The 71493-nt window shown below is 50.5% G+C and overlaps 1 long non-coding RNA gene across 2 annotated transcripts; it reads right to left on the reverse strand.

Moving 5' to 3' along the window:
* Positions 1-16060: 16060 nt before the first annotated feature.
* LOC112642512 (uncharacterized) lies at positions 16061-28065 on the reverse strand. Of its 2 annotated transcripts, none has more exons than XR_003125289.3 (7): positions 27408-28065; positions 26263-26344; positions 25860-26054; positions 21192-24464; positions 20472-20802; positions 19703-19780; positions 16061-16253 (listed from the first exon to the last, which is right to left on the reverse strand). It is a non-coding gene; the product is annotated as an uncharacterized LOC112642512 (long non-coding RNA). The 2 variants fall into 2 exon arrangements; XR_007402456.1 differs by having other exon boundaries at positions 19651-19780.
* Between the last annotated feature and the right edge of the window lie 43428 nt (positions 28066-71493).

Below are 71493 nucleotides of genomic sequence, written 5' to 3' on the forward strand. Positions count from 1 at the left end.
GTATTAAAAAGAGAGAAGTTACGGGTTTGATATCTCTTGCAATGATCTAACTTACCCATTGAAAAGAGAGTGGAGTTGGAGAGACTGCACAGATGAAAGCAGTACCACGGGGGGTGGGGGGGCAGGAGGTAGATATTTGCAAAACTTCATCTGATGAAGGACTCACATGCTGAATACATATATTTTAAATTTTAGTTATGCAAATTATTTTTAAGGCAGGCACATAGTCAAAAGAAAAATATGCAAGGGACCTGAACAGTATCAGCATAAAAAATACCCAAATAGCAGTAAAGATAAGAAATGGTGCAGAGCCTAAGAATCAGAAAAATGCATATAAAAAAACCCCACAATGAAATATCAGCATTCCCAGCACGGGTCCAGTGACGAGGCCGGCAATACCAGGTTTGATGAAGACGTGGTGTGATGTGGCATATAGGGTGTTCCTCGTGTTCATGACCAGTAACAGTGAAATAGGTAGAGTGATATTTGAAAGCCCTTGAGTATCTTCTTCCAGAGTTAAAAATAAACACAGCCTGTGACCCATCAATTCTACTTCTGTGCATATGATCAGTGGAAATAGATGTACATATGCACAAGAGATACGTACAGTAAACCTCACGGTACAGTTACGGGTAATAACCACACTGAGATCAATACCAACACCCTTAACGATAAGCCTACATATGCCCCCGAATAATATCAACATCCATCCAATAGTTTCACATCCATAATGTTAATAATTGATTTTTTTAGCCTAATTTATTAAGAGCTCTTCTCATGTACAAGTTTAGCTGCCCATTCTTTCAGGTTTTTGCATAGAAAATTATAGTTTTCTGAACAATACTTACTTTGTTTTTTTTTCTTTTATTACAAAATCACTTGCATTCTGCTAGTAATAGCTTTTCAAAATTACCATTTATTAATAATAGCAATAAAAATATAAAGTCCTCATTCCTGAGGCATAAATGTGGCAAAAATGCAAAACTTTTCCTAATGAAATTAGATTTCAAGTCTTCCCCCCACTGTAGATTCTACAGATGAATCTACAGATTCAGCACAATTCCAATCAAAATCTCAGCCAAGTCTTTTGTGGCTTTTGACAAACTGACTAAGGTTTATATAGCAAGACAAAAGACAGAATTGTCAATGCAATACCGAAGAGCAAAGTCAGGATGGACACTACCTGACTACAAGACTCACTATATATTTTTAAAAGATTTTATTTATTTATTCATGAGAAACACACAGAGAGAGGCAGAGACACAGGCAGAGAGAGAGGCAGGCTCTTCACCGGGAGCCCAATGTAGGACTCAATCTCAGGACCCTGGGATGACGTCCTGAGCCAAAGGCAGATGCTCAACCGCTGAGCCACCCACACGTCCCTCAAGACTCACTATAAAGCTATAGTAATTAAGACCACACAGTATTTTTTTAAGACCACAGAGTTGAGTGAAAGAACAGATTCATAGAGATTAATATATCAACTGAAAAGAATAGAGAGCTCAGAAAATATTCTTATACAAATAATCAACTTATCATTAACAAGGAAGTAAAAGCAGCTCAATGGGGTAAAGGATAATTTTTTTTAAAGATTTTATTTATTTATTCGTGAAAGACACAGAAAGAGAGGCAGAGACATAGACAGAGGGAGAAGCAGGCTTCCTGTGGGGACCCCGATGCGGGACTTGATACCTGGACCCCAGATCACAACCTGAACCGAAGGCAGATGCTCAACCACTGAGCCACCCAGGCGTCCTGGATAATCTTTTTTTAAACGAACCGTGTTTGAACAATTGAATATCCATATACAGAAAAAAAATTGCACACACAGACACTCAAAAACCAAAACAGACAAACAAAAATCTACACACAGACCTTATACCATTCACAAAATTAACTCAAAACGGATCATAAGCCTAAATGTAAGACACAATACTATAACATTTCTAGAAGAGAAAAATAGGAGAAAAATCTGTGCGACCTTGAGTTTAGCTATGAGTTTTTAGATACAATGCCAAAGAGCATGACCCATGAAGGAAAATTTGATACATTGGGATTTATTGAAATTTAAAACTTCTGGGACACCTGGGTGGCTCAGCGGTTGAGCATCTGCCTTTGGCCCAGGGCAGATCCTGGAGTGCCTGGATCGAGTCCCACATCGGGCTCCCTGCATCGAGCCTGCTTTTCCTTCTGCCTGTGTCTCTGCCTCTCTCTCACTGTCTCTCATGAATAAATAAATAAAATCTTTAAAAAAAAAAAAAAAGAAAGAAATTTAAAACTTCTGAAAACTTCTGTGAATGACAAGTCACAGAATGGGAGAAAATATTTGAAAAACACATATCTGATAAAATACTTGTATCTACATGTTAAAAATAATTTTTAAATTAAATAAAAATTAAAAATAAAAAACAACCACCCAATCAAAAAAATAGGCAAAAACCTGGACAACTTATCATAGAAGACTAACAGGCAGCAAATGTGCGTATGAAAAGATGCTTATTTGTTACTAAGGAATCACAAATTAAAACAATAATGAGATACCATCACACACGTATGAGAATGGCTGACGCCTCCCAAATTGACACTATTACTAGGTGGCGAGGATGAGGGAGCCACGGGAACTCTCACTCATTACTCCCGGGAATGCCAAATGGTACAACCACTTTGGAAGACAGTTAGGTGGTTTCTTAGAAACCTAGACATAGGGATCCCTGGGTGGCGCAGCGGTTTAGCGCCTGCCTTTGGCCCAGGGCGCGATCCTGGAGACCCGGGATCGAATCCCACGTTGGGCTCCCGGTGCATGGAGCCTGCTTCTCCCTCTGCCTATGTCTCTGCCTCTCTCTCTCTGTGTGACTATCATAAATAAAAAAAAGAAACCTAGACATAGTCTTAACCATATAATCCAGCAACTGCACTCCTAGATATTTACCTAACGCATTTGAAAATTTATGTCTACATAAAAACCTGCACACGTATGTTTGTAGCAGCTTTATTCATAATTGCCAAGAACTTGAGTCACCAAGACATGTTTCAATAGGTGAAAGGATAAACAAATGATGGTCCGCCCATAAAATGGAATATTGTTCAGTGACAAAAGGAAATGAGTTAAGAGGCCGTAAAAAGACATGAAAAGACCTTAAATGTATATTGCTAAGTGAAAGAAACCACTCTGAAAAGGCTGCCTACTGTCTGATGTTACTTATATGACATTCTAGAAAGGGCAAAACTATACTGACAGTAAAATCTTCACTGGTTACTGAAAGTTCAGGAGGAAGAGAAAGGGGATGTGTAATTGAAGCACAGGGGACTTTTAGGGGAGTATTATTATTCTGTATGGTACTTCAGTGGCAGGTACATGGCTCTATGCATTTGACAAAACCCATAGAACTTTATAACACAAATAGTAAACTTTAATGTATGCAGATTTGGAATAATTTAGGAGATCAGATAATCCAAGGAAGGACTGTAAAGTATGACTGGGGAACCTAAGTGTCTCACAAGTGTAAGAAACAAGGGGATGGGTGGGAAAGGTGCTGACCTGAGTAACTTTGCAAATGGATGGAGTTAATAAGCTCAAGTGCAAAAGGAACCACACATAAGCCCCGTGCAGTCATTGATAAAATTGTTTCCTGGTGGGGTAAAGGTTAAAAATTCTGACTAGTGCTGTACATGTGTACTGGAATTGAACAATTAAGTAGATGAGTGGACGGTGGTGGGAGCCAAGTGTCTCGTTGTCTGAGCAGGATTTACAGAAAAGCCAGGGGAGGAGGCTAGAAAGATTCCTGTGGTAACGGATTAGATTTGGAACTAGCGGTGTGAATTCATGTTGAGCTTCATGTAGATATGGATGGTTATATACAGAAACAGAGATAGGAGACTACCGGGGGGTAACACACACACATATATTTCTTCACCCTATCAATTGAAAGGGCCTAAAGGAAACAACATCCCAGTTGCAGTGAGCACAGCTAGTGCCCAGGTCTTGGTTTCTAGTACCATTCACCAATAAAGAGACTTGGGCTCTTTGGAGAAACAATTGATCCCAGGACTGGGGCTGGGAATAGACAATAGCATCTTGTAGGGCCCGGAAAGCAAGTGTAAAAAAAAAAAAATCAAACATATATGTGTGTGTGTTATAGTATATAACACACCCACATATGTGTATATACATATATACATATATATATATATATACGCACATATACACATATATAGATATTAATGACTATGCCACAGGAGCCAACTGAAAGAACTCCCGGTGGCCAAAGCTGGATCAATCTGAGGAACAAAATAACAAAAGAAATAAAGTAGTATTGCATTATAACCCAAAGGATAAAATAAATACCCATGAGATCAAACAGATCAAGGTCAACATCAATAATAATAAATCTCATTGATAATACGTACCCTTGATATGATGTGATGAAAATTACCCTTTTTCTCATAGTCTTCCTCCCAAAACCCACGACCCCAATGGAATCATGAGGGAGACATTAGAAAAATCATGACTGGGACACCTGAGTGGCTCAGCAGTTGAGCGTCTGCCTTCGGCTCAGGGCATGATCCCGGGGTTCTGGAATCACGTCCCACATCGGGCTCCCTGCATGGAGCCTGCTTCTCCCTCTGCCTGTGTCTCGGCCTCTCGGTGTGTCTCTAATGAATGAATAAATAAATTTTTAAAAAAAAGAAAAGAAAAGAAAAATCAGGACTGAGGGACATTCCACAAAATATCTCACCAGTACTTCTCAAAACTGTCCATATAATCACAAACAGGGAAAACCTGAGAAATTACAACAGCCAACAGGACCCTCAAGAAATATGACACTAGATGTAATGTGCTACACTAGATGGGAATCTGAAGCAGAACAAGGATGTTAGGTAAAAACTAAGAAATCTGAGAAAAGGTAAGAAGTTAATAATAGTGCATCAGTGTTGGTTCATTGATTATAATACATGTAACATACAACTACAAGTTGTTAATAATAGGGAAACTGAGTGTGGGGCACATGGGAACTCTATACTATCTGCGATTTTTCTCTAATTCTAAAACTGTTGAAGCAAGTTTGATTTGTTTTGATTTTGTTTTTGTTTTTAGAAACAGATCACAGTCCTAAACATAAAATGCAAAACAATAAAATTCCTGAAGAAAATTTAGGAAAAAAAGCCTTTGTCACCTTGGGTTAAGTGAAAGTTCCCTGGTATAATCCATAAGAAAACAAACCGATAAATTGGACTTCATCAAAACTTAAAACTTTTCTTCCAAAGACACTTTAAAAACTGAAAAGACAAACTACAGACTGGGAGAAAATATTTACAAAGCATATAGCTCATAAAGGATGGAATATGAAAAGAACTAAATAATAAGAAAACCAAATAATAGTTTAAAAATGGACAAAATAATTGAATAACAGACACTTCACTAAATAAGCACTGAAGGTTGGCTCCACATCAGTAGTCACTTCAGAAATGTCAATTAAACCCACAATGAGATACCACCACAAACACATTAAAATGGTCAAAATTAAAAAGATTGACCATACCAAGTTTTGGCAAGAAAGTGGAGGATTCTCATACCACTGATAGAAAAATGTAAACTTTGCAAAAGAAGTTGGAAAATTGCCAAAACTTTACCTAAATGGAATCACACAATACGTATTCTTCTTTTGTTTGGCTTATTTCACTCACCATAATTATTCTGAGATTCATCTATATTGTGGCATCAATAGTTTATTCCCTTCATTCCCGAGTAGTATTCTGCTGTATGTGTGGGCCTCAGTTTATCTATCCACCTGTTGATAGACATTGGGGTATTTCCACTTATTTGTCATCTTATTTTTTTCTTTTATATTTTGTGAAGTTTTCTTGACTCTTTCATCCCAATTTCCTATTAAGTTTTTTATGACGTCAATTTTAATTTACAGTAATTTGTTCTGATTCTTTAACCTTAATTGGTATGTTGCCTTTCCAATGTTATTGGCAGTAGAGGGCAAGACAGTCTTTGTCCATTTGTTTTGTTTGATTTTGTTCTGTTCTCCACATGTATCCACTTCTTTCCGTTTTCTGTTTTTTTTAATCTTCATCTTTCTTCACATTGTAAACTTTTCTCAGTATCTTGGAATTGCTTCTCCAATTTACACTTCAGACTGAAGAAAATGGAAGATAGGGTGAGAGTTTTGTTAGTTGAGTGAGACTCGTGGATGGTCAGCCTTTTACCAGATGCCAGGGAACCAGCCACTCTTCCAGAGCACCCCTCTCCCAGAAAAGCCCCGGGACACGGAGAGCTTTACCTAGGGGGACAATCACTACACTTTCTATTCTAGACTTCCACATATGGTGTTTTTAATATATTTTCAAAGAGATCTCTGTTTTTTATTTTTGTTTGTGATCTCTTGTTGGTTGGCTTTTGCCAGGAGTGAGTGCTGGCTAACAGCCATTCTGTGCACGGAGGTAGGGGTGCAAGCTGACGATTGCATGTGCAACATTTCAACTAATCTCCCTGTTTTCTTCCCCACTTTTCACTCCCATTCTTTATCATGCATAGAGTCCCAAGCCTTTCTAGTATCTTACCAGGGAGGTCTACTGCCTTTAGCTGCAGCGTCCTTGGAATTAAGAATGACGATGCAGAGCCCGTTCTTGCTCACTGGTCAGGTTTCAGCTCCAACGTCACCCCAGAAAGTCACCCAAGACCACCATAGCTGAACAAACCCCGTCTCTAATTGCTCCCTCTCCTGGCTCCTGATTTTGTCATCTTCATAGCATTTGTCACCATCCGATCTTATTTGTTCATTTCCCCCACTTACTAAAATGTAAGGAGTTTTTTCTTCTTTGTAGCTATATCCTTCTGTCTCTACCAATACCTGTAGCATGAGGTGTAGCTCAGGTTCACGGGATAAAGGCACAGCCATGGGGTATTGGGCAGGTGGGGAGAAGGGAGATGCTTCCATTCTAGCTCAAAATTCAGCTAGTCCAGGCTGAGCCTTAGTTCCACACTTTCCTCATCTCAGATCGAAGGTACTCACCGCTTTGCATGGCTGGGGAGTCAAGGATGATGGGACTTCATCTCTGGACCACCCCTCCCCTCCTGTTCTTATACTCCTAGCTTGTTGTTTGTTATGTATCTTTGGAACTTTTCAGATCCACTGTTTCTCACAGCCCCTTCAAACACAGTGTTTTGGGTTGTGATCTTGACCCTGCCTTATCTTTGTCCTATCTGTGTAGAATAGGTAAGAGCAAACAAGGAATCAATATGGAATTGAAGAAGACAAATGTCCTCTGCTTGTCACTTGAGACAAAACATCACACTTTACCCCAGAACATAGCTATGCCAGGGTCTCGGCCCCTCATAGACCCACAGTCCAAGGCCTGACCTCTGCAAGGATCCAAAGAGGATGCGAATGACGCTAGCATCTGAGACAGAAGGACCATGTCAAGGGAATCTGTGTCACCTGCCCCGGATATGTATGACTCAGGATATCAGGCTGTTTGGCCTCAAAACTTTTTAGACTGAGAGGAGGTATACATGAATGAATTAATAATAAATAAGATGAAAACGTGTTTGTCTTCTGGTATTTTATTAACCATAAGTGGACGCCCTGCCCTAGAGGAGCACAGTGTTGGACGCCAAGTTGGACAGACGTTGGACAGAGCCCGGGCCTGAGTTCTTTGGAAGCTGAGCTGTAAGAGCTGTGAAGGCACATGAGCACCATCTAGAGGCACAACTAGCACTGCAGGCCTCCTGAAGGCGGCTCATGCCAAAGGGGTCACAGAAATTTGCTCCCAGACCCCAACCCTATCACAGCCTGGTGGGCGTCATTTCCATAGACCATGAGGGAAGCAAGCAGGATATTTTCATATCTTGGGTCAAAACCTGCCTCCACTGCAGACCAGACCACGGCTGTCCACGTAACCTCCTTTTCCCTGATGGTTCCTAGTATATTTCCATTAATTCAGTCCACATCCGAGCATTTTCTATCTTTAACAGTATGTTTAACATTTTTTTTTTTTTTTGTGCCAGATGGTGCTTGGCAATGGAACTATCAGCTCCTTCATGATGAGTCAGTCCCTGGGCTGGAAAGGACATAGCGCAGTCCCTCCTTGCCTCAGGAGGAACGCTTGGTACATTTTACGCATCCTCTGCCTTTGTTAAGACAAGGTTCCCCGGAACAGCACACCCCACCAGCTCCGGGACAATTGACATTTGCAGGCAGGTCCCAATGCAGGGTTTGGTGGTCAGTAAGATGTACCGTTGAATCCTCGCTCTGCCACTTGTGGACTGTGCAAAGTACTGAACCTCACACAAATTACTTCTCTGAGATTTGATTTCATAGTTTGCTAAGTGGAGTGATAATACCCACCTCATGGTCTTATGGTTAGGATTAGCAACAGTCTACATTATTTATGCATGACCTAGTGCAATTCCTGAAACCAAGAAGGTGCTAAGAAAATATTAGCTTTTACTATCACTCTGATAATAATAAAAACTCTAACCATGAGAGCAACTGAGCTACCCTGCAAAATTGTTGAGGGTTAAATTATGTACACATGTATGATAGACTGCCAAGTGAGACAGAACTTACAATTTTTTTTCGAGAGAGAAGCTGCCAGTGGCTTCTATCTGACAAACATTGCAAGTTGTATCACCTTGAAGTGGATCTTCGCTTTTTCTCCGAACACTTCAGTTGCACCTCTTAGCTATTGCAAACAAAAGACTGCAAAGTACACACTGAGATATGGAATAGGTGTAACAGGATTCTTCGACGCTTACCAAGATTGTCCTTTATAAAATCTCCAAAAATGTGGCCACTCAGGAGAAGGGACTAAATTTGCACGAGCTGAGGAATCCCCAGGAGGAAAAAGGATTAAAGCCAATCTCTTCCCTTCTGAGGATCAGCAAGGGGACAATCTCTCCAATGGCCTGAGCGCACTTGGACGCAACACCAAACCCTCTGTACAACACACATGATGTTCTTGGAAGAGCCAAGGAAGGTAGCTTTAGAGACGGGTAGGCTTTGAACAATTAAATGAGAAGTAAAAGCCTTGTAACCTTTTTTTTAAGTGTGTCCAACTGGTGAAGGAGGTCATTCAAGCGCTGCATCTGGAATATGGTAGCACTCAATCAATGGTGGTTCTTATTACTCATATTATTGTTCCACGTGGTTTCCTGCTAATCCGAGCCAGAGCTCGTGTCACTGGCAGCAGCCGCGGCTGGGCCGCCTCCCTCCGGAGGCTCACTCAGTGGCGAGGCCGGGGCGCTTGGGGACGGAGAGGCCGCAGGGCGGCGGAGGCCGCACACAGACAGGGCCCGCAGCTCCAGCTCTTCTCCACGTCCTTCTCTCTCGGGATGTGCTTGTCCCCCTGGCAGGGAGACATCCGAGAAATGCCCTCCAAGTAATGCTCGCCCTTCGGACATTTCCAGAAAAAACAACTGGCTCTCTGCGGCGCATCTAAAAGCACAACTGTGCAACCTGCAGATGGCTTTTCCTTTTCCTTCTTGCTCACCGGCGTCATGTTTCTCGCACGGGTCACACAGGATACAGGGAGAACAAGCAGGGGAAGGGATGAAGTAATAGTTCTCTTGGATGTGACAAAGTCCAGAGGCCTCGAGCCATCTCTTGAGCGGGTTGCACTTTCTCTCCCCGTGGACTTCCTGTGTTTGCTACACGCAGCATGCACTTTTGAGCACTTGAGCCCCGCGATGGTAACCTCCCCACAAAGGCAATCCCAAGGTAAACTGCCATTGCTCATTTGCATCTCAGCAGCGCAGCTTTCTTGGTAATGCACCCTTAATTACATTAGAGGCATGGAGCGTAAATCATGTTCCTGCTGCCTCTTGTGGAGATTACCTGATGGATACAGGCTTCCAGATCTATCTTTAGGTTTATTGGTGACAAATATCAGCCCTTTGTCCTAATGGCGAAATAACATCATCTACTATCACAGGACACAGATTCAATTTGATGAAATATCTCAAAAACAATCTCTGCATCACCGGCCCTGGGAGCTGGACGGATCCGGAAAAGTAACCCACGCCTTCCTCAGCCTTGGCGGCATCACCTGGGGGAGGTTTTAAAACGAGCAACACGAGCAACACGCAGGCCCCACCTCAGACCTATTAAGTCGGAGTCTCTAGGGCCAGGGCCCAGTGAGCAGGATGTTTTAAAACTTCCCTGGTGATTAATAAGTGCAGCCTAGAATGAACACCACCAACCCCACTGATATAAATCAGCCTGGTGTTGGCGCCGGCAGAGGCTTTGAGGCCTCGCAGCGGACGGTGGCTGGGGCAGGACTCCCGGGGTGACCGGGGTGACCGGGAGAGCTGTGTCTGGAGCCCCGAGCTCTGCTCCCCCACCCAGCGCCCGAGGACCCTGTTCCTCTTAGGTCCATCGCAGCGGTTTTCTCAGCGTCCCTAAAGGCAAGGCCTCCCTCCTGAGAGCGGCGGCTCCTGGCTAATGCAACCGCCAGGGGGAGCCCAGGACGCTCACGCTTTCGGGTGTAGACTCACAGTTGGCCCAAGCAGGGGGTGTTGTGCAGGGGGCAGGAGGCAGGCCCTCCAGGCAGGGGTGAGGGCTCCGGGGAATGACCTCTAGTGACCTGCAGGTGCGAGGTCCTGTGCTTCCCCCCCTGAAGAAGGCACCGGGCTGCCCACGATACAGCAGGCCTCACAGCCCTGGGGCCTGGGGCCTGGGATCCTGGCTGGTGGCACACCTCAGACGCTCGTCTGTAAACCAGCCACAGGAGGTTGTGTGAGAATCGGATGGAATCCACTATGTGGAATTGGTCTCATGTCCCTTCTCCTGCCTTCTCTCCTCTTCCTCTCACCCTCGTCTGCTGTCCACTGAATGTTTGAGTTTGAGATTCCTCTGTTGGGATTCTCACCTCCAGTGTGATGGTATTAGGAAGTGGGGCTTTGGGAGGTGATGGGGTCAGAGGGTGGAGCTCTCAGGAGCGGGATTAGTGCCCTCCGAAAAGAGACCCCAGAGAAATGCCTTCCCCCGTGAGCTGTGTGAGGACCCAGCGAGAAGACGGCTGCTCCATGACCCAGGAAGCGGGTTCTCACCAGACAAGGAACCTGCTGGCACCGTGAGTGTGCACTTCTAGACTCCAGAACCCGGTTGTTCATAGCCAGGCTGTGACATTTTGTTACAGCTGCCCAAGCGGGCCGAGACACCGTCCTACCCCCTTGCCTGGTCCTGAGAAGCCAAGTCATGCAGGGAAAGCCTAGGCCACAGAGAATGCGCATCTCACTGTGGATAAGAATTCATCTTGCGACCTCCCCAGAAGGACTGTCCTATCAACTTTAGACTGCGAACTTCCCATTCTCCAGTTATGAGATGACCAGTGCCTGGGGTGGGCTTGTTTGCCACCAGTCCTTCCAGCGGAGAATTCCTTGGTCGGGGATGTAGGGCGTGCTGCCCTCCGCAGCCCTCCCTGGCTGCCCTGCCCCAGTGCCAGCAGTCCTCACTCTCTGTCTGTCTCTGCTGAGCACTTCCAGCTTTGCAGCTCCCTGCCTCACAGGGTGGCCTTGGCACGACAGCTGCCCCTATTTTAAGCTAAAGCTTGGCTCTCCACCAAAGCTGCTGCCCTGGGCCCATCAGGGTGAGGTGGGCCAAGCCCCTAGCACAGCACTGGGCACCAGGTAGTTACTCCATAGATGGAGTCAGGGGCACAGCCCCAAGGAGCTTCTCCTCCAGCCTTGAACCAACAAATCCCCCTGCCCATCCTGGTGAAATCTTCCCCAGTAGGTGGGGGCTGTTCAGTGTGTTGTGACCAGGGCATGGACCCTACACTGCCCCGTGTCCCTGCTGGCCAGGCACAGCCCTGAGGGTAGCGGGTCAGCGGCCACTTCCCCTTCACTGGGGCCCTCAGGGCCTCAGCTCATGCTCTGGCACGTGAATGGCACAAGACTGGGCTCTCGAAAGCCAGACGTGTATAGCTGGGGATCTGGACATGACGCCGGGCCAGTGCCACCAGGCCCTGCCTCCGGGTCCCCTTTCCTTCTCCCTGTGCCCTGTCCTTCTCCCCAGTGTAGACTGGTGTCTGTCTGTTAGCCCACGCCCACAGAACTCAGCTCTCTCCATCTCAAAAACCCCAATCTCTGCCCCTAGATTCTTTTCTGAGCAAATACAAACCAGTTCCCAAATGACAGTCATCTGTCCGCTCCCAGCGCAGCGCTCCCAGCATTGGTCCTGACCAGCCGGAGTGAAGGCTGTGAACATGCACATGCCTTTACGTGGATGCATGAGCCCTTCTCCTTCCTTCTCCCTTGCTCCCCATGCACACGCACACATGCACACCCACGCACACACCTAGCTGCAGAGAGCTGAAAATCTCTGCAAGCACGGGGACTGTGCCTGCTGCATCCCTGGGCCCAGAAAGTGCCTGCCACCAGTACACTCTCGGTAAACGATGGCTGGATAGAAGATCGCCACCAGGGAGCCGGTCCAAGCAGCCACACAGAGCAGCATTCAGACAAATGAGTCCCGTCTGGATTTCCTGCTGATTCAGTCCTGCTTATAAAGTTCTAACTGGAAGATTTTAAACTGCAAAAATATTTGCGAGACCCTCCTCCTTTCCTTTCCCACAAAACTCAGGCTCTATCTTGGACTCCAGTGATGTGGCCCCTTCTCTCCTGGCTGCAGCGTCTCAGATGCAATTGGCCAGGGGGTTTCAACCTCCTTCCTGGCCCACCTGTGTGTCCCTAAGGAACCTGGGATCTCGAGGAACCCCATTGTCAGACACTATCTGTTTCACCGAGAGTCCTAGGGACCAAGGGTTTCCTGAACAGTATTGTAGCCCAGGCTTGCCCGGCTCCCGCCCCTGCGCTCCCGCCTGCGCTGTCAGTCCACAGGTAGGGATCCCCCGTGCTGAGGGCCACGCTGGCCGGCCAGGCCCCAGGTCCGTGCACTGCAGTAGGAAGTCACGGGAGGGGCTGAGCCTGGCTTCAACAGAAGGCAATTGTCGTTGCCAGAAAACCTCAGAGGCTACAGGACTCTATGTAAGAAAATTCATTCATTCACTCACTCATTCTTAGTAAGAGGCATTATAGCATGTTGTCAAAACGAAGGTTCTAAAATCAGATACAACTACGTTTAAATCTCAGCTTTGCCACTAAAAACCTACGTCACCTCAAGCAAGCCTCTTGAACCCCTCACACACTCACACGGAAGTCTGAGAATGACTGTATCCTTACTTCAAGGTCCAAGGTTAAATGAGGTAATGTGCATCATGTAGTCATTTCGTCCTCGTGGAAGCCTGGGAAGTAAGATACTGTTCTCCTCATTTTACAGAGAAGGAAGCTGAGGCACCGGGAAGGAAGGAAATCTTCTAAGTTCCCACAGCTTAAGTGGGACACGGCACTTCTGTCCGCCTGGTTGGCTGGTGCTGCTTGTTGGGCTGTGTAGGGTCTCCTGCCACCCAGGTGTCCACCCTGGGCATCATCACGGCCCAGGAAAACCGGCCGTGAGGCCCTCAGATGCCACAGTGGCTTTCTTCCCTGGAGTTCTGTGCAGCCCCCAAACCAGCCTCGGCCCTGCTCCTGGTCCTTGCCTGTTCGGAGGTCAAAGGCCCGCAGCCTGCGAGCCGCACGCCCACCACCAAAGGCTGCCGCGCTCCCTGTCTGTGGTGGGTAGAAGGTGCCGCCTCCCAGCAAAGGCTCTGTCCTGCTTCAAGAAACAACCTCTCAGCTCTGCTCGGTTCTGGAAGCTCCCAGTAACGGGGCTATGTGAGGGGAGAAGCCTAGCGCTCAAAGCAGGTGCCCATCCGTCTCTGCCCCGGGCCCGGAGACACTCACCCCCGTGTGAGCTCATTAGGCCACTTTCAAGGGCTCCTGGTCCACCTCCACCTTCTCTCTCTCTCTGCCTCTCCGATGGCAGGACAAGAGGGTTCCCTGGTCCCATGGTTCTCTTGTCCCCTCATCTAGAGGACAAGCTGCCCCCCCCGCCCCCAGGCACCCATCTGGGATTAGCCATCTCAATGTCACGGGTGAAAGGTAGCTCTGTGTGACTCTACCAGATGGTGAGGGCCTTAGCAGTCACCTCAGACGGTCGTTTAAAATGATCCACCTGCAAGAGACGTTGTGGAAAAGCATCAAGTGAAGCCCGAGAACCTGCAATTTTAACTGTGGGGTCTCCTGACACCAGCCCTGGGGATCCCTCAGCTTTAATGCCCTGGACCTGGAGTCTTGGGGCAGGACACCAGCCGTTGCATCTCTGCCAGGACATCCAAGGAGAACCTGAGGGAGCGCAGGCTCCGCGGCCCACAAGCCCCTTCCCATCCCAGCTGCTCCGCTTCCCGCGATGCAGCTTGGGTCTCACGACTTACCCTCTGTGAGCCTCGATTACTCTGTCCCTGGGTCCCCCTCCCTCATGCCTATTTTTAGAGTTATCATGAGGATTAAGTGAGGCATTATCCGCCAACTGAATGGTCCGGAGCACATGAAATCAAGTCTCCTTCCTTCTCTGCTTGCACCTGGACCATGGGGACCCGGCTCCTGTGTCCCGCCTTAGCATCTGTTGGCACAGATTGAGGATGCCTGGGTATCTCTCTCTCTCCCCAGTAGCCCGTGGGCCCTGTGAGCACAGGGGTTGTGATCAAACCCTCTTTCTGTTTCCAGGATCGAATGCGGAGCCTTGCACACAGTAGGGTCTCTGTGAGGTAGAAACTATTGGAGAGAAGACCTCAGTGTGTTCTTCTGGCCTGGGCCCTCAGCCAGTTCACGCAAGAAGAACAGATCCTATCAGCATTCATTATTTTTTTTAGAGAGGTGGGAGGGGCAGAGGGAGAGGGAGAGATCCTTAAGCAGACTTCACGTGCAGCGTGGAGCCTGATGAAGGGTTCCATCTCACAGCCCTGAGACACTGACCTGAGCCGAAATCAAGAGTCAGAGTCTTAACTGACGCGGCGCCCCATCAGTGCTGCCCAGTGCTGTGCTTGGGGCTGGGCCCACCTCACTCCTGATCCTTAGGAAATCCTCGAGGATATGGATTACTAAACCTCATCCACTCCCTTTTTGGTTTTTTTTTTGTTAGCTCAGGAGATGACGGTGGTCTGGAAAGATAAGGCATCTCATCCAAGGTCGTGCAGCTGGAGGACGTCAGAGCCAGGACTAGCCAAAATCCACCTAACCCTAAAGCTTCTGCCCTTCTCAGTGCAGCAAGAGCATCTCCTCCATAATTAAGAATCAACCGGTTTGCCTGCAGCCGCCCTCCCAGCCCCAGGACCCGGGGAGGTCATGGTGAAAAGCACGACAGAAGCCAAGCCGACTCTGGGGTCCACGGCGTGCCTTAAGGCCCATCTAATACGTACTCCTCTAAAATCCCCGTAGACTGAAACCGTAAAATCACAGCCTTATTTAGTGTGTCTCCAAGGCTGGCTCAGAGGCAGCTTCATAACTCTTGGCCAGGAATATTATTTCAAATAACTCATGCGGACAGCTGTGTAACCAAGAGGGGAGATAGATGGGTCCCGGAATGCCCCTTTGCTGTAGATCATAGTCCCCCACTCCCGAACCCTCCCCCAAGCTGCCTGGACAGAAAGGGTCAATGATTCATTATGCTAAGATAAACAGAGTTAATTTTCTTCCTGGATAAAACTAATTACAACTGTGTTTGTTTTGGTAGGACACAGAATTACTGTCCCCGGTGACAAATCTTCCTAATTGAAAAGAGTGTTTATTTTAAAGGGGTGGGGGTGGGGGTCACTAAACAACAGTTAGCTAGTGTTTTCCCCATTTTTCATTTAAAGAGGGACAGTGATTAGGTGTTGGCCTCAAAAGAACATGCAACATCTCCTTCTCTGGGTCCATCTCCCTCAGGCCTGCCGGAGGCCCCAGCAGCAGCACGTGGAGGGGTGCGGGGAGCGGCGGTTAGCAATTTGGGGAAAGTTTCCTAGAATTCCTGTCCTGTGGTGGATTAGCTCTTAGTGGTGAGCGAAATCAGGGTGGCAGCCCAGTGAGGAGTGCTTTGAATCCCACCACCCACCAACATCATAAACTATGGGAGAACATGCGACCAAACTCCAATAAATTCTTTTCTTATAAAAGAATTTTATTCATGAGAGACACACACACAGAGAGGCAGAGACACAGGCAGAGGGAGAAGCAGGCTCCCTGCAGGGAGCCTGACGTGGGACTCGATCCCAGGACCCCAAGATCATGACCTGAGCTTCGAAGGCAGATGCTCAACTGCTGAGCCACCCAGGCGTCCCTCAAATAAATTCTTGCAGCGTCATGCTAGGTCAGATTTGGTGCTCCGGCACTGGGGAGATAGAAAAGAGAAACAGAGTCCCGGCTGTCAGAGTCCATGACCGAATGAGGGACCCAGGAGCAGCAGGAAGATGCTGTGGGAGCACGGCGGGGAGGCCTCCCGTGGAGAAGAGGTGGTGGGTGGGGAAGGGGAGCAGCCGAGTGAAGAGTGCACGTGTGGGGAACGTTTGGAGAGCCCTACAGAATCCACTGGGGCTGCGACAGGGTGAGCGGAGGTCGTGCTCGCGGGGGAGGCTGGAAAGTCGGCTGGTATTTGGGTCACCACAGGTCGTGTTATTTCGCCGGGGCTGTCCTAAGACAGTACCACAGCCAGGTGGCTAAGACTACAGACGCTGCCATCTCACAGTTCTGGAGGATGAAGTCCTGAATCAAGCTGTTGGTAGGGCCGGGCTCCCTCCAGAGCCTCCAGGGGAAGGTCCTTCCTTGCCTTTTCCCCCTCCCTGTGGCCCCAGGTACTCCTCGGCTCGGGGACACACAATGCCAGTGTCAGCCTCCACCTTTATGTGGCCGTCCTCCCTCCGTGTTTGGGTCTGTGCCCGGATTTCCCCTATTTATGAGGACACCGGCCCTAGTGGATTAAGGGCCCAGCCTCTTCTAATGTGACCTCATCTTAACCAGTTACATTTCAACAACCCCATTCCCCAATAAGGTCATATGCAGAGGTGCAGGGGTTAGAGCTTCAACGCTGCTTTTGGGGGGACACAACTCAACTAATAACCCAAGTTGCAGAAGGCACTGGCAGGAGCAGAAAGTTGACTCTGCAGGCAGAGGGGAGACACTGACGGCTGTAAGCGATGGGGTGGTTTTCTTTCGGAGTTGGTTTGTTTTGTTTAAAGAGTCCTCTGGATCCACCAACTGTGAGCGTGACCAAAGCTCGGAAGCTCCGATAGGTAAAATCCTAGTTGTAATAACACATGTGAGTCGTGACCGTACTGGAAGTTTGATGGGAGCAGAAGAGTCAGTGGTAGGGCTAGAGGCTGAGAGTCTGATGGGAAGAATGACGTGACTCCTGGGGTTGGGAGAGAGAGGTTCCCACAAGTGGGAGTCTAGTCCTGGCTCTGACGTCCTCCAGCTGCACGACCTTGGATGAGATGTCTTATCTTTCCGAACCACAGTCACCTCCTAAGTTAAAAACCCACAAGAGGTTCCTGACTGAGGAACTGCACTCAAGGAGGCAAAGCCGGTCGGCAGGGAAATGGGTTGTTTGGGACAAGTGGCATTCGGGTGGTCTGGTCAGAGACGTGCAAGAGCCGGTGGGTGCGAGGGTCTAAAATTCATGGAGCTGCTTCCCTCTGGAGATGCAGATTTAGAAGCTGTAAAGACCCAGATGCTCACAGAAGCAGGGAAAGGTGGGGGTGGGGTGGGGGGGGAGGCACAGCATGAAGCCTATTTAGAGTGGGAAGAGCAGAGGACCCAAGACAGAAGCCTGAGGAAGCAGGCACATACGGGGTTAAAAGAGCAGGGGCTCTGGATTGGCCTGAGCAAGCACCAGCCCGGGTAGGTGCAAAGAACAGCAGCCCAGCTCTGACTCCTCAGCCTCCCCACACCCAGACCTAAGCAGCCTCACACCACTGCTGCCCTCATGGCCTTGGTGACGGGGCCCCCACACCTTTGCTGGACGCTTAGCATGCTCAGTGTGTGTGTGTGTGTGCGTGTGTGTGTGTGTGTGTGTGTGGACTCTTCCCCACCTCCTTGAAGGCATTACGGATCCCCTCCTCTTGGATCTCCCACAGCTTCCCTGAAAAGAATTTCACACAAGGCCAGTGCTTACTGCCAAATACGTCGCTCAATGTAAGTAGATAAAGCACCATCGAACACTTAGTTGGTACCTATTATGGATAAAGTTCCCTACAGTGACCTAATGCAGAGCCCCAAATAAAACAGGTACCCACTAAATGTTGACAGAAGGCAGGCAGGAAGAGGGGCCGGAGGAGGCAGCGGCTACATCAGGAATATTTAAAATAGTAACAGGGGCGCCTGGGTGGCTCAGTCGGTTAAGGTTTGGCTCTTGATTTTGGCTCAGGTCATGATCTCAGGGTCGTGGGATCAAGCCCTGGGCTGGGCTCCTTGCTCAGCACAGGGTCTGCTTCTCCCTCTCCCTCTGCTCCCCCCTGCCCCCCCCCATGCTCTCTCACTCTCTCTCTCTCTCTCTCTCGGTCTCTCAAATAAATAAAATATTTAAGAAATAAAAAAATAAATTAAAAAATAGAACAGTAACAGTGAGAGGCTGCACAGGAGGCTGCAGGCTCTGAGCGCGAGGACGGCTAGATCCTCACCCAGCTCGCAGGACCCCATGGCGCTCACAACGGCTTCCGAGCCCCCCTGCCCTTCTCTAAAGTGGGGAGTTTAGGCTACTGGTCTTCGGGGGCTCTCGTCCTCCAGCTGGAGTCCAGCTTGACGGAGCCGCAAGTCAGAGTGGGTACACTTTCCTACCGCAACATGTGGCAATGCCTACACTGTCCCATGCACACATTACTGCGGTCTCACACAGAGGAGGAAACTGAGGCCCGGGGAAGCTCAAACTGCCCAAGGGCTCAGAGGAGAGGGAGGAAGAGGGAGGTACCTGAGCAGGAGGCACGGAGAGCCCGGGGCAGGGGCGGGGGCAGTGTTGCCAGCTAAGTCAGGACGTGGCTTCCAGAGCCCTGCTGCCCCCGTGTGAAGCCTCATTCAGGCAAAAGCATGTTTCACACATTTTTGAATTATTTTGGACTTGGACTTGTTCCAAAAGCAGCTAAAGGCATTGACTCAAGGGAGGGTCCTTCCTGTAGCATCCCCCACCCCCCCAAAAAAGTGTTCTCAGATCCCTGGGCTAGTGAGGCAAGGACTGACCTAGCCACAGAGAGCTGCGGTGGGCAGGACCCCGACCGTGGGCAAGTTCCCCCCCGGCCTTAGTCTCCTCATTAGTCCTTTGTCAGTGGGCCCCAAGGTCCTTGTCACTTGGACATGCTGTAAAGCCTCTTACTCTCTGACTTGCAGGAGTACAGGAGGGTGGCCTGACCTGCACACTTACACACTTCATGCTCGCGTGTGGCTGCCTTTCTCGGAATACGCTATGGGTATTCCAGGTGTAGCTTCCTGCAGCAGGCTGAATCATAATTACCAGCAGAGCTTTCAAAAAACGCATATTCCCCAGGCCTCAGCCCAAACCCAAAGCAGCAGAATGCCGGGGATGGGGCCCGGGCATCTGCGTTGTTAGAAACCTGCCAAGGGATTCTCGTGCCACCTGCAGAATGGGCTTTATGCCAGCCTCACCTGCATGTCAGACACGGCCCTGCCACCTGGGGAACACAGCAGGTGCTGCAGGGACCCTACAGGTCACGAAGCACATTGAAGAGGGTAGAACGGGACTCTGAAGATTTCTAATCTGGGAGACCGGCCATCAGACAGACCTGGGCTTGACTACTTGCCCTCTGCCCTCCGGCCGTGTATCCAGAGGTGTACCTCGAAAACCCGGGCAGGGAGCTTGTGTCAAATGTGGGTTCTCTCCAGGAGTAGCAAAAAACGTTCCCCTCCTTTCTCCTGTGAAGAGGAAGAGTAGTTTGGGTAAGTAAGATATGTTTCTTGGGGTGGAGATAGGTGACAAGGGAGGAGACAGAGAAAAAAGAAATGCGTATATTTGGGTTCATTCAGACTCATTGTTCAGGAGCAGAAGGGGACCTACCAAGTAATAGAGGCTGGATAGGGATACAGCACACTCATGATAGAGTACACCATGTGCCAGGTACTCATGGAGGGTTTATGTAACACCTGCATCCTCACAACCTCACAACAGCCCTATGCAGTCTGAATATTCGTGTCCCCGCAAAATCCATACGTGGTAATACTAACCCCCGAAGGTGATGGGATTAGTTGGTGGGACCTTTGGGAAGTGACTAGGTCTTAAGGGTGGAGCCCTCCTACATGACATTGGTGCTTTTATAAAGGGAGCTCCAAAGGGAACCCTAGAGCCCTCTGCCACGTGAGGATACAGCAAGAGGTCCCACCCAGAAGGGGGTCCTCACCCAGCAGGGCTGGCACCCTGATCTCAGACTTCCAGCCTCAACTGTGAGCAAGCTGTGTCCACTGTGTACAGGCCATCAAGCCTGCGCTATTGCATTAGAGAAGCCTGAACAGGCTAAGACAGTGGCTCCCCCATTCTACATAAGGAGAGTAAAGTACCGAGAGGTTAAGTGGCTTGTCCAAGGCCATGCACCTGCTGGACGCCTCTCACCTGGACATGGTTCCGTGAGCCCCGATCAACATTTCACCTGCTGACGATTAATGTTTGCCCACAGTGCCCCTTTCTTCATCCACCTCCATGGCAGCAGGCGAGCTGTTCTGGTGGCACTAGGAGATGGGTTGACAAAATGGCCTGGGGAAATGGATGAAACCCCGAACATAGGCAAAATGTGTGGAAAGCATCATGAGTGAGAGCGGTGAAGGCAAGCAGAATGGGTTTTCCCTAGATGGGAGTGATGAGTGAAATCGCTACAATCAGCATCTCAGATCCGAAATTTCTAGGCTCTGTATTTAGGCAAGTCGATGGTGCCTCAGTGTACCTCCTGTGCAAAGTAGAGGAAATAAAACAGTAACTATCTCATAGGTCGTGCAGAGCAAATGAAATAATGTGCGTACAGCGCCCGGCATGCCGTCTGCCTCGGTATTTGGTAGCTACTGTTGGCAGATCGGAGGCAACCGGTTGAGCGTCAGTTCATCGAGGGTATAAACACAGATCAAGTTACTGCCCCCAGAGCTCCCAGGCCAGTCTCTGAGTCTGCTAACAGTGTCCCCAGGGGATCCCACGGCTTCCCCACCAGCAGCAGCTACTCCAAGCCCAGCCTGGTTCACGACTTCGATGTCACACCCAGGTTCACTCTCGTTTCTTCTCCTCCCTTCAGAGTTGGCCACACTTGTAACTAGTTCCAAGAGTTTGAGGGGGGCTTGATCTTACCTTTTACCCCTCCTTTTTTCTTTTCTGGGCCTTGTGCCCCTCATGAGGAGGGGAGAGGGAGAACAAAAGGGCTAGCAGAGGTCACCATAAATAAGTGGTTGCTTGTCACTGGTGGAAAGCAGGCGTGTCCTCACAATGGCTTGATCTGCTTGCCTCTGCTCTGGTAGCTTCTGGGTTCGAGCCGGTTTCCTATTAGTGTGGCCCGTGGGGTGAGCTGTTCTTGGAGGGCAAGGCTGATCTCCTGCCAGCCTCTCTCATCACTGAGGACCTCACAGAGAAGAGCAGCCATGTGTCCCTTTGTACAATGAGCAATCTCTACTCCCAGCTTTCTCTGTCTGGACGTCATCTTGCCTGGTCCGAATGAGCTCCTACCTTCTCTTGTAATTTCTGTTCCTCATTATAATGGAGCCCAGAGAAACATGAAGGTCTCCTTCTACACTCTCCAAAGGCTAACGGTAAGTCAGGGATGTGGACACATAGCAGAGCATTTTCTTTTTCCCAGAAAAACTTCATGAGAGTACCACTCCCTTCAGAAGTGGGTTGCTCTGCCAAGCTTCAGACATCAGAAATCTACGGTGAGGGATGCCTGGGTGGCGCAGCGGTTTGGCGCCTGCCTTTGGCCCAGGGCGTGATCCTGGAGACCCGGGATCGAATCCCACGTCGGGCTCCCGGTGCATGGAGCCTGCTTCTCCCTCTGCCTGTGTCTCTGCCTCTCTCTCTCTCTCTCTCTCTCTCTCTCTGTGTGTGTGTGTGTGTGTGTGTGTGACTGTCATAAATAAATTAAAAAAATTTTAAAAATATTAAAAAAAAAAGAAATCTACGGTAAGAAGCAAGTGCCAGATTTCCATTTTGGCCCAAGATGGAAATTACAGGCACTAGACTTACCTTCCTGTATGAAACAAACAAACAAACAAACAAACAAACAAACAGAAACAAACTGTAAAAAACAACATAAGATCAGAGTCCAGAAACTGACCCACACATTTATGGACAATTGATTTTTTTGACAAAGATCAAAGGCAATTCAGTGGAGAAAGAAGAGTCTTTTCTACAATGCTGTTGGAACAATTAGATTTGCATGAGCAAAAAGGGGGGGTTCAATCCATAATTCATACCATATATGAAAAATCATTTCAAAATGCATCATAGGCCAAAATGCAAATCATAAAGCTATCACACTTCTCAGAAGAAAATGTAGGAGAAAAATCTTTGGACTTTAGGTTAGGCAAAGTTTTTTAGATTCAACATCAAAGTACAACTCATAAAAGGAAACTCTAATCAATTAGACTTTTGCAAAACTTCAAATTTCTGCACCTCAGAAGAAAACTCTTAAGGGAGTGAACAGACCAGCAACAGACTAGGTGACAGTATTTGCAGAGCATATATTTGATAAAGACTTAAATCCAGGGGATCCCTGGGTGGCTCAGTGGTTTAGCACCTGCCTTTGGCGCAGGGCACGATCCTGGAGTCCCGGGATCGAGTCCCACGTCGGGCTCCTGGCATGGAGCCTGCTTCTCCCTTCTCCTGTGTCTCTGCCTCTCTCTCTCTGTCTCTATGTCTATCATAAATAATAAATAAATAAATATTTAAAAAAAATACTTAAATAAAAAAAAAGACTTAAATCCAAAATCTATAAAGAACCGTCAAAACTCAATAAAAAGAAAACAAGCAACCCAATAAAAAAAAATGGACAAAATATTTGAAAAGACAGTTCACCGAAGAAGATATAGAGATGGTGAATAGACATTAGCAATATAAAAACCTCGGTGTGGCTGTACTTCACATCTATGAAAACGGCTATAATTAAAAAGACTAATCATGCTGAATGTTGGCAAGGACACGGAGAAAAGGGAATTCTCACACACTGCTGGTGAGAAGGGAAAGTGGCAGAAACACTTCAGAAACAGTTTGGCAGTTTCTTAAAATGTTAGGCTACCGTACGATCTAACCATTCCACCGAAAACATATGAAAGCATATGTCCATATGAAGACTTGTGCACAAACGGACATCACAGCTCTCTTTGTAATAGCTGAAAACTGGAAGCAACCCCAAAGTCCGTCAGCTGGTAAATGGATGTATAAATTGTTGTGTACACATTTAGTGGAAAGCTGTCTGGTGGTAAAACAGAATGAACCAGAGAGATGCGAGACCACATGGATGAATCTCAACGTATTTATGTTGAGTGAGAGAAGCCAGACACAAAAGAGTGCCTACTAGATGACTCAACTTAACTAAAACTCTAGAAAATACAAACTGAAAAAAAAAGAAAGAAAGAAAGAAAAAAGAAAATACAAACGAATTCTACGGTAACAGAAAGCAGATTAATGGTTGTCTGAAGAGACTGGGTGTGAAATGAGAGGGGTGAGGCGGGAGTAATTTGCAAAGGGACAAATTTTTACAAAGGAAATTTGGGGATAATGGATCCATTCACTGTCTTCATTGTAGTGATGGCTTCATGTGTGTGAGTGTTCATATGTCAACACTTGTGAAACTGCACACTTTAGCTATGTGCAGTAGGTCGATTATACTTCAAATAAATATACTTCTGTTGAAGAAGAAGCAAGTGTCAATCTTTTGAGTTCACGGGCACCTTCAAACTCCAGGTAGACGTGAAGCTCCCCTTGAGCTTTCTCTCTAAGCTCTGCTGTACTCTGACAGCGGGTCTGGCATGGGCTTCCATATCAGGACCTCAGCAGGCATCGAACCAGGGAGTGAACCTCCAGTCCCCTCTTCCCATAGACATTCCCAGTCTCTAGGGTCTCTCAAATAAGTTAGGGGAGAAGTAGAGTGCAAGGAGTAGCCTTTCTCTGAACATTGCACTTCCCACGGTGGTTATGACAAATTTCCCCCTCTTCTGACCTAACTTCTTGTGCAAACTTGAGGGATGGGGTGCTTCAAAGGGTAGGGGCGGCCGAGGGCCCAGAAAGCTTCAGGCTATATATTGAGCTAAGTCAACGAGTCTTTAATGACATTTCTCTTGGGGGAATCAAGAGCTGGGTCAGCCAGATCTTGAAGTCAGCAGAGTTTTGTCCCAGGCTCTCCTCCCACATTCTTCTTCCCTCTTTCTCTCCTCCTTCCAGCTTTCAGCGTTGCTGAGTAGGGACAATAGACAACTCTTTTATGTTTGATGCTTTTCCACTTTGTATTCTTTGTAACACATAATTATTTGGCTTTCCAAAGACAATTTAAATATTCCAATCATGTACATGTCATGGCAATGAAAATATGTTTTAATGATGCCTGCTGTAGGCCGAAGTCCTCTTCTGGACATTCTGAGAGAGATGAAGAAGGAAGAAAAAAACTTTTTAAGGATTGCATAAGAAACTCTAGTTAAGTGTTCTCTGTGAACCTTACCTTGAGTCTGTACTCTACTCACCCACAGACTGACCTCTCACTTCTCACCTGACCTGAAATTCTCTGCCTCTTCTTTGGGATTCTTCAGCACGCCCTGCATGGATGTCTGAGACCCTGGCTCCCAGCAGGGCTGGGGTGAATGTGAAATTTGACAAATCTGCCAGAGAGCATTCTTCTGGACTCCCAACTTTGCCCAAATGGGTCACATCAATCACCACAGAGACTTCCTTCTGAGGAAGTGAGGCTATGAGCCCGGTTATTTATGACAACCTCCCGAGGACTTCCCTCTGCCAACTGGGCTCCCCAGGAGGGGAGATGGTCATTAAGCTACCCAGTTCTGCTGTGCCCTTCCTTTATAAACAAGATCCCGTTCTACAAGTGGGTACTGATGCCAAGAAAGTGGTCAGCTTGGTGGGGGAGGAGGACTAGGACAGGGAAATACGAGGCAACAGATAAGCTCACGTTAAACATTACAGCCTGGAGGAAAGTCACCTGGCTCGCTTCATAATGAAGACACGAAAGCCAGGAGAGGGAATATGTCCAAGACTATGCAGAAAGGGGGGCGGAACTGAAATGAGGAATCAAGTGTCCCACCTCCCAGTCAAGGTTTTTTCCTGCAGGCATTTTCATTTTCAAAGGAAATTTCTTAGAAACTGGGGGATTTCTTGGAACTCTGCCATTAGTAACCCTGGATATGGAAACTACTTCTTGCAAGCTCCCTCCTGGAGAACTGAGTGCTGTGATCGGGATGAAATTTCATTTTCTGGAGTTGGGTACATTCGAAACTTGCTTCCAAGTGGAAGAGGGAAGGGTCACTGCTCAGGATGCAGGTGAAGACAAAGCAGGAGGAACCCCCGTGACAACTCCCGTGAGGTCGATTTCATGACCTCCATGTTGTGGGTTAGCAACCAGAGGACCAAAGGGTTCAGGCAGCTTGCGCTAGTCAGCATCTGAACCCATGGTTGATTCGATCTGAAGGATTTCAGAAATGAAATCGACTGTCACTAGAGACTAAAATTGTACCTTTATTGGTTAGAGTTGGAGACAAACGTGCCCTATGGCAGGCACTGGACAGATGCTCAGCAAACCTGCTTCCTCCTTCTCCTGGACATCAGCTAGACTGCAGTTCCCAGCCTCAGTCACTGCCTGGGGTGATCAGATGACTTCATTCTCACCAGTAGACTGTGGGCAGACACATACTCTACCTCCACCCTAGGCAATAAACTCTTCCCACCTAAAATTCTCTATTCCTCTCTTCCATCTGTTGGTCGTATGCCCCAAGAAGGCCCTAGAACATGCTTTTTCATACTCACCACCACTGGCATTTCGGGCCAGATAATTCTATTTTGGGGGCTGTCCTGTGTTTTGTAGGATATTTAGAGGCACCTCTGGTCTCTACCTACTAGATGCCAATAGCATCCTACTCCGCAGCGTGATGACCGAAAGTCCTCAGATACTTCCAAGTGTCTCTTGAGGGATGAAATCATCCTTGGTTGAGAACCACCAATCTGGAAGATGCCAAAGGCACACAGTGGAAGGCACTTGGGTTCAAAATGTTTACATGGAACAGAGCACCCTCCCCACATTTGTCAATAACGTGCAAGAAATTACCTTTTACTTCATAGAGCCATTGTGATTTGGGAGCTCTTGGTTCAAAAGTTAGTTCACCCTGGCTTATAGAGTACTGCCGAATGATTCCCATAGAGACAGACTTACCAAATCAGGCCATATAGCACCAGGGCAGGGACCACTCTGCCTACAAGGATCAGGCCCAAGAGGAACGTCACATGGTTACTTCCTGTGGGAAGATAACAAAAAAACAGTAGGGCTGAGCTCGACATGAGCCCTGCATGAGCTCCGACAGAAGCTTCTGCTTTAAATCACCCATCAGCAAGTCACTTATTATCCCCAGGGGCAGGAAATCTGAAATATCTTTGGTGGAAGAGGCTTCTTCTTGGAAACCCCTTACCCATGAAACCAGGAGGCTCTGCCCTGGGAAACTTGAGAGCCCTCCGCCCTCCGTCTTTTCTCTACATCAGGTCTAGCTCAGTAGATTCTGCTCTGTATTCTGTGTTCTCTGTATTCTGCTCAGCACAAAACGTGGCCTATGTTCTTTCTCACTAAGGGCTTTATCTTATTTTGCTATTGCAGTCAAGGCTCAGTATTTGGCCAAAGTCAACGGTTGGTCTGAGGCCCCGCTTTGTGACCAAGGCCCAGGTTCAGCCCATCAAGGACAGGACTTGGTCTGTGACAGAAAGACAGAATGGGCTATAGAAGGCTAAACCCCACGGCCTTGCCCTGGATTTTTTTTTTTTTTTAAGATTTTATTTATTTATTTATTCATGAGAGACACAGAGAGAAAGGCAGAGACACAGGCAGAGAGAGGAGAAGCAGGCTCCATGCAGGGAGCCCAATGTGGGACTCGATCCCAGGACTCCAGGATCATGCCCTGAGCCAAAGGCAGATGCTCAACCACTGAGCCACCCAGGCATCCCCTTGCCCTGGATTAACCAGTGAATTTTGTCTACAGCCCCATCATGCAATTCATGTCCTTTCTCCATTGTTCTTTATATTCCCATTTACTAAATCACTCAGTGATATACTAACTGCTTTCCATAAAGCTGTCAAAGGAGTGAAATCAGTGACCTCAGTCCCAGAGACCAGTGGAAGGGAAATAACTGGCTGCAAGTGGGAAAAAAAAAACAAACACAAATCTGTGTCCAGATCTGATCTGTTGCTAACTGATTGTTCCAAACTAGACAAATCTCTTTCCTTCTGGAGACCTTTGTTTCCTTAATGTAGAGTAAGAGCACAGTGGGCATCTCTCTTTGTTTTAGGACTTGCTGCCCAGAGAAGCTTACCTGGAAATCCTGTTTATACACCTATGGTTCATGGTAACCACGTGCTTCTGCTTTCTCCTTGCTCACGTCACTATGCCTGGCTCAGGCACTGGATGTTGTGATACTCAACACGAGTTGCACCGGCCTCCAGTGGGTCTTCTTTAGACTTTCCCCGGAGCTGCAATTTATTCCACTATGGAAGAAATCGAATTAGATGTGTTCTTAGGCCCCTTTGAGCTATGCTATGCTAGAATTTTAGGATTCTAAGACTCTAATAACCTGTATCTTTAATATTCCAGATCCTAGTCTAAATATCGGGGAGACTAAAATTCTGGACTCCTTGGAGGTTTAAATTCTAAAGCCACAAGAGCCCAGAATTCTAAGTATAGCTTGAATTTCTCTCTCCGGGAAATAAATGCAGTTGCATCATTGGAACTGATTTCCAATGTTTTCAGATTTTCACTGTTCCTGCCCCCATATGCCCCAGATTCCTGATACTGTGGCACAGTATCTCCTGTGCCCTCTTTGTGAACACATGTGGTCTACTAGAAGCGGACCTTCCCGGCCTCTCACTGGGCCTTTAGTCAGTGGAAACATAAAGGACAACCAAGAAAGGAGATGGATCACCCTGCCCTGCTCTCCTGCCAAGTGTGTCTGATTACTACTGGACATTCCTTAGTCACCCCCTACTCTTCTCTCTCTCTCTCACATACACACACACACACACACACACACACACACATGAATTAGCTAAACAGGTCCAACTTTGTCTAAACCTCAGTGGTAGACAGAGGCCTAGACCCAAGCTGAGCGCCTAAGTTCTTAATAAATTATCTTTCAATATTTTATACATTTTAGGACTTTAAAATTTTAATGTTTTAGTAGTTCCAGATAGCTTAGAATTCCATGTTTCTCACAATTGACAGCCTCAAAATTCCTGGATTTTAACAGATTAGGATTAAAAAATATTTAGATTCTGGAATACTGATTCTAAGATAATGGAAGATGCTAGAGTATCTCCTACCTGCACCCAGAGGCTCTGGGACAAAGGCCTTAGCCGGCCCTGAGTGGGGCTGTGGGAGGGAGTCCCGGGCCTTAGGTGTGAGCACAGGCATATGGAAAGTGTTGCAGGCCCAGGGTGGAAGGAAGAGCCCTCAAGCTTCTTCACAGAATGCCCAGAGTCACACCCTAGAGGGCTTCCCAGGCCCTTGGCAAGGCAGTGAGAACCAATTTAACAGCCTCCAATCAAATGTGTTATTTATTTTACAAGTAACTATAAATAGCAAAATAAAACTGAGACTTTATGTCCACGAGTTGGCCCCAGAGTTATTAAAGCTGCTCATGGCCATACATTTGGGGAGCTCTTCTCCCAGGGAGGAGGGTGCGCCCCCGGCCTCCTGCAGGCTTGGTCCCAGCCCCGAGTCTCCTGGGGTTGGGAGTTCTGGAGGTTTGATCCCTCCCAGCTTGGCTGCAGACCCCTCTGGCTATGGTGAGTGGAGGGGAGGCGGGGGAGGTTTCAGAGCAGTGGAAGTGATTTAGGCATGTGTCAGGAAACTGGGGCCCGGCCCGAATCTCAGATTTCATAAGAAGCCCAAGGGGCTGGCAGAAATTCTTGGCCCAACACATCCCGGAGCCAGGGGCACCATCTGTGGCCAGAAGCAGCTAAGTCCCAGCTTGGAGGAAATTGAGGGCAGAAAGAGAATTTTCTCTGCTGTGGCAGGGCTGGGCCTTCAATAGGAATGACTCCAATCAATACACTGTCCGGGAGCTGTGGCGAAGTCTTGACAGATGCTTTAGTCAACCAGTCACCTGGTTTTACGAAGCACCTACTAAGTGCCAGTCCACCTGGGGAACAGGAAAGTCTCTTGTTCTGGAAGCCTCGCATAGACTAGTGCCTCAAGGTAAAGCCCCCGTGCTTAGCCTGGCCTTCCAGCCTTCTACCACTGGCCACGTCATTCCAGTCTCCCATCTGGCCCTCTCCATGGTGAACCTCACTGCTTTCCCCAATATCCCATATGGCACCAGCACACCTTGGCCTGCCCTAGCTGTTCCCCAGCTGGAACGTCCCCTCCCGCTCCTGGTGCTCAGGACCAGCTCAGGTGTCTCCTCCTCTAGAAATCCTGTTCTCGGCTCTCTGCATGGAGCCTGCTTCTCCCTCTGCCTGTTGTCTCTGCCTCTGTGTGTGTGTGTGTGTCTCTATGAATAAATAAAATCTTAAAAAAAAAAAAAGAAATCCTGTTCTCTGCGTGCTTGCTTTGCACATCAATCTAAAGCACATTCTTTAAGGTTCCATTTAAATGTCAGACTCCCCATCAGACTGCACCTTTACTCACATCTGAACCGCCAGCCCCTAGCACAGGACAATATTTATTTAGGATATTTGATGACCTGGATGAGTGGGCAGTGTGGTCAAAGCGCATCTGAATAAAGTAGAAGAATCCGTGCAGATTCAGTGAAAGCAAAGTGCCATCTTTTCTTTCTTTCTTTCTTTCTTTCTTTCTTTCTTTCTTTCTTTCTTTCTTTCTTTTTTTTTTTTAAGATTATTGTCATTTATTCATGAGAGACACAGAAAGAGAGAGAGAGGCAGAGACACAGGCAGAGGGAGAAGCAGGCTCCATGCAGGGAGCCTGATGTGGGACTCGATCCCGGGTCTCCAGGATCACACCCTGGGCTGCAGGTGGTGCTAAACCGCTGAGCCACCCGGGCTGCCCGCAAAGTGCCATCTTTAGACGGCAGGAGAGACACGAGGACAGGAGGTGGCAGGCTTTTAATCTCAGCGAGGTCGCTGGCCTTTTATGGCTGGTTCCCTCCTCTGCTGAGGGGATGGCTGTAACAGGTGACTGAACCTCACTGTCCTCCATGTAAAGCGGGGGCAGTCAGAGGCCGGAGCTGGTGCACGCAAGCTACTTAGGCCATGCCTGGCGGTAAGCCCTCGGACAACGTTACCGCATGTGGCAGCCACGGTTCACAGTAGACGGAGCGATGGCAGCAGGGTGGCTCCTGCGCAGGCCATGCGGAAACCCACAGCACCTGCCGGCCAGGCTGAGGTAGGCACTGGGTCGGTCTCTACTGGAAGTTGCAGCAGTAGAGAGGCCCCAGGGTGAAAGGAAGAGCCCTCCCAACAGTAAGACTCTGTCCTGTGACCCTCGAGGGCAAAGGTCAAGGGCGTGCTGAGCCAGAGTGAGGGGAGCGCTCTCAGTGTGCTGAGGAAGCATCAGGCTGTCGGCCCTTGGCGTGGTGTTTGGGCTTTGATTCCTTGTCCATCCCAGCCCTGAGCTTCTCTCTCTCTCTCTCTCTTTCAGGATTGGAGCAGGAATGTTTTCTTTCTCTTAGCTCTTCCTTTTCTTTCTTTTTTAAAAAATATTTTCTTTATTTATCCATGACAGACACAGATAGATGCAGAGACACAGGCAGAGGGAGAAGCAGGCTCCATGCAGGGAGCCCGACGTGGGTCTCGATCGTGGGTCTCCAGGATCACACCCTGGGCTGAAGGCAGTGCTAAGCCGCTGAGCCACCCGGCCTGCCCTCTCTTGGCTCTTCCTTTCCTTAAGCTTGCCTTTTCCTTGTTCTCAGCCTCTCCCTTCTCTCCTACTTTCAAAAGCCTCCAAGCAGCATAGCGGATTACCAAGAACCCGGGCTGGGGAATCCGAAGGCCTGGGTGCCAGCCCCAGCTCAGCCCAAAGCTTCTGGTGTGTCCTGGGCTAATCTCTTCTCCTCCCTGAACCTATGGGCTTCTCAACAGTAAGAACATCAAGCTGCAGTTTGTTCTAAACTCCTTTTGTTCTCTACGTCTGTGTGTCTCTGTGGCAAGATTCTCTTGTGCGAAAACTGCTCTGTACCCGCAGGAATCATACAGAGAACTGGGTTTTCTTCATCCCTCAGGCAACACTTACTGAGCAGAGATACACGGGGAGCCTACCAGGCATTATCCGAGGTGCTGTGGATCACGAGGCCACCAAACCAGACCGAGTCCTTGCCTGCAAAGAGCTCACATTAAAGTGGGTCTAGATTCATCAAGATAAGAAGCTTTTGCACAGCAAAGGATACAGTCAACAAACTCAAAGACAACCTACAGAATGGGAGAAGATATTTGCAAATGACGTATCAGATAAAGGGCTAGTATCCAAGATCTATAAAGAACTTATTAAACTCAACATCAAAGAAACAAACAATCCAATCATGAAATGGGCAAAAGACATGAAGAGAAATCTCACAGAGGAAGACATAGACATGGCCAACAAGCACATGAGAAAATGCTCCGCATCACTTGCCATCAGGGAAATACAAATCAAAACCACAATGAGATCCCACCTCACACCAATGAGAATGGGGAAAATTAACAAGGCAGGAAACCACAAATGTTGGAGAGGATGTGGAGAAAGGGGAACCCTCCTGCACTGTCGCTGGGAATGTGACCTAGTGCAGCCACTCTGGAAAACTGTGTGGAGGTTCCTCAAGACATTAAGGACAGAACTACCCTATGACCCAGCAATTGCACTGCTGGGGATTTACCCCAAAGATGTAGATGCAATGAAACACCGGGACACCTGCACCCCGATGTTTCTAGCAGCAATGTCCACAATAGCCAAACTGTGGAAGGAGCCTCGGTGTCCATCGAAAGATGAATGGATAAAGAAGATGTGGGGATCCCTGGGTGGCGCAGCAGTTTGGCGCCTGCCTTTGGCCCAGGGCGTGATCCTGGAGACCCGGGATCGAATCCCACATCGGGCTCCCGGTGCATGGAGCCTGCTTCTCCCTCTGCCTGTGTCTCTGCCTCTCTGTGTGTGTGTGACTATCATAAAAAAAAAAAAAAAAAGATGTGGTCTATGTATACAATGGAATATTACTCAGCCATTAGAAATGACAAATACCCACCATTTTCTTCGACGTGGATGGAACTGGAGGGTATTATGCTGAGTGAAATGGGTCAATCGGAGAAGGACAAACATTATATGTTCTCATTCATTTGTGGAATATAAATAATAGTGAAAGGGAATATAAGGGAAGGGAGAAGAAATGTGTGGGAAATATCAGAAAGGGAGACAGAACATAGACTCCTAACTGTGAACCGAACTAGGGGTGGTGGAAGGGGAGGAGGGTGGGGGGTGGGGGTGAATGGGTGACGGGCACTGAGGGGGGCACTTGATGGGGTGAGCACTGGGCGTTATTCTGTATGTTGGCAAATTGAACACCAATAAAAGATAAATTTATTATTTAAAAAAATAAATAAAGTGGTTCTAGAGAAAGATCAGATAACCCACTGCCTCACATCATGGACCACTGAAGAAAGGAGAGAATTCTTGAGTGCTGGATGCTTCATGTGGACCAGGCAGTATGCCAGATGCACAGGCCGAGGTCATCTTAGTTGGTCCACACGGTCACTTTGTGAACAGTTATTGCCATTCCCATGTTAAAGGAGAGGGACACGAGGCTAAGGGACATTCAGCAGCTTTTGGTTAACATCACCCAGCTAGATGTGATGGACACGAGTCCACCACCATGCTGAGGGTCCTCCCACACGAGCATGCTCCTCGGCCTATCATTCCCTCTCATCTGAGGCCTGGGCACACCAGGACAGTGAACCCCAGGTCCCACTTCCCAGGACAGGCACCACAGGCAGTCCTCCAGCCTGGCTCGGGCTTCTTGGGGTGTCTGTGCTTCGGAGCCCCGCCACTCACTCCCTGTTCGCTATCTCAGTGGGGAGAGCCGTGAGATTTGTAGCTGCATCCTGCCCTCCTGCCTCATAACCCTATAAAATAGCAAGCAGCCTCAAAGGTAGAAAAAAAGGGGTACAGAACCAAAAAGTAAACACTGATGAAGATTAAAAATGACCAGCGAGTCTTGGGGATTTATGTCTCATAAAGTGAGATGGCCAAGGAGGCCAGACAGGGAGCAGACAGCCCTGACGCCTCTGCCTTGTGGATAATTTATTCCAGAAAGTAGAGGCCTCTTTTGCGACTCACACAGGCCAGGGTGGTTCTCTGGGTCCTCCCAGTCCACTGTCTGCGGAGTCTGGCCCATCAGGCTGAGTCAGTTTTGTTTTCACAGACCAAACCCACACGTTTGATACTTTTTCATTGCTTTTCACGTCTATGATGTTGTCTGAGGTTCATCTTACACTCCCGGTGAGGCTGACAAGACGGAGAGCTTTATCCCCATCGCTCAGATGAGAAAATTGAACCTGACAGAGGATGACTCATCGGGGTCTCCCAGGGGGGCAGCACTCGGAGCTGAGCCATCGTTGGTTAATGTGACAGCCCCCGTCGGGTACACACTTCCTTCCCTTCTCATCCTCCTTCCTCAACACCCAGCACACTCTCACATAAACTGTGCTTGGCCGATAAATTAATTGAATGAGCCTCTATTGGGTAACAAAAAACTGTGGCAAACACAGAGATGAGCAAGCTGGAGGCAGATGCTAAAATTACTGAACACTAAAAAAAAAAATTACTGAATACTTTTCAAATATGTGGTGTTGGTGATGATAGAGGTCATGTTAATAGGGGGTTTCTCTCCAACGTAATCATCAGAAGACAGAAAGATGATGATAGATAGATAGATAGATAGATAGATAGATAGATAGATGATAGATAAAATAAGAGCTTTGGAGAGAAGTCAGGAAGAAGGATTCGATGTTAGGGCAAAGCACAAGAGAGCCTATTTGCCAGCATCTTCCAAAGCAATTCCTTGGGCATCAGGGAAGCTTTTGTCCTGGACGACTTCCCATCAGATGAGTTTGTGGGTGAGAATGTGTCTCAAGATGAAGAAGTAGATGACAGGGGCGCCTGGGTGGCTCAGTCAGTTAAACACCAGACTCCTGGTTTCAGCTCAGGTCATGATCTCAGGGTCGCGGGATCGAGCTTGACATCAGGCTCCCTGCTTCTCCCTCTGCATCTGCCTGCTGGTTCCCCTGCTTGTGTTCATTCTCTCTCTCTCTTTCTCTGTCAAATAAGTAAGTAAAAAAAAATCTTAAAAAAAAAAAAAAAAAAAAAGAAGCTGACAGCCACCCTGGACTTTGATGCTCATGCCCTTCCTCACATTCTTGCTGTCTGTCTGATGGGCTGGCACACGTTATGCTGTCCCCCACCTCCTGCAGAGGTAAAGACCCAGTCTTCATAGTACAGTGGAAAGAACTCAGGCTCTGGGATCTGATTAGCCCGGTTTTCAATCCCAACTAAGTATATAGTCTCTCAGCCTCTCTGAACCTGTTTTCTCAACCATTATATGGAGATAGCAATATCTACCTCAAAGTTTTGGGTTTTTTTTTTAAGTGGAAAGAGAATCTTAGTTCAGCCTTCATGTGAGGCCCCAAGATAATGGATAACACATCCCCAAGTGAAGTGAAATGCAAGACCACCACGCAAGGGCTGCAAGAGGTGGTGTTGAAAACTGTTTTTGTGGTTCTTTGCTGACCACCCACCTCTAGCACATACAAAAAAAAAAAAAAAAAAAAAAAGATGGGAGAGGCCAAGAATGGAGCCAGGGATTAGATAGGAGATTTCTGGAAAGGGCCGCAAGTACATTGTGCATCTTTGTCCACTCCCTCCCTTAACTTAAGCCTGGGAAAAGTGGTTTCAATGGGGCGCTTGTTGGAGAGGTTGTGTTTTTCTATATTGAGGGGATACAGTGGACTGGAATCTGACTCCCACTGCTAAGTGTGAAGGGCAAGAGGCTGGCTGACCAGCTTTCTAACAGCAGAGTTAAGGGTAGTCATGCTGTGGCAAACTGCATTCTCAGAGTTCATCAAGCAGAGGATACAAAGCTGCTTCTCTGAACCTGATCTGGACCACATGAGAGGGAGAAGATCTGGACCACCCTAGACCCTGTCCAAAGGCCCTGTAGAGAGAGACCTTTGCAGAAAGAGGCCAATGGTGCTGGCAGAGGCCTAGGGGCTGGCAAGGAGTCATCATCAGCCAGCTGGAATAGAAATGCATTTACCCACATCAAGGCATCGGCTGTATGGGGGAGGGAGGTGGATTTTCTCCAAAGAGCCCACAAAAATGCCTCATGAGAAAATAAGCAAGGTTAAACGCCTGCCTGGCCCAGAGAGCATTGACTCTGATTCTTTACATATGTACTAGTCAATAAGAACTTTCCTGTCCTCCCTTCCTTGTCTCTCTCCTTCTATCCTTGACAGTGGAGAGATAAAAAATCCACAATGGTTAGCAAGATGAAGGAGAGAAGTGATGTCCCAGGTAGAACTAGAAAGAAGAAACTGACTTCTTTCTCACTGCAGGAGACTGGCTAGCAGCAGTTCCAGGCCCAAGTGGGTGATGAGAAAAGCATTTCTTTTATTTTTTTATTTTTATTTTTTTTTTAAGCATTTCTTTTAAATGAAGTTTGAAGTTTATTACTACTATTGTGGTGAATAGTAGTAATAGTAGCACACTGGATGAGATATGTTAATTATTGAGCAGAAATGATGTTTTGTAAGCTAAAATACATGGGAAACTTCTTATTACCCAAAAGAAAATAGGAGTCATGGATCAAGTTCAAGTTTTCAGAGGGAATGGAGGAGATTCATCCTACAGAAGGGTTGGTGAAAGTCATTTCTTGGGTATATCCCATGAGTCTCACTTGTTCAATGTAATAGTTATAGGACATGACACACGATATCCCTTGCACACAGCTGGACTTGAATACATCTGAGTTTGCTTCCGCCATTTCTCTGGGCCTGGTTGACCAGGGTAATGGGCAACATTAATCAGCTAAGGTAACTTTAACCAGCTATTGTGTATCTGATCTATGTTCCCTATGTGACTCAGAAGGAGGACTAGGAAAAGAAGATTCAATCTTAAACCTTGGCAAACACACAATTCACAAGACTGGAAACCCCTTGGGGATATCCAGATGGGATGACAGAGACCCAGAGAGAGGCAAGGGCTTCCCAAACCCATTGTAGAACTAGATGTGGAACCTGGCTCTCTTTCTTTCCTCTTTCATGCTTATACCATTACTTCAGACAGCTTCCTCCTAGCCTAGGAATCTAAGAGAGAGTGGAGCCAAGTGCTAGATTGGCTAATCTGATGGTTTCTACCATTTATTGAACACCTACTATGTGTAGGGCCCTTATGCATGTTAATCCTGATTTGTACAATAACCCACCAAGGTAGGAGTATCAATAGTGTTTGCACAAGAGGAGAAAACTGAGATCTATGAGGTTAAGTGAATTGTCTGTAGTCATATAGTCATTAAGGAGTGGAATTAGAGTTCAAACAAGTCAATCTGACTTCAAAGTTAGTGGTCTTAAAAAAAAAGTTAGTGGTCTTGTCACACAAGCTTACTGCCTCTCTTGAGGGCTGCTGGAGTCAGAAAAGAGAAGGATCAGCAAAAAAAAAAAAAAAAAAAAAAGAGAGAGAGAGAGAAGGATCAGCAGGGCAAGGATCAGATCTGGATCCTTAGAGCCCCAAATGGGGCCCCAGCCATCCCACAGTGCCATGTTTATGGGAAAGAACCAGTCCAGACTAACCCACAAACTCTCCAACCATCCGGAAGCCAAGACCACTGGCATAGGTTTACACTTTGCCAGTTCCTTCCAAGGAACAAAAAGTAATGCAAATTTTAAAAACCATAAAGCAGGGGTGCCTGGGTGGTGCAGCTGGTTGGACAATCTGACTCTTGGTTTTGGCTCAGGTCTGGTCTCAGGGTCATAGGATTGAACCCCATGGCAGGCTCCGTGCTTGGCACACAGAGTCTGCTTGGGATTCTTTCTCCCTCTCTGCCCCTTTCTCCCTCTCTCCCTCCCTCCATCTCTCTCTCAAATAAATAAATGAATACATCTTTAAAAAAATCATAAAGCAATGTGATTAATTTTTTAATTAGTTGGCAAATTATGTGCCTGGGGGTGTTTCATTCTCTGAAGTAGATATTAACTTTATTAACATTTATTCCTTTTGCAAGTTAAATTGGTTCTTTGTGAAGGTGGGTGCGTGAGAGTGTGGTAAGTTCTCATTTCATTTGCCAGGAATCTTGGCTGGGGTTTACAAGGAAAGTTACTTTTAGATTTTTCTTCTGACGGTGAACTTGGCCTCCCTCACTCCCTGCTGAAACCCAACTCTTTGGAGGCGGAAACAGGGGATTAAAAAAAAAAGATAAAAAAAGAAATAAATTAGAGAGGGAAAAACAACTGAAGAATAAATAATTCTCTTAAAACAGTCACTAGGAGAGGGGATGGAGAGGGTCCCGGACAGGGGCAGCATGGGCTCTGGTTGGGTGAGTCACATACTAGCTGGCTTTCTGACCTCGCACAGATGGCCTACCCTCTCCTGGTCTCTGTCTCCCTAGCAGTGACATGGGAGGATAATCCTTGCTCTTGAGGGCCCACTCAGGTCTGTTGAGGTTCAAGTGGGATATCATCTGATAAATTGATTTGACTTTTCAAAGCACAGTCCATATTGAAAGCTATGGCATATCCCTGACACCGAGACCAAGGTCCTTGAGTCTCTATCACTAGAGCCAAACTAACATCAACAAGGGAACCTTCAGGGTGACATGTGAGAAGAGTGTTTGCCTTAACTGAGCTCCTGAAAGAGACCTGAAGGAGGCCTATGGTGTGGGAATGTGGGTAGGAATGAGTGTGCTGGGTGTCTAACACAGGTCAACATGCACCAGTGCCCTTGAGGGACTTGTATATATGCATATGGGGAATGTGAATCCCTGCATTAATAAGGGGGACGGATGGGAATATTTGTTCATTTTTAGATGAGTTTTGAGGATTTAATAGGTGCTCTGTTTAAGCACTGGGAATTCAATTGAGAAACAAGAACACTAGTTTCTGCATGTGTCTGAGAATGTGTATTAGTAAGTGTGAGCCCTTGAGTATATGAGGGAGTATTTATTTAATTATTTATGTGTGAGGATGTGTGTGTGAAAACACATGTCCATGTATATGAAGGAGTGTATATTTGTGTGAGTATCTGCATGTGAGTGAGCAGGAGTCTGTGTGTGTGTGTGTGTGTGTGTGGTGGGGAAAAAAGGAAAGAATTCTTGGCCACCCTAGAGAGTATCAAATTTTGTTAAAACACCATAAGGCTTGAAAGGCCCTGTGATATCATCTCGTCCAGTCCTTGACGTCCAAGATAGAGAATCAGAGGCCCAGAGAAAGGAAGCAGTGTGTGGAAGGTCAGCCAGCAGCAAAACAAGGACCAGAATATACATCGGCTGACTCTGAGCCCAAAGTTCTTCCCCACTGAAGATGTGTGAAAATGCAAATGGAAATTAATTGAGCGGCTATAGGGAAGAAGCTGGGGGACCAAGCAGAAGCACAGACCAGGTCAGAGGATGGAAGGGAGGGGTGTATAAGGAGACAGGTGTACCTATCCAGGTGAGGGGCAATGAGGCCTGCTTCAGGGAGGGGAGAAGAGAGAAGAGAATGGATTGCAGGAGGCTTCTAGCTAGAATCAGTGGCCTTCACACCCATTAGGATGTGGAGGGTGGGTTTTCACTTTTTGGATGGTTTTCATGATGAAGCAGTTTCCTCTAAACCTGGGAACTAGTAGGAACCTGGGAGTTTATACAAGCATCTCATTATAACCTCCCAAAAGCCCTGTGAAGTGGGCCTTAGTTTATCCATGCTAGCGGTGACACGACCATGGCTCAGAATGAGGAAATAACTGCCCAAAGACACCCAGCCTGGCTCTGGCATATCTGAGACCAGAACTCACACCTTAATTGCTTCAAATCGACTATTGAGTAAGTCAATAATCACTTTTACTGGGCATCTACTTTGTGCCAGGAACTGGACTTGGCACCTAACGCCCCTTACTTCATTCAGCCTTCCAATGATCACTTCATCTTCCAGGTGAGGTGAATGAGACTCAGAGGTGGTAATGGCCAAGGGTACGGAGCTACTTCAACCTGTACCTGAACTCAAAGCATCTGATTCCAATGCCCATAGTCTGTTGACAATCTTGCATTTCCCTTCAAAATCAGGACAAATGTGCTTGAAGCATAGTGTAGGCGGAAGTGAATTTAGGACCTTCCATTCCTAGAGAGTGTATAAGCTTAGAACAAAGGCTGGTTCAAAAAAGTTTTGTCAAATGCCTGGGTGGCAGGCCCATGCTGGGGATTAGAGGGTCTCTTGATCATCAAGAACCACACAGAGGAAGTCAGATTGGGCCTCCAAAGTCCTGTTCCTTTCCTCCTTCAGATATTGAGCAAATGTGATCCTTCCTGGGTTTCCAAGGACAGTCACGTGGGGCTGGGGCCTGGAAGTCAGGTCACGTGGGACACATGGGCCCAGTAATCTCATTGTGAAGCTCAGGCAAAACCTAGGACCAAGAGGTCCTTGCAGCCATACGGGATTCTATGCCCTTGCACCCATTAGAGACACTGAGCTTTTCCTTCAGCAACAGGAATGTCGGACCTTCGCAACAGTGCCAGTCTGGTTTCCGTCACCCTGACCAAGTGCTGGCACCAAGAGCCTTCCCACTGCGTACCAGGCCTGCTCCATCACTAAGTCCATCCTGTTCAATGCAGGGAGGGTAATGACTCTCCCCACCAAGGAGTGAAATATAGAATTTGTCTTGTTTTCCTAAGCTTGGTGTCAGGTTTATCTGTCCTGGGACTCCCCTGGCCCTGACACTCTTCTAGATATTTCCTTCCCTCACCTCTATTCCCATTTCCTCAAATTGCTGACTGAAGTCAGGACACCAGAAACTGACTTTCAGAACTCCCATATACTTTTCTGAGATTCCCAAGTCCAGCCCCCATTGAGGCCCTAGATGAAGCAAAAGAACAAATGGAACCTGGACACCCTACCCCCTCCTGAACTTGGGGTTCCCAAACTGGTCCCTCTGAGGGCCTGGAGCTACAGCAGTCCTAACACTATCCTTGCCTTCCTCACCAGCTTGGTTGTCAAGACCCCAACGTGCCTCGGCTCTAGCTTACCCAATTTACCACACTTGAGCTGATTTCTCCTTTTTCTTCCTAAAGTCTGACCTCAGTTCACCCTAATCCCTGAAACTAATTCCTGCTCCCATTTGAGAGGCCTATCCAACTGCGTGAAAACAGTCTTCTGCCCCAAGTACATTGACATCTAGACACCACGGGTACTTCCTTCCCGACCAGAAATGCCGTCAGAGAGCCCAATAAGGGCTTGGCTCACCGCCCTCATCAATGTCCCCCTAACATCCCCTCCAAAAACATAGTTGGCAGAAAACACACCCAAGAAAGTTGTCAGGAAGTAACCAGTTGTCCCAATTATTTACTGTCCCCTGGAACATAGCCAACTAGATGCTGGCCATGCAGACGCTGGGAAAATATTTATGTGGGTCCTGATGGATGCTTGGCCAGCGAAGACTGCCCATTGTCATCTTTCTTTCTGCTGATAAGGCAAAGCTACACATGTCAGACAGCTCTTAGCAGGGCCTGGCGGTGGGGCCTGGCATCTGATCAGAGTGGGGTTAATAGCTGCAACCAAAGGACTCGGTTTCAGTCCTATCTCTGCCACCAACTAGTTCTTCCCCTCCCTGGGCCTCAGCTCCTCCATCTGTAACATCATGGAGTAGACCAGATGACCTCAATGTCTCTGGGATCCTAGGAGATTGCGACTCAAAGAATCAGATCTATTTTTCAGATCTGCCATCATGATGCCATTGGCTCATCACAGAGCTATTTTTCTTGGCATCCTGGAAACGTTCCTGAAATTCCAACATCCAAGAATTTCTCTTTCCACTGATTCAGTTTCTATAACCATATGGGAGAACTCCATCTGGAGGAGGAAGATCTGAGCTTAAAATAAAAGGGTAAAATAGAAGAGGGGAAATTGAGTTCAAGCAGTCTTTATCAGGCATCCAATATTTGCAAAGCTTGATGCTGGACCCATGAGGACAGAGAAGTGCCCCCTTGTCCTGCCCTCTAAGTGAAGAGTTCACCATAAGGCAGTGGGGAGGGTGGTCCACAGACTCATCTTACTCCCAAATTGACCCTCACGTTTCTTCCTCCTCATTAACCTCAATCCCTCTGCCTGCAACCCTCCTCAGCTCTGCAATACTGTCCTTGTCTGTGATCATTGTGGGCTCCCTGCTTCGAGGTGTTTCAGCCTCCCCAGCTCCCCCCTCTCTGTGGACAGTTTGACCTCATGGGTCCTTCTCTACTTCAGAGTTTATAGTTATCCCTTCAAAGACCTTCCTGAAGTAACAAGATCATGGATACAACCCAGGACAAAGGTTCAAGAACTCCCACAGTTCTTTCAAACCTTGTCTCTACTCAGGGGCTCCTATGACTTCTCTGAGATGCTTGATTACATCTTAGGACCTCCTGCCTACGTCAGTTTCCCTGAGTGGAAAACTCAAGAGTAAAGGGGTGAGGAGCTCGTACGTGCCAAGCCAGGGAGGTGTCAAAGATAAGTTTTCTGCATCTGGGAGGCAATTGATGGGTGGGGAGAAGCAGGAGATGCAGCCGAGGACAGGGACTGTGGCAACAGCTTGAAGGGCCTTAGGTGCAAGGCCAGGGGCTCCTGACTTTATATTTCAGGCCCCAGGGATATACAGGTTTTGAAGCAGAGAAGCAAACTGTTGTCACTGAAGAAGATCCTGGGGATAGAGAATCCATCCCAGGAACGGGAGCTCACGACGTCAACAATGATAATGACAGCTCGCACGTGCGTATCGCTCCTATAAATCTTAAAACAAAACTTCCAGGCAAACTGATTTATTCCTAACTTAAGTCCTGTGAGTTAGGTAGCCTCATCCCACTTTTACAGAAGAGGAGCCAGGCCCAAAGCCACACAGATCTGTCCCCTCTGGGTCCAGGGCTGCTCATCGAGGTGCACCTCTCCAGAGAATCTGTCAGTGGTGAGCGTGTCCACGGAGCCTGGACTTCTGCCCCAGGCTGGGGTCTGGACTCGCAGCTCTCTGCCTCATCTAACTTTGGGATTCTCAGATTCTGAGACTCAGAGGCAGGCCGGCTGCCTCATGGGGCTGCTGGGCTGAGCCGTGGGTGGTCAGGAATGTTTCAGGACTTCCTGGGACCAGTGTTCCAGGTCGGAGTGTCTGGATTAATGATCCGTCTCCAGGCAGAGCCAGCCGAGGCTCCGACGCCAGGCACAAGGCATCGATTAGACTTTACACTCTGAGCTTGCTTTCATCTGGGGCTCTACGGGTGGGCTGGGCCTAATAATTAACATTCTCCGAACCCCACAACATGAGTGAGCTGGAGTGAGGGGGAGAAAGAGTCTCTGAGTGGGCCCCCATCAGTGGCAGGCGTGAGCACCCCCCACGCCCCCCAGAAAGCCAAGGCATGGCTGCTTGGCAGGGCACCATGTCTTCCAGCTGACACTTCAATACTACCTGAAGTTTGTAGGGTAAGTGGCTTTGGTCTCATCTTTGAGCTTCACAACTTATCTATAGCAAGTAGCTACATGGGGAAGTAGCACTAGGACCATGCACAGGGTGGAACTGAGGCCCAGAGTAGGACAGGGGATTGTCCAAGGGCAGAGGGATCAGGATTAGAATTCAGCTCTCCTGCTCCCCTGCCTGGCAACTCCCAGTGCATGAGGCTGTTACTTGTAGGGCTGTTTAGAGCCTCCTGGCACCTCAAGGTAAGGGTGTGAGGTGATTTTCTATTGTATAAGAGGAAATCATTATGGAGGTACCCTGCTATTCATTCGTGCATTGGTTCAGCCAGTACTTACTGAATACCTAGCATGTTCCAGCCTCTGTGCCAGGTGCTAAGGATGGCATAAAATAGTTCCTGACATTGAGGAGATTATGGGGGGGGGGTAGTGGGGAACGTGGCAGGGGAAAAGTAAATAATTAAATTCTAATTATTGCAAATTATTGCAAATTATAAGTCCAATAAGGTGCCATAGTGCCTTCCTAGTAAATCTATTTGATAGTATAGAGCATTTTGGGCACGAGGTCCCAGGAAGGGCATGGATCAAGTCTACCCTGAGGAGTGAAGCATAGGCAGGAGTGGGAATGTGATCAGAAAAGGCTTCAGAGGGAAAAAACCCAGAAATGGAACCTTAAAAGAGGGCTAATTGTTCATCAGTCAAGTAAGGGGCAGAAAGAGGGTCTAAGGGTAGGATCAGGGATCCCTGGGTGGCGCAGCGGTTTGGCGCCTGCCTTTGGCCCAGGGCGCGATCCTGGAGACCCGGGATCAAATCCCACGTCGGGCTCTCGGTGCATGGAGCCTGCTTCTCCCTCTGCCTATGTCTCTGCCTCTCTCTCTTTCTGTGACTATCATAAATAAATAAAAATGTTAAGGGTAGGATCATCCCAAGGAAAAGGAAAGAGTTGACCCAGGCAGAGAGACAGAGCAGAGAGGCATAAAATATCAGTCAACTGAGTGCAATGGTTGGCTGAGGAATAAGGATTTGAGTAAGAGATCGTGGGAGGGGAGGCTGGAGAGATAAATGAGGAACAAATCAAAAAGGCCTCTTGAGCCAATGAAAAGGGGCCGAAGTTTATCCTGAAGGATTCAAGGAAAGAGGCAATGTGGTCAGAACTGCATTTTTGGAGGCTCCTCCCGCTGTAGTGTTGAAGACATACTGAAGGGAAGAGAGATTAAAGCAGACACGTCTGGGAAGCAGAAGCAACAGTGGCCTGCTTTTATTGGTTTGTGGCCACTGAGGACACCAGAAACCCTTGTCTGGTCTGGAAAAGCCCGGGTCCTGAGAATTTTCTTACATAAAAAAAGGACTCCCCATGGTTGTCAGCTTATACCCAGGTTCATAGCTCTGGCCCCGTTCCAGGCTCCTCTGGTCTGAGAAGAAACCACAGCAATCTCTCCTCTCTTCATATAGGATTCCCCGTACCACTATATCCATTCTGCAGGAACACATCCTCCCATAGCAGGTTCCCCGTTGCCCCACCACGGCCACCAGCACACAGTGGCAAAGCTCCAAACCTTCACAACCTCTGTTTCAAGCCTTAGATGATTCCATCCTTATTTGGATTAATTGAGCATCTGTATGTACCAGGCACTGCTGGGCTCTGTGGAGGGGGCCTCAGCTCTCACTTCCATGGGCCCCCACGGTTAAAGTCCAAACTCCTTAACCCAGCATTTTAGGACCTTCTTAGATTGACTCCAGCCAACCTCCATAGCCTCATAGTTTCCCTTGCTCCCTCCAACTCTCTGCACTTGTCACAATGAGTGCTGCTTGATGTTCCTTAAATACCCTATATTACTTTTTCCAAATACACATATATTAGGAATAGAAATATCTTATTTTTTATTAAAAGGCTAATATGTATGCACTCTAATTGAAATAACACCAAAGATGGAAAGTAGAGAGTAAAAATTTGTCCCCTACCCCTCCCACCCACTACCCTGAAAATCCCATTTCCCAGAGACCAATACTGTTAACATTTGGGTAAAATATCCTTCCAGATTCTTTAAAAAAAAAAAAAAAAAAAGTTGGGCAGCCCGGGTGACTCAGCGGTTTAGCGCCGCCTTCAGCTCAGGGCCTGATCCTGGAGACCCGGGATAGAGTCCCACGTCTGGCTCCCTGCATGGAGCCTGCTTCTCCCTCTGCTTGTGTCTCTGCCTCTCTCTCTCTCTCTCTCTCTCTCTCTCTCTTTGTCTCTCATGAATAAATAAATAAAATCTTAAAAAAAAAAGTCATGTGGTAGCATACCAGCCTTCTGTAAACTCTTTCCTATCCTTCAGGACTCATTACAATGCCCTGTTCCCTCCTCTGAGAAGCTCTCTGTGGTCCTATATGAAGTAGGGGGCTCAATGCTTACAACAAACATAGCACTTGGCACCCTATATTGAAATCATCTGTTTCTGTGGGGTGCCGCCATCAGGCTCAGTGTGAAACTGTAATTCGAGATGACAATCCATGAGCACAGAGTTGTGACCCTCTCAGTCTCTGCAATATTCACAATTCCTTGCACGTAGTAGGCATGGAGGATGGATGGATGGGCAGGTGGATATTCGGGAGGACAGATGGATTGGGGACAGGTGGGAACCCCTATGGCATGCTCTGCAGAATTAGGGGGAAGGATTAGTGAAAAGTACCCCAGCTGGGGGTTAAGGACTTGGATTCCTGCTCTGGCCCCACCTCCTACTGCAATGTGGCTTTATAGAAGTTCCTCGCCTTCTCTAAGCTTCAGTTTCCCTACCTGGACCTGAATAGTGGGGCTGGGTAGTTCCCCAGAACTCTTTCCAACGGATGCTCCAGAATGCTCAGCTGGCCCTGGCCCAGCACTCCTATTTCACACCTCTGTAATTACCCACCTGCATGCCTTTATTATAGAAATTGGGGTGGGGGCGGGGCCCATTAAATAAAGGGCAAAAGGAAATTGCTGGCTTGCTGAAATGACATTGTTGGCGTTAACTAGATTAACTTCTGAAATGAAAAGCCCACAAAAGCAAAACCAAAACAGAGAAGGAGCCATGGCTTCCGCTGGGGGCTTCGTGGTTCCCTGCTTCAGCCTGCCTGTCCCCCAGCCTGGGCCTCGCGACCCATCTTCCCCGGTGAGGTCCCGGGAGCCACCTTCCTATGCTCACACGGGCTCCATCTCAGTGACCCCAGGGACGTGGCACCGGGCACTGAGCCCCAGGCCGGGTCTCGGGCACTCCTCTCAGAGCTCTGCCTGTAGAGGCCGAGAGGGCAGAGACCCCAGGCAGAGGGCCTGGAGTCCAGGGTTCAAGGAAGCAACGGCGGAGCTGAACAAGACACCCCAGGGAGGAGACACTGAGGCAGGAGAGAGGGGGGCATCTCCAGGCAGTCGAGGGCACCCCCCGTGGCTGGAGCAGAGAGGGAGGAGATGACACCGTTCCATTTTCATCTGGTCCCGCTTCTCAGGAGGAATCGGGGAGCCGGCTCTAGAGGCGGGGCAGGTGACCCATGTAAGGTGACCCCGCACCAAGCCAGGGGTGCCGACTGCTAGAGTGCCCAGGAGGCAGCAGCGGAGGCCGACCCCAGCCCTGGTGCCCATGGGTGCTGAGACGGAGCCCAGAAAAAGAAACAGGCAAGAGGCTCCGATGGACTCGGACCGAGACACTTGCTCAGCTCACAAAACTTACAGTCATCAGGAGCGGGGCAGACCCAGGGAGATGAAGGAGGTGACCCCAGCCCTGCCCACTGGTTCCAGCGGCTCTGGGGGCCGGAAAGGATGGAGCCCTGATGCCTGGCTAACTATCCAGTCTCAGAGGGAGAGAGCCAGTTCTTGTAGGCATCCAGAGCACCCAAGGAAAATCCTCCTCCACGGGTGAGCCCGGAATCCTCTCCGCCTTCCCGCAGAGGGCCAGCTAGGGCGAGTCCAAGCAGGGAGAAAATGGGGAAGACACACTATCCAGTTTGCGCCTCGCCAGATCAGATACTTTCCATGCACTCCGTCTTTCATCCTCTAAGGAGCCTGGAGGAAGGTTTCTACTTATTAGACAAAGAGACTGAGGCCAGTGGGCTTACCCAAGTTTTCACAGCTAGTGACTATCAGAGCTAGACTTTGCACTGAGGTCTTTCCAGCTCCAAATCTTGGAGCTCTTTCCCCATGTGTCTCTGCTCTCCAGACCCCATCCTTGTCCATAAGCTTATAGTCTCGTTGTGCTGTGGCTCCAGTGACATCACACCAGCTTTGACTAAAAATCATGAATCCTATAATCCCTCTGAGCTGCTGGACACAACTGTCCCATCAACAGCCCAATGAGCATTTTAAACATGATTCGTATCCCTAGCTCCCCTAACCAGGGGAGGGCATGTGTGACATCCTGCTTCCCAGGAGTGACATCTAATGATAGAATTCCAAGCACAGGACAGAAGAGATTCTTCTAGGTGGGACGCCATTCCAGCACCCTTCAAACCTCATCCAGCTGCATACCAGCCCACATCTGGGCCTGGAGGCCACCAGCGCTCCCATGGGTCAGTCCTGGTCAGGATCACCAGATGCCAGACGAGGTCACTGGGTATTAATCATTGCCAAAAGGAAAGTTAAACTGAAAGCCAGTTCATTAAAGATTAAGCTTCATCTCCGTAGCCCTCGGGGAAAGGGTGCTTTGGGTGGAGAGCAAGGTCCTGTTGCAGGAGGTCACCTGCCACGAAAGCCTTCCGAGTGAGCCTGTGGTGAGGAGTTGGGAAGCCTGGGTTCTAGTCTAGTTTTACCCTCCACCTACTGGGGGACCTTGGGATGGCACTTCCCCACTCTGAGCTCCCAGTTCCTCCTTTGATACACAAAGAAAATTCTACAGGTTTCCTTGTGATGCTCTTGCCTATGTTGCCTTAGGAATAGTTTACACATGCTTGCTTTTTCTCAGTCTCTATTTGCTGTATAGCCTCAGGTGGTCCAGGGCAAGCTCACTTACTGTTCACTATATTTGTGGCCATGGAAAGCTGGCAGTAAATCACAACTCCATCAAGACCCAGAGTGCAGGGACTCCCATCTCTCTTCCTTGCTCCCACACTAGTCAGATTGCATCTCTGACCCCAGAAATTGCCCCCTTTGCTCTCTGGGAACTGGCCCAAGTTGTAGCTGGAGGAAGCTCCTCCAAGCCCACTGATCTACCAAAACAAAAATTCCCCATTTGGCTAATTCCTGATACTTTCCTTTGGGTCATCCCATCCCAGTGGGATCTGCTTAACCAAGACATCACGCAGGCCCTTCACAAATCTTGATGTAATACCAAAGCAATTCCACGATATATAACAAGCAGTTAAAGAACAGATACCTAATCATTCTGTACCTATACAAGGCACAGTGATGGTGTTGGGGCTCCCGCACTGACCCCAACTGGAAATGGCACCAGACACATCCTGGTGCGAAACCAGAAATTTCTATTAAGGTGAGACGTCTGAAAACTATTGAGGTAAATAATGACAGGTTCTGAAATATTAGCTAAATAATGACAGGTAAGGTGGTTGGGATTGGCAACTAATTCTCTCATCTCCTCTGCTCTTAGCCGAGCTCTTCTTAAAACGAAACTAATCACTCTTCTGTCTGTAGATGGCAGCACTGGTCCCTTTCACTCCCCCAGGGGGACCCAGATTTCACCAGAGAGCGAGTGCTCCCAAGGAGAGGGGAGAGGAAAACAGGGATAACACAAGAGGAAATAGCTGCAGAACAAATATACCCTCGCACACTGAAGAAGAGAGCACATCTGGTGAATTCACAGGATTTCCAAATCCTCACTTAATTTGTAAAATACCCCCCGGCAGGATCAAACTGGGCACCACGGATCACCAATACCTTCCTAGGGACCTTTGCAGAGCACATGAACCCGGAGGAAGGTTCCCCAGAAGTCCACCGGGGTCCACAGAACAGCAGCCGGCCAGCCAGCCTGGCCCCTCCCCCGGTGGCGCATCAGCCTGGACTGTCTCACCTTGGGCCACTGCCTGGGCAACTCCGAGGGCCCCGGGCTCCGTGTGGGCAGGCGGGGCGCTACCGTGGGGACATGCTTGCTCCCGCGCAGGCCCTCCTACCGCCCCCCTTCACAGCGGATCCGACAGGTTGACTGCCCAGAATATTCCAGCATCAACCTTGCACAAATGGGGAAACTGAAGGGAGCAGTGGACTGGCGGTCGGTGTCATGTGGCAGGTGCGGCAGGGCAGCTGAGCACCCGCAAGGCACCTGAGGGAGGAAAGCCTACAGAAGCCGCATGACGATGGGGCCCCGGGAATAGGGCATCCCACCCCCGGGGCAGCTCTGGACAGGGAGTCGGGCGCCCTCAGATCTGGTGCTGGCTGTGTGGCCTCGGGCAAGTCCCTTGACCTTTCTGAGCCCCTGCACCCTCCCCCAAGTGGGGGGTGGGGGGCAAGTAGCCAACGAGATAGTGGCAAGGAAAAAAAAAAGATTTTAAAAGCATAAAAGCCCTCTTGGAGGTACTATTATTATTAATTATTCTTCTCCTCCTCCTCCTCCTCTTCATCTTTCACGGTTATTAATGACCTGTTGTTACCTGCTAGGGATCTGTCATCCAGGAATTTCGGGAAAGCCTTTCTTGAACCTGTTTATATTCCCAGTCAGCGGCGCCTCTCTTGCTCTTCAGCCCCAGCCCTGGAATGCTGCAGGCAGACTCCTCCGCCGGGGCCTGGGTCTGAGTGGCCTGTCTCAGGCTCTTTTGGGGGGTCCATCACAGCCGATGAAATTCAGGGCAACACAGCCTCCCTTCCTCCCCCGAGCCCCATCTGTGTGCTCAGATCTGTGTCTGGGATCTCCGGAGGAAGGAGAGGAAGGTATAGGGCTCGCGTTCTCAAGCCCAGAAGCCCTGAGCAGGGTGGGGACACAGGACCCCCTCTTAAGTGCCTTGCTAGGACTAAGAGAAGCATCGGGACCCCATAGCCCCAGAGACCATCCAAGGACCTGCGTGCCACATGCCCTCCAAGCCCATTTTCCTATGCACACCAGAGGCAAAGTTCTGGGAGTCCTTTCGCAAAGACAGCGCACAATCCAGAAACAGAAAGCAAGGCCAACCACCTTCGGTAGCTACTCTGGGTGAGCTCTGCAGATCTAGCTGAGCCAGACGTGGCATGGTCCTCCCTGCAAGAAGTTTTCCATCTGATAGCGAGGCCCAGGCGTGAATCATCATCTCACAAGGCAGGTTAGCTGATGGCTTGTTGAAGAGTCAAGAATAGCAAAAGCCTAGGGGAGGGCCCGACTGGCCTTGCCCAGGGACCATCAGGAAAGGCTTAATAAACAAGGCTCTTCTGAGTGAGCTTCTAAGGGATGGGTAGGAGTTCGCCTGGCAGAGAAGGCAGTGAACAAAAGGGGAGGATTTCATCCCCCTTGAGCAGAGAGAGCAGGAACACAGGAATGGAGAAGAACCAGAGGGGTCCACCTGGTTGAGAACTGCATGATGAACGCCCTCGTTTCCAATCCCCGCTGACAAGTCGAGTTTGGGACCCATAGGAAAACAAGGGAAGACCTTTGGATTTCTCTTCCTTAGGGAAGACCTTTGGATTTCTCAGCTTGGGAAGAACCCAGGAGAGTGTGGGCATCAGTATATCCGCAGGCCTGAGCCAGCCCTGACTCTATCCTGTGGATCTTAGAAGGTCCCAGTGGAGAAGGGCTGTTCAGACATATGCCCCCTCTTTCCCTTCATACAGGTGAGGAAATGAAGAAAAGAAGCCCCTTCCTCAAGAACCAGGGGCAGGGTGCAGGAGGAACCCGAGCGTCCTGCCCACCCCGCCCTCTGCTCCCATAACGGGGTAAGGCTCACCCAATCCAGCTGGGGGAAAGCTCCAGACAAATTCAAGGTGATTGTAACAGTAGCATTTTGCAGGCAAATTATACTCCACGAGCTAATTAGGAAGGGATTGGGGCCCTTAGCCTTAATTAATATCTAGTCCCTAACAACTTAATCCTGGGTGAGATCATAGCAGGGATTGCCCCTGAATGCCGAAATTCTTTCCTCCAACAAATCACCTATATAAATACATATATTTTAATAGCAGCAATTATAAAGTTCTCTGCCAACTTATGGGGCTGTTTAACATTCCTGGATCGAGGCCACGGTTTTTTCTCCCCATCTCCTCCCTCCCCACAACCAAAGCCTAATGAATAGTAACGCTTTTGTGGCTCTGCGTTCCATTCAACCAGTATCTCCTACCCAGTGGGTCTTCGCAGGGAGTTAATAAGCAGTCTGGGAGGACTGCCTGAGGAGGTCCACGAACCTGATCGTTAACTGCGAGGCCTAATCAGCATCTGCTTCCCACCCAGAGTCCCCCACAGCTACGCGGCTCTGGTCCCTCCAGTAATGGATGGAAAATCGGCGATTTCCTGACAGTTAGCAACCAATTTTCCACCAATTAGAAGAGAGATGGTGGTCTCTGGAGGAAGCAGGATGGCTTCGCGGCACAGAACTGGAAGGAAGAGTGATGATTCTCGAAGCACCAGGGGACCCAAGCCTGGAACCAAACCCACGGGCCTCCCAGTTCCGCTGTGGCTTGTGAGGGTGGGAGGCGGCATGAGGGGCGAGAGGCCGCAGTGCGGGTCGAGAGCGCTCCTCGCCTCGGCCCGCCCCGCCCCGCGGCCGGCCCTCCAGCCCTCGGGCCTTCTGCTAGCCCCCCCGTTGCGGGCCGGTGCAGGACGGGTGAGAAGCCCCTCCGAGGCGGCTGATGGCGAGGCTTGACGACAGTGCAAACTGGGGTCGGACAGCTGTGCCTTAAGACCCCAGCTTTGGGAGCTACTGCGCAGACCGCGTCGCCGGGAGCCCAGCCCGTCAGGATGACCACAGACGTGCGGGTAGCCCTCTTGGCCAACATGCTGGGCGTGTCGCTCTTCCCGCTTGTGGTTCTCTGTCACTACGTGGCCGTCAACCATCCCAAGAAGCAGGAATGGAAGTGGCGCTTTCCCCGCCCCAGGGTTCCAGGACGTAGTCTGGGGCAAGATGGGGGCCACGGGGCCTTCCCTCTTCACTGCATCCCTCCACCCACCACAGCATACAAAGCAACTACACCTGGATTTCCCAAACAACTTTTATTTCCTCAAAGTCTTCCTTAACCCTATGGAATGAGAAGCTGCCACTGAGTAGGGCCCAGTATAGGGGCTTTCTTTTCTACTCCCTCCCCCCAATATAAAAATATAGACATATATATAAAAAAAAAAAAGACCCCAGATTTGTTGCTTTTTGGTCATGTGTGACCTTGGACAAAACATCTAAATTCTCTGGGCCTCAGTTTCCTCATTTGTAAAATGGGACTAGTCATAGCACCTACCTGATAAGCTCTGAGGATCAAAGGGAAAACGTGTGGCTAACATGCTTACGTCACACCTCATCGTGCTCAGCAAATGGGTGCTAGTATCACTCTTACTACTACTCTCAGGATAGACGATGCTTCTATTAATCCACACGTGGACCGAATGTGTGCAAGGCGTCGTGCTCCACACTGTGAGGAGCGCTACCCTGCGTCCTTAGCCGTGAGCTCGCCGGCCCGGCCCTCCACATCCCCCTGGGCTAGGGCCACAGTCCCCTTACAGTCCCCTCCCGCCCCCTGCAGCCACCAGCTCCCCCATGCCAGGGCCAACGCCATCTGTAAGATGCGGAGTTGACTGTGCCCATGTCACTGGCTCACTGGCTGCCTGCAAAGGCTCCTGTGTTTTTTTATCCCCCCTTAAGATTTTATTTATTTATTCACGAGAGACACAGAGAGAGAGGCAGAGACCCAGGCAGAGGGAGAAGCAGACTCCATGCAGGGAGCCCGACGTGGGACTCGATCCCGGGACCCTGGGATCATGCCCTGAGCCCAAGGCAGGTGCTCACCCCTGGGCCACCCAGGGATCCCAGGCTGCCGTGGCTTTTACGGCACCCACTCCCGGCCGCCTCTCACCTCCTCCCTGCAACCTCGTCCGTCCCTCCGCCACCACTGCCGGGCCCTGTTCCGCAGGCCCTGGGCCGGAGCTGCTCCGCGAGGGCCACAGCCCTTGGGCACCGGCCACCTCTCGGCTGGAGCGGGAATTCCGTGGCAGGAACAAAGCTTCACACGTAGTAGGCGCACAGAGTGTGGCTCTGCGCCGCCGCCGGCCCGGCCCAGCCCAGCCCAGCCCAGCCACAAAGGGTGGGGAGTAACGCCCCTGCTGATGGGCTTGTGAGCCACGAAAGCCAGAGTCCCCCTCCAGAGTCCCCCTCCACATCATTTCAGCACACACTGCACTTGATTGTCCTCTAAGCTCTTGGGTAAGTGGCTGCTCACGTGGCAGCGACGCTGAATCGGGGATGTGTCCCCCTCGAGGAACTCAGGGTGCCAGGAGGGACAGGTGACCGAGGACTAGGCCCTGGGCGCCAGGGCTCCGCGGAGGAGCTCCTCGTGGGCCGTGTCACCGAGCATCTCACGCAGTCCTCATAAGCAGGGCGGGCGGTGAGCGTGTGACGTGCATACAGACTGGGCCCCTCTGGGAGTGCAGGGGGCGCTGCTGGTGATTAGACGAGGGCGCCGCGCAGGCTCGCCAGCACAGGTGCGTGGCCCCTCTATCTGGCGGGTACCTTAGTTCAGGAATGAGGCAGGGAGGCTTCGGGAGCTTAAGGACTGTGCGCCCACGTTCAGGGCTGTTGGGAGCAGGGGTGCGAACCAGGCCCTCTGACTCCTATCACGTGGGCACAAATAACTGAGAGTCGAGGTGAAACACAGCGTCTCCTAAGTGAGGAAGGAGACAGGCTGAGGATGAAGTGGGAAGAGAGGCAGCAGCCAGAGAAGGGCGGCGGGCACTCCGAGCAGATGGGGAGACACGCGGGACGGACGCGGGATGGACGCGGGACGGACGTGGGATGAGCGAACAGGTGCAGCCGAGAGGGAGGGGGCGTTTGGAGACGAGCGAGGAGCCGGAGTCTAGGCTGGGGTGGGGAACGGGCCACAGACGCAGGGAGGATGATCGCAGAGGGTCGAGGATGCCAGGCTGCACAAATAGGGAAGAATGGATGGGCGCTGGGCCTCAGCCCCTGCCTCCTTCACACACCTGCTGCCCCCTCCTCACTCACGGGGCACGTTCACCCCAAGCCCACTACCCATCCGTGTTTCGGATACCCGTCCTTTTCCAAACATACCTTCCACCCACCTGCCTCTTCCAAAGCGGCTGGAAAGCCCTGGGCCTCGATCCTAATGAGAGAAGTGAAGGGGCTGCAGAGCCTCTTGCTCCCCTGCCTTGGGCTGGTGTCCTCGGAGTTCTCCATTTGGGCAGCATGGGGGGGTGACCTGGTCACAGTCACTTGGGAGAGCTGGGGCTCAAATCCTCTTCTCTCAGGCTTTACTTTCCTCAGATTCGCAGGACCCATCCCTGCTTTCTGCCCAGCTGAGCCTCTGGCTCCTCTTCCGTAGAAGCCAGCAACCACGACCCTCTTTCCCGGAAGTTCCTATGGGAGGAGCAGGTGCTGTGTCCAGAGCTGCAGATTTGGCAACTCATGTGATCCCTGGGTTCCAAGCTCTGGAATTGGGAGGGAGCTTATCTCATGACCATACTGGGAGAGATTCCAGATGCTGCTTCTGACCCGCAGGCTCTGAACTAGGCAGGTGAGGATCTTGCTGGTGGAGAAGAAGCCTCACACCCACAAAGACCAGACTCGAAGAGCACCCAAGGGTGTCTCTGCCTCCAGCACCCTCTCCAGCCACACAGGCAGCTCAGCCTTGTGTCTAGGTCTACCTTCCTCCAGCCTCAGAGGCCCCTGGACCACAGCCTGCCCAGTCTCATCCACTCAGCTCTTAGTTGTAGCCTTGCCACAGGATGATGACAACACACGTGGCTGATAGTGACCTTGCTGGCTGCAGTATCACCCCTCAGAGCCCTGTCCACATCTCTGCCACAGGGATCATTCTACCAAATCTGATCGTGTCATGGATAGCTTTCCACCACCAAGACAAACATCTGAGCGTCTTACATAGAGCCTGTGGAGGCGCTCCAGCTCCACACCTTGCCCACCTCCCTCCAGTCCCTCACAATCACGGTCACTCACGCACCTTCATCCAACCACTTACACATTCATCAGATATGCATGGAAGGATGGAAGCCTTCTTCATGCTAAGCCCTGTGCTGGAAGCTAAATCACTCCTAGAATGATTCCAACACTCAATTCCAACATGCGTGTGTTGGGGGCAAGGGCTAAGCGGGGGGAGGGAGGGTTCCCCACAGCACCAAGCGATTCTCCAACGCCAGCTGGGTATCCTACAGCTCAACTCAATTCTGATCTTATTCGCCTCATCGGAGGCAGCGTCCAATTCCATGGGTTAAGGGCCCAGTCCCAGAAGATTGCCTCCATTTCAGAGGCCAATCCCAAGTCCAGATCCTCTCTGTTCTGCTGACCAACCCACTATAAATCAGAGGCTCCCATAACTCCCTCTTTGGGTTGGATTGATTTGCTAGGGCAGCTCACAAAACTCAGGAAGCCCATTTACTCACTAGATTACTGGTTTATTACAAAAGCTATTAAAGGACACAAACCAACAGCCAGATGAAGGGTTCTGTAGGGCAAGGTCTGGAACAGAAGAACTTCATCCTCATGGAGTTTGGGACCCAGCATAGTGGCACATGGAAGAGTTCTGGTCCCCAACCTGGAAACTCTCTGGAACTTATCCATTTGGGTTTTTATGGAGGCTTCATTTCATAGGAAGCATTGATGAAATCATTGGCCTTTGGCAGTTGATTCAATCTCCAGCCCCTCTCCTCTCCCTGGAAGTCAAGGAGCGGGACTGCAAGTTCCAACCCTCTAGTCTCTGTTGGTTACCCTGGCAACCAGCCCCCTTCCTTAAGTGCAGTCCAAAAGTCACCTCATTAACATAAACCAGGTTGTGGTGGAAAGGGATTTGTTATGAATAACAAGACACCCATTCACTTTTATGGCCCTGAAGGGATTTCGGAAACTGAGGACAAGAGGCCAAATGTTATGATAAAAGATGCTCCCATTGCTCTTATCTTTCAGGAAATTCCAAAGGCTTTGAGAGCTGTGGATGAAGACCAAAATTACAAGAGAAATATATTTTGGCCATCTGAATGGCCAGATAGATATTTCTTACAGACCACCGTATCACGTTCCCTGTTCCCCAACACCACATGTTGCTGAGGCCTCCCCTCCCAGCCTCTCCTATCTGATGTGCTCTGGTTGATCCTCCAGCACCCAGAGCTGGATACCCCATCCCGTCCTCCTCCAGGCTCCTGTGGCGGCTCTTCGTTGGCTGTTGGGAGGTTTCCTGAATTTGACTGGAGCTGCTCAAGGACAAGGGTCGACTTTGAGTCAGTCCTGTGCCTCTCACGGCAAAAGAAACTTGTCTCCCTTCCCAGTTCCTATATTCCTGGGCCTACATTTTTTATGATTTCTCCACCCACTCCACCGCCCCCTTGCCTGCTGCTAGGCCTTAAGATGCCTGCGTGTGCCTTAGAAAAAGATACCCCTTCCTCTGGTTAGACACAGCTTCAAGGTGGGGTGTGTGTCTTGTGAGCAGGGCACTGGCTGGATCTTGGCCCCGCCTCGCCCCTTGGCTGGGCACCATGGTGCACAGCACACCCATACTGTCCTGTGCATCCCAACCCCCACCAAGATGCCTTGTAGGGTGACTGGGACAAACACCTTCCGCTCAATCACGCTAGCATCAGGGGCTCGCGGGTACTCCTCCAGCCGACTGTTTGCTTCCTCTAAAAGGAAACGGGGGTGGGAAAATTATGGGGACTGTGGATGTTCTGCAGATGGGAGGCACGGGAGACAGGAGCCTTCCCATCCCGCTGCCCCGCGGTCATTTCAGCGATGCTGGTCACGCGAGGGCGGGGCTGGTCTCCCACTGGAAGGACTTCAGCCACCCCATTTCCTCTCTTTCCCCTCTGTAGTCTTCCTGTTCTTACCTTCTGAGATCCAGCCTCAGAGGTCCCTCTCCAACCTTCTACACATCTGCACACACCAAGGCACACACACACGTGCACACACGCTCACACGCAAACACACTCCTATAATTATTCACAGAAATGGGCTCTAGGAAATGAGCCTCAGAGACTCTCACCTGCCAGAAAGAACGTGGTCTTGGACCAAGTTGACGGATAATCAAGGGTGACAGAAGTCTCACTGGGCCCTGCCGTGGTCAGGGCACCTGCGTCCGCTCTGGGATGGTAGTTAGTAGGTCTTGCTCGGACCAAGGCGGTGCACCTGGGCCGTGATGGAAAGCCTTGGTCTGAGAGAAGGCATCAGAGAGGAGCGGGCTTTGGTGGACCTGGATGTGCCCACCTCTCCCAGGAGGAGAAGCAGATACACTCTGGTGGCCCAGGGAGTAGGACCACCAGGGACAGATCTGTATTCAGTGTCGACTTCCCAGGAGCCAGACTTCAGGCAACGGACTTATGGTCCTGGGGATGGGGGAGCAAAGGCTAGAGGGCCTTTAAGACCTTAGGACGGGAGTATTACCTTGTTGCATAGTTCAGATGTCAATCAGATGCCACATTGCTAATTAGCGCCTGATTACATTACTACCTCAAGGCTGTTTTTCTCCAAGTCACTTGAAGATGCTAAGATTTTATTATGCCCTGACTCCAGAACCTGAGAAACTTAGATTTATAAAATTATCTGCGAGACAGCCATTTGTGTTCATTTCTCTCAAAGATGTGTTGAGCACGTGCTTTGTATCAGATAGGTAGGCACTTTATCTATATTATCTTGTTCAAGTCTCACAACGTTCCTGTAAATTATGGACTATTATTATCCTATATTTTAGGCAAGGAAACTGAGGCACAAGAGGTGAAGGACTTTCCCAGCCTCACACAAGTAGTCTATAGTGGTCCTATAATTGAAACTGAGAGTCCCTATTCTTAGCCACTGTCCTAGGCCGCCTCTCTGTGTCGTAAAAGGAATATACCCAGGAGGATAGAAGTGCCCTGGGCAGCCCAAGCTGAGTTATGGGTCCTTCTGAGATTCCTGCTCAGCCTGACTCCAGTGGCCCATCTGAGTCCCCGCCCTTGGGACGAGGGACCTGTGGCTCTCCTGTCCCCCCTCCCCACCTTTCCAGGGAGTGTTCCCTCCATGATCTCAGGTCTTGAATTCCCCAGGCAAAGCCAGCCACATTCTTTGGGCTGGGGTCCAAGTTTATTTAAGAAGAGGAAAATGTTATTATGGAAATTACAACAGCTTTACAAAACAGAGCGTCCCTGTATCAATCCAGGACCACAAGAATGCTCATCAACTTAATAGCTTCCTGTTGGGAGTCTTTCAAGCTACGCCTGAAGCTGGCAGGCATGGGGCACAGGAGTGAGTCCAAGCAGCTGGGTGACACTGCCAAGCCCTCACCCCCTGCCCTCAGGATGAGTGGCAGAGACCCTAGAGGGGACCGCAGGGGCCCCCTCCCTGTCTCCTCACGCCATCCAACCCTGAACAAGACATCAGCTTTAGGTTTCCCGTTCTTAAAAGTGGAGCTGTGGGTGGTGGTGATGGTGGTGGTGGTGGTGTGGTGGTGATGGAGTGTGTGTGTGTGTGTGTCTGCCGCTGAGGAGCAGGGAGGAGCCGGCTGGGGCTCCTCCTCCCGCCCACCCCATTCCATAACCTCAGCCTAACTCAAGCAGGAACACGGTTGCTCATCCATCCTCAGACCTTCTCCCCAGACCCAGGTGGAGGGTCTGGATCTCTGCTCCGGGGCAGAGGGGGCCTTTAAGAAGGGGCCTGCTTTCTTTACCTCCTAAGGCTAAGGAGAGAGAAGGCCAGGCCTTAACTCTTTTTATCTCTCTCTCTCTCTCTCTCTTTTTTTTTTTTTAAAGGAAGAAAAGAAAACCATTAAAGTCAGATTCCTGAGGCTGGGAGCAGCCAGGAGTCTGGCGCGTGTCTCCTCCTGGATAATTATCTGGCATTTAGCACCCTCTTCCCAGCACTTGTAATTAGCAGGGAAATTAAGGTGCTGTCATCCTACCTCCCAGCTTCTCTCTGTTGTGCCCAGAGGCCTGGGGAGAGGCCCTGAGAAGGGAGGGGGCATCAGTGTAGCAAGAACGACTGCCGTTAGACACTGGGAAGGACTTTCAGCTGAGAAGGGACACTGGGCAGGAGAGTACTGGAGTACCTCTGGGGAGCGCTTGCTGTCACCTGCAGCCACAGACATCTGTCTTGTCTCCAAATTCCTGGACCGGTGCAGGCTGGCCTACGTCTCTCGCCCTGGGAGATGGCCTGGCTTTGATGACCCTGCCATGATCCAGTGGGGTGTCATCCACCAAAGTTTTCACAGAGAGAGGCTTCTTTGGGGTCCACCTGTGTGCTGAACTCTGACAACAGGGTCGAACCACCCAGAATTGCAAGTGCTCCCCACGGAAAAGAAAAGGCATTCGGGGAGTACAAACATAACACAAGCTCGAAAGTGACGAGCTGAGGGGGAGGGGAGCAGCTACACAATTTGGAGGAGCCCAGTGAAAAATGAAAATTATTGGGGTGCCTGGGTGGCTGCGTTGGTTAAGAGTCTGCCTTCAGCTCAGGTCAAGATCTCAGGGTCCTGGGGCCCAGCTTTGCATCTGGCTCCCTGCTCAGCTTCTCCCTCTCCCTCCTCCTGCTTGCTCTCTCTCTCTCAAATAAATAAATAAAATCTTTTTAAATATAGAAATTATTGAAATTATGAATAACTTCAAGACAGCACTGGTCGAGAATTAAAGCAAGTGTGGGGCTCTTCTAAGCGCAGGGCCCCATGTGCCACACCGGCTGTATGCCCAGGGAGCTGGAGGGAGGCCAGTGTAGGTCTTGCCAATTAAGGAGAAACTCTTGGAAGAAGCAGCAGTTGAATTGGTCAGGCTCAAGAGGTCAATAGTGTTTAACAGGTCAAGTTTCTTTTGCTAATCCGGCCCATTTTCTCCTTCTTCAGGACCCCCGTCTGCCCCCTCCTCCAGGAAGCCTTCCCTACCTATCCCAGAGTGGGTTAGGTTAGGACCGTCTGGACCCTTTGAGACCCCATCACCACTGCCCCACCCAACCCTCTGCTTGTCCAGGACACCTGTCTCATTCCATTATAGATGGCCTGGTTGTGAACCTGCCTCTCCCACCAGCCACGGGCTCCCTAAGGACAAGGTCTGAGCCTTATTCCTGTCACCTTCTTAGTGTGCCATGGACACGGCAGGTGCCCAACAGTGGTTGGCTGAATGAATGATTGAATGAGCACACCCAGAGGTAGCAGCTTGGGCCGAGGCCTCCCTTACTGTGCTTAGGCTACATGGGGATGAGTCTTCACCAGCCAGGCCGAGAGGTTCGATTGGGATTTGATCAGAAGGGCCTATGTGTCAAGTCAGGGTCAGGTGCTCTCTAGGAAGCTGCGAGCTTTTACAGTGTCTGGCCGCTCTCTACAGGTTGGCTGGGAGTGGATGACGGGGGCGGGGGGCAAGAAGCTTGGCAGGGGGGCTGCCAGAAAGCTGTAACCATGATCCATGCAAAAGGTTAGGGTGGCCGGGACCAGACTCTCGCCACAGGAATGCGGAGAGAGGAAGAGCCGGTTGTGAGCGTCGAAGCCTCAGCCACCCTGTGGCAGCACCATCGGGTCACCAGCCAGCTATTCCAATTATTCATAGAAATCAATCTCAGTCCATGGAGGCTCAGATAAAACCCGTGTACAGTAATGGATGGGGAGCTTAGGGAGAGGAGATAAGAGGAGGCCCACAGCGCGGTGGTCGGGTGGGGCTTTGCAGGCAGGAGAGGAGTCATCAGAGGTTATCAAAACATCCCTCAAATAGCAAAGGCTCCAAGGCCGTCTGCCCGGCTGTGATTGTGGAGGGACACACAGGCTCATCCCCTGCCTGGGAGACACAGGCCTAGTGGCCCTTCGACATTTTCCCCGAAGCAGGAGCGAACAGATCAGTCTTGCTGCCCTGAGACTCACGTTGGAGGTCCAGTGCCTTCTGTTGAGGGGTGGGGAGCAAGGGGTAAGGGCACGGAGCAGGGGGGTGCCTCGAGGCCCCTTTCTGCCCTGACTTTGTGGGATCCCAAGTCTATGAGTCACCAAGTGGCACTTTGCCCGTTGGGTGAGGAAAAGGGTGGTCCGTGCCCCAGCACTGGGTGGGTGGGAGGGGGACAGAGCTGCTCTGAGCGAGGCCAGAAAGGCTGTGTGTCCGGGAGCCTCAAACCACTGCACATATGCTGGGAAGGGCCCCACTGAGCATCCCCTTCCTGGGACAGGAGAGGAAATGTGGGTGGGCACGGGGTTTTCCTCAGGGGGAAGAGAAAGAGAGCAAGAGGCACTGGGGCTCCCCAGAGCAGGGAGAGACCAGGAGAGGGAGGCCGGGGCACCCACAGCAGCCATCAGAGGGTGAATTCGAGAGTAACGCTGAAAATCAGTAAGCGGTAAAACACGGCACCTGCCGCTGTGCTGGGCCCTGCCTTAGGGGCTTTATCTGAACTAACCTGGGGCATCCTCACAACCCTCATTTTATAGAAGAGGGAACCAAGACACTGAATGGAAGTGAAGCTTCCCAAAGTTGGGGCCCCTGGGTGGCTCAGTGGTTGAGCATCTGCCTTCAGTTCAGGGTGTGATCCCGGGGTCCTGGGATCGAGTCCCACATTGGGCTCCCTGTGGGAAGCCTGCTTCTCCCTCTGTCTCTGTCTCTGTCTCTGTCTCTCTCTGTCTCTCATGAATAAATAAAAATAAAATCTAAGACAAAAAAGTTTTCCAAAGTTACAGAAGCTGGAGCGGAGCATGGGAACCCGGGCAGCCTGGCTCCATTTCATCAATACCTTGACATGCTGGTTGGCTGGCAAAGGGCTCGCCGACTCCACTCAGCCCCCAGGAGAGGTTAGCACCCCCATTCTACAGAGGGAGAAGCTGAGGCTCAAAGAAGTGATTTGCTCACCATCCCATTTTGAGAAAGTAGCCAAGCTGGCCCCCGGAATGCTTACCCATCTTGGGTCTCCCATTCCCCGGGCTTTACTGGTCCGGGGTTGTGTGGGTGAACTCATAGGAAGGAGGGATGGGGCATCTCCAGGGAGGGCAGGACCTGAGGAGCCCGGCCCTCCCGGCCTCCCCAGACAGCGGGCGGAGGGAGCCGGAGGAGGGCCCAAGAGGCCCCATCTGCCCACACTCAGGGCTGGGAGGAGATAGCACCTTTTATCTCTGCGGGGCGTTCAAGGGTTTATTCCCACCCGGGAAGCAGGGAGCCTGGTGCCCATTCCTGGAGGGTGTCCGGTGACAGGACAGATGGGCAGCACTTCCTTCCCTCCCGCCCCGACACCCAGTGCCCTCCACACCCCGCCAATACCAGAGGCCGGCGCAGATGGACACTGGGTCTAGTGGAAAGTCCCCAGCTCTGAGCCCAAGGCCGCAGCTCTGAGTGGGGTGCACTGGGGTGGGGGTGGGGGCTGTGGGCCTGCCTCCACCACCTCCTGACCACGGTGAAGAGCTGAATTATTAATCCTACCTTGGGGGATGGATTCAGGGCTAAAACAGGGAATATCCTGTATTTCGGTCGCCTGGGTTAGGGTTACCACATGAATTGGACTGTGGTCCATGAAACAAAATCCAGTACCCCATCCCAAAGTCAGAGAGAAGGAGCTCACCCCTCCCCGGGACTCCCCGGGACTCTCCTGCACTCCCCACACCCTGCGGGGGCGGGGGGGCACCCTTAGCCTGGCACTCGGGGTCCAGAGGCTGGTGGCTACCTGACAGGCCTCACTGGCTGCCTCCAGCCCTCCCCAGGTGACTCATGCCTCCTGAACAAAGCAGGCCCTATCTTGGTCTCCCGGCACATCCTTCAAGGCCGGATCATCAGCCGCCTCCTCCCTGCAGCCGCCCCCGAGGCCCTGAGGGAGGGTGAATCACTGCTCTGCTCCCGGGACTCTGAGCTCATTGGCTCTGTGTCTGTGTCCCGCGCGTATAGATCTGGGTTTCTGCGTCCCCACGGGCCGTGGGCTCCTGCAGGGCAGCACTGGGGATCCCCATCGTCTTGTAAAATGCCTGGCACAAAATTCGTGCTCAGTAGATGTCGTTTAGCCGATCCATTAACTCATCGCACAGAATATTCTAGATTCGGAGGTCTCAGAGCTAGCCGAGACTCAAAGGTCACCTAGTCCGAAGGTCTCATGTTCTAGACGAGAGGCCTGGGCCCGGGGTGGGTGGGACGGGCGCTGGAAAAGGGGAAGCCCAAGGTCGCCGAGCAAGATAGGGAGGGACAGCTGTCCACAGCGGGACGAAGGCAAGGGCTGGCAGTCTTCGTCTCACAGTCGGATACACAGAGACCTGTCCGTGGCTCTCTGTTCCCCTCCGGATGCGGTTCAAATGCGTTATCCCGACTCCCTCCATCCCCTTGTGGTGTGGTCCAGGCCAACCGTTACTTCCAGACGCTTCCGCTCGGGTCACATGTGTACCGCGGGACCTGGAGCGGGGCCTTCTCTCGCTCCCGGGCCTTGGTGGCTGTGCTGGAACCCCGCTCCCTTGCACGGGGCGCCCCTTTGCCTGCCAAATCCTGGGGGCCTCGGGGTGTAAGTGTAGGCATCACATCCTCAGGGCAGGCCCCTTTCCCCCTCCCTTAGCCCCCTGCGATCCCATCTGTGACATGAGCCCGCAACCCTCTGTCTACAGGTCTCTCTCCAGAGACTGACAATCTTGTACCCCCAGTGGGAATAATATATGAATGAATGAATGAATGAGTGAGTGAATGAATGAATGAAGTGTAAAGATTTGAACTGTGAGCCTCAGGCAGAAACACTATTGATCCCAGATTGACTCCAGGACCCGGGGCGGAAAAGGACTGAGTAGAGGGAGGGCAGGGGAAGGGTGGGCTCCGGGAGGCTGGGCTGGGTGGGGAGCGGCGCCTTCCCCACACCCCAGGGAAACAATACCCACTTTATTGACCTCTGCCTTCTTTCTTTTTCTTTGGTCCTGTGACCTTTATTATTCATGGCAACCCTGTGAATCACTGGGGGAGACTGGGACAAAGAAAGCCCTTGGAAACAACCAGTCAGCCCCAGCCGGAGCCCCGGCTGCCTGCTCCCTGCTCCGGAAGGGCATCTGGACTCTGCGAGGACAGCTGCCCAAGGCTCCGCTCCTTCAGGCGACACAGGAGAGTTTAGGGAGAGGAAGACAGGAGGGGGGAGGGGGAGCTGCGGTGAGACCTGCAGGGCCGGGGTCTCAGCAGTTCAGCTGGAGCCCTGTCCCTGTGCCCACACTGCCCGGACACAGTCCCCACCCTGACACTTACAGTCTGCGGGCGCCGGGCCCAGAGACACTCGGAGGTCAGTGTGAGCAGGGGTGTGACACGGGGGCCACCGGGAGGGCTCCTCCCAGCGAGTCTGTCCGGGAGGCTCCCCTGGGGCCCTGACGATTCAGCTGCAGTGTGGGCGGCAGGTGGGACTCCCTTTCCTTCCTTCCTTTCTCTTTCTCTTCTCTCTTTCCTTCTTCCATTCTTTCTTTTTATCTTTTCTTCTCTCCCTCTCTTCTTTCTTTCTTTCTTTCTTTCTTTCTTTCTTTCTTTCTTTCTTTCTTTCTTTCTTTCTTTCTTTCTTCTTCTTTCTTTTCTCTCATTCTCCCCCCTCTCCCCCCGCCTCGTCCCTCATTCCCTTTCTTTCTTTTTCCCAGTTTCCAAAGGCTTTATTGGCAAATAGATACTAGATACTAGATACTAGAAAACAGAGGTTGATTGTCTGGCTTCACATCCATAGAATGAAGAGCTGTGCAGGCGACATGTCAAGAGGTCCCAGAGGGAACCGCTACCTTGTCACCCCGTTATTCATAGATCTGGTCCAAAGTACAAGACTTGTAATCACCAGTTCTTTGGGCTTTAGCTGTAGGCCGATTTCTTTTCATCAGGTTTTACTGAATCGCCACTAGGAATGATGCTCTTCCAGCGCGAGCGCTGAAGTCCCCGTGAGTGGTGGCCAGCTTAGGGCCCACTGGACTGGTCTCCCCAGGCCCCTGTCTGGGCATCTTCAGCCCTTCCCAGACCACGGCCACAACGCGCCCTCATTCATATATGTCTGAAGCCCCAGACAGAGTGGACGGTCTTTCAGGTCAATGCAGGGCTGCTTCAGGTGCTCCTCAGAGGCCTAAGGAACTGTGTGGCCACAGGAGGAATCCTTTCTGCTCCAAGTGCTCGATGACCTAAGCCACTAGGCTGTGCTGCAGGCCCTCCGGCTTGTTGGCAGTGGCCGTGTGCTCTGCGTTGGCCACTGCCCTAGACGCTGCTGGGGCTGAGCGGTGCGCGTGCTGCTGGGCCAGGGCCGAAGGCTGGTTGTTTCTTATTCCCTGCTCCGTCTGGGTGCCCGGCACAAAGCCTGGCATAGGTAGTTGCCCACAGTGTGTTTGCTAATAAATAAAGGGATCTTTGGCGACCTTAGACGGGAAAATTTTTGGAATGTTTGGGCTAATCTCAGTAAGACTCCGAGAGAGCCACCCTTTTCCAAATCCGCCCATGGAGTCTGCCCAGCAAGAGGAAGGCAGACAGGAGTGGGCTCCATACCCCAATCTCATCTCAAGGGCAAAACTTTCTTCCCTGACACCAGCCAGAGCACAGAGATGCAGAAAGATGCTCCCCATTCTTCACCAGGCAGGCCCACACGGAGGCCACACTGCCCCATGGTTCCTGCCATCCTGGGTCTTCACAGGCAGGGGAGGCCAGGCCCTGCGTGGCTGGGCCACTACAAGCGGGATGCTGAGAGCCTGCTGCACTTTCTCCACCCTCCACGGGAGGGTCTGGGGTGCTCCTCCCCCCTCTGCTGCAGCCAGACAGAGCCCCAACCGGGCCTGGAGCCAGAGAGATAAGAAGACCCAGTCATTCTCAACTTGCCACAAACTTGACACTCAGTTCCAATTGCAGAAAAAACAAATCACCTTCCACTCTTGAGATACCAGGAAATCACAGTGGCTCAGAGCAATCGGGAGCCTAAGAGAGCCCTCAGTTTGACCTCCCTGTCCTTGGCTCTGCACCCATTGTGCAAGTGGGGGAACTGAGGCACAGAGACAGGCCGGGACCTGACGAGGCCCACACTACAAGCCAGTAAGAGAGCTGGGGCTAAAAATCCAGGTCTCCTGCCTTCTGGCTTCATACCCTTTCCAACCCCCACATTGAATAAATACCTGAGAATTCACGTCCACACCCCCAAGGAGCTTTTGTGATCTCACTCTGCTAGCACACCTCCTATGATGGGGAGTTCAGCACCTCTAAGTGCTCAGCGTTAGAAAGGGCTTCTCTACCCATAGTCTGACCCTGACTCACTATCCTCTGGGACCTTGTCTGGGAACTCACAGGGCTTGGAGAGATTAATATGGAAGGAAAAACACAGAAAATACTGTATTACTTGGAATTCTCTGGGGGAGGAGAAAAGCAGACTGGCCACCATCTTCCTAGAAGAAAAGGCATGGATTGGGGTCGGGTTACCCTCTCAACCATGTTTTCCAGAAGGCTGGGAGGGGCACAGGTCAGGAGCTCAGAGTTTGGATGGTGGGTATTTGGTTCTATGGGGCAACTTGTAAAAGTCGGCAAACCTGGTCATCCTCCCCTGGGACACCCTCCAATGGTTGGTAAAGTGACGTGACACGCAAAATTCCCAGGGCAGTTACATTTTTATAGAAAACGGAGAGAGCAAAGTTTTGTGTGTTGGACTGGTGGTTTGACATCTCCCAAGCAGGGACGGAGAAGCATGGCTAACCACAGTGGGACAGCGGAGCTGTCCGGGGTTGGGGTAGCCCAGTCTCCTGGGAGCGTGGGAGTCCCAGCGCGCAGATGGATACCATACCAGGATTATCTGGGCCACTTCTTCATCTCTTTATTCCTTCGTGGGACGGGTATTTATTGACTGCTGACAATGTGCATTAGGCCCTGGAGATGCTGTTATGAACAGACCCAGCCTGTTATCTCAGATGCTCTGCCCTATATTTTTAGTTCCTATCTCTTATATGGGCGTTCCACCTCCCCAGGGAGTTCGCACATGCCTCCAGGCCCAGGCTCAGGCCTGCAGCCTCTCCATCACACGCCCAGAGCCTGTGTGGATCCGCTAAGGGATCCACAGGTAGGTGCGCTTTTATCAGCCACATTCCCTGCTCCCTCACTGAATCGGGGAAACATAGCAATGGCTCAGTTCTCGGAGGCCCCCAGTCCTGGAGCTGAATCGGGCCGGCCCAGAGGGGCTGATAGACCTGAGGTCATCGAGTCTATGACTCGGCCTCCAGGCCTCTAGGCCAGGCTAGAACCCAGACTTGGTCGATAAAGAGTGGAAAGGAAAGAGGAAGAACAAAAGTCTGGGAGTCAGGACACCTGGGCTGGAGCTGGACTTTGCCACTACCCCCCTGTGTGGTGAGAACAGTGGTAATGTCCTTTGATAGCGACTTGATTGAAAGCCCTCTTCCCCTTTGATCCTCTCAAAAACCTATGGGTTGGGCATGGGGGACGGGATTCGATTATCCCATTTCACAGAGGGTGACACTGAGGCTCTGAGAAGTCATGCAGCTTGCCCGAGCCAGTGAGTGGAGGCCCCAGGGCTCGAGGCCAGGTCCTCTGGTCCCCACGGCCTGTGCCTCTCCTCCACAGCTCCAGCCTCTGGGCGCTGTGTCAAGTCCAGCCGATGGGGGAGCCACAGCTGAGCTGACTCCTGAACTGGTGGCTTGAGCCTCCCCATCCCCCCCCCGAATCTGCCAGCCCCTCTGCCCCCTGCACCCCGGCCAGTGACCCAGGGGAGAGCAAGGAGGTGGGCCTGAAGCTGGAGAGTGAGCAGTGGAGATAGAGCAGAGGCAAGTCGGTGAGGTCTCAGAGCATCCATCACGGGGGCTAGTCCTCCCCGGCCACTGTCTGGTCTACCCGGGGAACCAAGCTCCCACCCAAAGTCGGGCCCCCGACGATCTGTCAGTGGCTCCCCTGGGTGAGTTCCTTCCCAGGCTCCCACAGCCCGGAGGCTGCTGGGACCCAAGCAAATGGGCCCTGTGTAGCCAGGCTCTGGCAGGGAGGAGAAGCAGCCACTTAGACGCCAACAACAGCCGGGTCCACGTCTGAGGAATCAGCTAGATCCGCCTCCTGCTTTTTTGGACAGATTCTCTGCGGCCTTTTCTCAACCCTAAATTCTTTAAGCTCGTTTCCAAAGCTTTCCTGGGTTTCACTGGGTTTATGAGCTGTGACTTCTTGTCAGGCGTGTCTCCCTGCCCTGGCCTCCGTGCTCACCTCAGCGTGAGTCAGGAGCTCACGGCCTCACCTCCCGGGTTGGCCGGGTTGGCTGGACTCTGTGGCCACCACACATCCTGCCCTGTTACATCCTGTTGGCCCCCAAGTCCCTGGAACCAGGAAGAGAGGAGGAAGGGAGAGACCCCGGCCAGCAGGGTGGGGTCATGCCGCCAGGGTGGAATCCAGAGAGAGGGGTCACGGTCCCAGCACATGGCCCAAGTGAGGCGGGAGACTGCTGTGCCATGCTTGTCATCGGCTTCGTCGCAGCACATGTTCACCGATTCCTGTTCCATCCCAGACCTGCGCTGGGCCCCTGGTCGCCGACAGCCATCAGATCCGGTCCAGCTCCCAAAGGCTGTTTTCTCCACTGGTGGAGACAACGGTTCTGTAAACAAATAATAAAGAACCAAGTGACAATTGCTCCGGGAGGGGCTGAGGGGGCCCAGGGGAGAAGGAAGGCCTGGGGAAGAGGCAAATTAGTGTCGTGGAAGGAACTTGAACCCTGGACTCGGAGCTGAACTCAGACTCATCCTGATGCTGTTCACTGACTTCTCTGAGTCCCGGTGTGTCATCTCTGAACTGCGGTGACGCTAGTCCTCTTTGCACAGCATTGCTCCAAGGGCTGGACAGGAAGGTGCTCAGGACATCACCTTACGGGAGGCCGCGTGGAAGCCAGGATGGCTTTACGGAGGAGGGCGAGTGGAAGTTGCCCAACTCGTTGCTCAGGAAGCAGGAGGACCACTAGGAATGACCACTAGGAATGTCAGCTAGAGGGACGCTAGAGTCGATACGGGCAACACCTCTTCTCCGAGGCCGCCCCTGTGCCCACTTCCTGGGTGGCACCATCCTCATCCGTCTGCACCTGCTGCGAGGCCCTCGGCTGTTGGAGGGCCCGGGCCCACGTCGTCCCCCGTGGCCTCCACAGGGCCTGCTGCCAACTACACTCTCAGGGGGTAGGTGTATGAATGAGTGGCTCTGCAGAGCGAAAAACAAGAGAAAGGGCGTAGCAGGAGAAGAAATGGAAGGGAACTGAGATTTTTAACCTCTGCTGTGTCAGGCACCCGGCCGGTTGCTTATGTGTCCGGGCAGGTCAGTGCCCTAGACTGCTGTGTGTGTTATTTGTCCACTTACAGATAAGGAGATGGAGGCTCGTAGAGGCCCCGAGACTTGCTAGAGATAAGGCCGCTGAAAAGTCGTGCCCCCCAAAACTCGGTCCCATCGATGGATCCGCAGGACACTTTTCGGCCTCCTGGGCTACTTCCAATTGGCATAAGGATACTTGGCCAGAGCCTCAGGACGCAGAGGGCAGCATCTCCCCACCCACGCTCTCCCCTCACCCCAGCTGTGCAAACAGATGCCGGCTGGGAGGCTCCGACAAGGGCCAGGAGGAGGGTCTAGCAGGTCTGACAGGTCAGGGTGAGCGGGGCTTTCCTGAGAAGAGCTCACACCCCTGAGGTGGCCTAGAGTACACCCTTGTGCAGGCTTGCTCGGGCCAGGGGCTGAGAGCCTGGCTTGCTGACCACAGGTGCGTCATCTCAGATCTCAGCAGGCAGCTTGACTCTAAAAATAACCCCACCCACCGCGGGGCTCCAGGGCATCAGGACGCCACCCTGGTCAGCCCTGCACTGACTGAGCTCAGTGCAAATGCACGGGTCTCGCAGCAGGTCCAGGTGTGCGTGCCCTCCAAGGTCACCCGCCTCTGCTGTCCCCGCTTGCCACTGGGGATCATCTGAGGTCACCCCACCCCGCCGCTGGGGACCACCTGAGGGACAGGATACTCAGAAACCAGCCGACATCCTTGCTCCCCCGGCCTGGCTGCGCCCTTTCTCTTTATCCCCTCTGCTCCAGAGCCTTACCTTTCAGGAGCTAGCTTCGCCCGCCCCTTCTCTCCCTCCAAGGCCCACACAATGCCAGATGCTGTCATCCTAAGGGTCCTGTCACCAGGTCTGCAGAAATCCTTGGCAGGGAGTGCATGCTAAAGGAAAGGCCTCCCTGCAGAGAGCATGGTGCAGCGTCCTCACTGTCTGACACCACGTCAGAACCTCCCAGCCTGACAGTGCAGAGCGCGAGTCCCCCGAGTTGAGGCATTCTGTTTCTGGAGGACCAGATGACCCACTTGTAGGGGGAAATGGGCACTAAGACCAGCACAGGCTGTGCATACACCCGGCCGTGGGAGGCACACGCGCTTCCCATCGGCACTTGGCCGACACAGGCTTGCACACGCCACCCAGAGAGCTGGGGACCCACCCGCCCCAGGGCTGACACCAGCAGAAAGGGAAGCAGAACCTTGTCAAGGGGGTCCCTGCCACACCTCCCCTCCCCCCCCGCAGGCTTCCTGCAAACTCTCCCCCTTGAGAGTAGCTGCAGGAGTCAGGAACGCAGTGTCTGTAGGAGGGAACTTCCCAGCTCAAGAAAACACGCCCCATCTTTCCCTCGGGTGAGGGGCAGCCAGGCAGCCAGGCCCCCGTGGACCCTGGAACTCCACAGACCTCTGCTGCTCACCTACTACGCGCTAGCCTCGTGGGATGGGAGATGGGGTAGCAGAGGAACCACAGGGTCTGGAAACACAGGCCTTGTCACCTCATTACTCATGTCACACCAAAGTTCAACAACAAACATTTCTCTCACACCGACTGTGTGTTGGCCCCCGTTCACGTGAGTTATTTTATCTAGCTCACTTCTCTGTCTTATAGACGTAAGAGCTGGGATCCAGTGAACATGTCATTTGTCCCCGGTGCGCAGCCACTGCTGGCACTCGCTCATCTGTAAAGCTGGCTCATGGCAGGATCCACCTTACCGGGTTGTGGGAGGATGAACTGATTCATGTAAAGCTCTTAGAACAGTCCCCGGCACAAAGCAAGTGGTCAGTACACATTAGCTGAAATTTCCGTCCTTGTCATAGATTCTGTTCGGAGGAACAGTAGAAACCGAATTCACACAACTCCACCCTCTCTCTCTCTCTCACACACACACACACCCATTCCCGCTTCTTTTGCATTTTGTTGGTTTATATGCAGCTGCACAGATAGCTACGGGGTGTCAGCCGGACCCCAGGAGCACTGGGGAGGATGAGCAGCTCTGGGTGTGGTGTTCAAAACCCCCATGACTGGCCCAGTCTCCCTTCCCAACCTTGTGCTGAACAATAATTGCTTCTCCACTGAGCTGGCCCCTGCTTCCAGGTCTTTGTTCGGACTTAAGACCTTCCATCTCTGTTCTGACGGGGTCTGGACTTTGAGCAGTTGCATCTCGGGGCCTTCTGCTGATGTAAATCTTAAGACCCACAGGATTTAGGAAAGATCTGCCGACTTTCAAGTCAGAGCTATGGCATCAAATCCCAGCTCTGCCGCTTTGTCTGTGTGGCCACGAGTGAGCTACTCAACCTCCCTGAACCCAAGTGTTCTCACATGAGTAGTATGTGGAATAACCTCACATGGATCGGATTAAATAAAAGACCATAGAGAGTTCTCTTCCCCTTCAAGTTTTCAATTCACACACACACACACACACCCTATTAAGAGATCCAGTTTTCTCAATTTTCAATTTTTTCCATAAGCTTTTCATGAACTTTTAGGCCCGCTCCATCTTAACATGCTGAAATCCAATTTGTAAGGCACAAATTTAAAACCAGCCAACATATTTGATCATTTTGAATTTTGTCTTAAGG

This window comes from Canis lupus, chromosome 15 (assembly GCF_003254725.2).
Source record: "Canis lupus dingo isolate Sandy chromosome 15, ASM325472v2, whole genome shotgun sequence".
NCBI lineage: Eukaryota > Metazoa > Chordata > Mammalia > Carnivora > Canidae > Canis > Canis lupus.